This window comes from Bidens hawaiensis, unplaced genomic scaffold (assembly GCF_021521415.1).
Source record: "Bidens hawaiensis isolate Kalapana, Puna unplaced genomic scaffold, B.hawaiensis_p1.1 tig00016662_1, whole genome shotgun sequence".
Lineage (NCBI taxonomy): Eukaryota > Viridiplantae > Streptophyta > Magnoliopsida > Asterales > Asteraceae > Bidens > Bidens hawaiensis.
Window position 1 is genome coordinate 223 of NW_027492525.1, and position 72,089 is coordinate 72,311.

The 72,089-nt window shown below is 36.0% G+C and overlaps 2 protein-coding genes and 2 pseudogenes across 4 annotated transcripts; 2 read left to right on the top strand and 2 right to left on the bottom strand.

Moving 5' to 3' along the window:
* Window positions 1-11,240: 11,240 nt before the first annotated feature.
* Window positions 11,241-12,432, top strand: LOC143551806 (uncharacterized). Its single transcript, XM_077042156.1, has 2 exons — window positions 11,241-11,750; window positions 11,790-12,432. Exons 1-2 carry the CDS (start codon window positions 11,275-11,277, stop codon window positions 12,364-12,366), a joined length of 1,053 nt encoding a protein of 350 aa, XP_076898271.1. The 5' UTR covers window positions 11,241-11,274; the 3' UTR covers window positions 12,367-12,432.
* Window positions 12,433-18,620: 6,188 nt separating this feature from the next.
* Window positions 18,621-23,234, top strand: LOC143551807 (putative protein phosphatase 2C 27). Its single transcript, XM_077042157.1, has 4 exons — window positions 18,621-18,930; window positions 20,569-20,760; window positions 21,449-21,660; window positions 22,433-23,234. The coding sequence occupies exons 1-4, from the start codon at window positions 18,796-18,798 to the stop codon at window positions 22,992-22,994; spliced, it is 1,101 nt and encodes a 366-aa protein (XP_076898272.1). The 5' UTR covers window positions 18,621-18,795; the 3' UTR covers window positions 22,995-23,234.
* A 9,695-nt stretch (window positions 23,235-32,929) lies between these two features.
* Window positions 32,930-36,759, bottom strand: LOC143551808 (disease resistance protein RUN1-like; annotated as a pseudogene). Its single transcript, XR_013138554.1, has 5 exons — window positions 36,144-36,759; window positions 34,525-35,661; window positions 34,371-34,430; window positions 33,904-34,122; window positions 32,930-33,789 (listed from the first exon to the last, which is right to left on the bottom strand). The product of XR_013138554.1 is annotated as a disease resistance protein RUN1-like (transcript).
* Window positions 36,760-46,081: 9,322 nt separating this feature from the next.
* Window positions 46,082-53,651, bottom strand: LOC143551819 (disease resistance protein RUN1-like; annotated as a pseudogene). Its single transcript, XR_013138557.1, has 8 exons — window positions 53,078-53,651; window positions 50,596-51,736; window positions 50,408-50,467; window positions 49,664-49,888; window positions 48,834-49,588; window positions 46,738-47,335; window positions 46,546-46,646; window positions 46,082-46,417 (listed from the first exon to the last, which is right to left on the bottom strand). The product of XR_013138557.1 is annotated as a disease resistance protein RUN1-like (transcript).
* Between the last annotated feature and the right edge of the window lie 18,438 nt (window positions 53,652-72,089).

The following is a 72,089-nucleotide window of genomic DNA, read 5'->3' on the forward strand; positions in this document are numbered from 1 at the left end:
ATCAAAAGAAACTCATTTTACTTCACCACCTAAAAATATAATAAAAAAATAGCATCCAAATTAAATATACCATAATAACATATTTAATAATGAGTAACATTTAAACATTAATAAAGTTGTTTTTATTAAAACAAAATAACATATAACAACAAACAAAGTAAAATGACAACATAAAACATCTTTATAACCTTTTTTTGGCCGTCATTTTATAACTAACAAATTTGATACTATTTCAAAACAACCCGTTTTGAAATATTTTTAAAAATAGTTACAAAATATAAAAAAATTGGAATTAGTCAACTTCAAAAAATTATGAAATTGTTTTTAATTTTTTGACCAACTTGCAACAAACTTTTAAATCACTGACATTAATATTTTGTTAAATTTGCAAAACTCAAAAACGTTTTACAATAAATGAATTCTCAAATAACTTTGGAATGATTAAAAAATTTTATGTTGACTTTGAAAATAATTAAAGCTGAAATAATATGACTAATTAATTTAGAAATAATTACAAAAATAAAAATCAAATCGGTTAATTTGAAAACTTTAAAAAATTTTGGAAAGATTTTGAAATGGGTTTAAAATTACGGAGAGTATTAAAACCTTTAAAACTTTGTTGAAAGATTGGTCAATTTCCGAATTTAAAAGGAATTAAATATGTTGATTAAATTTTGTAGTTTTAAGTTTAAATTTGATCTTCCATGTAAATATAGAAATAATTTGAAATATCTTGATTCATGGGAATAATAATATTAATAAAATTATGAAAAGTTGTCATGTTTAATAATATTCACTAAATCATATATGCCGAATAATATTTATAAATGATGATAAAACAATTATTTAATTTATGATATATTAAGTATTGATTATTAGAAATTATGTCAATTTGAATATTGTGTTCTAAATAACGCGGTGATTATTTTAGTATTAATTAATAATTAATATTTACGTAATTTAAAGTAAGATTACATTAAAATTATGGAAATTATTTTTAGTTTGACAATCAGTTTTTTGAATATTAAATGATAACTTATTCTAGTTAATGCCAAATGACAAAAATTAAAATCACATATGTTCTAATTTTACTAATATGACTAATTAATTTAGAAATAATTACAAACATGAAAATCAAATCGGTTAATTTGAAAACTTCAAATAAGTATGAAAAGATTTTGAAATGAGTTTAAAATTATGGATAATATTAAAATCTATAAAACTTTGTTGAAAGATTGGTCAAATTCCGAATTTAAAAGGAGTTTAAATATGTTAATTAAATTGTATTAAAACCATTAATACAATTTATTGAGTTTAACTATGTCACGCCCCACTTTAGGGCCTAGGCGTGTGACCACAAGTTGGTACATGTTTTGTAAATAAATCAGAGTTGCGGGTTTTATATCAGCGGAAGTCTTTAATAAAATATTATTACTTTGAAATCTTATTTAGCGGAAGTCTTTGAATAAATAATATTAAAAACTCGGGTTAATATACCCGTTTGATATTTCAAATACATTTCTTTAGAAAAACATAACTCTTTATAATATTTTGAAATAAAATATCTGAGTCATCAGATAGCATTTAATGACTATAACTCCAATCTTCTATTCCTTCTTGTTTGTATATTCTAACCTTTCTTATTTTCTTGTAACATGGGGGAAAAATACGTCAACACAAAGCTGATGAATAACGCTGATGTATTTTTCCCCCATGTTATTGGAATATGTAGGTTCCCAGCCGGATCTACACGGAATATCTCGTTCTACGTAGGTGCGGAATCCCTACGTAAGACGTTACGAGCGTAGAAGACGATACACGTTAACACGATCAAACACACGTTACAATAAACAAAGACACGTTGTATTGCAACTGGAAACACGTGATTCACTGATCACCGATTAGACAAACTGAATAACTCGTAAAAACTAAACTTAAAACTCTGCCGTAACCTAGGCTATTTAGCAGTCGACAACTTCGCCTAACATGTTTAGGCGAAGTTGTCCCTAACTTCGCTTATTCCACAAGTTCGCCTATATCAGCGAACTTGTGAGCTAACTTCGCTTAATACAAAATACAAATCCAACTAACTCGATTACAGACACTAGACACTGAACTACTGACATCATGTACCAACAGACTCCCCCTTGGCAGTAGCTTCATATCTCTATCTTCAAGCACGTGTCTTGTAATCTTCAAAAATCTTGTATCTTTCATCTTCAAGCATGAACTCCTTCTCGTACACAAACCGAAACAACTCTTTGATATTTCTTCGCTTCTTCTTTCCAAGCAGGAATATAAAATATTTTCTTCTCGTTCAGCACCTGCAGATCAGCTTGAGACAAATTCACCAAGTGTATTGGATCATACACTCTCAGCAGCTCTTGTTCATCTTCATTCTCCATTACTGCATCAGCTGTTTCACAATCAACATAACACCACTTCAGATCCTTGAGCACATCCTTGGGCATTTGTTTCATCGGCACTTCTTTTAAACACCGGATCGGCTTATACTTCATGATCATCCAAGGCTTGCCATCTGCTCTCATCCCTCTGTCTTTATCTTCAATAAGTTTTATTTTCTGTGGTTTCAACAGCTCGAACTTTTTCTCCTTTATACTTTCCTTCCAAACAATCTTTCCAATGACCCTAGCCATGTTATCATCACTCCTGTTTATCAACCCCAACCTGGCTAAGTCCTTCACTTCACACTCAGGCAACGTATTCAACGATCTCAACAGCCTCTTGAAATACTGAACCCCATCATACCTTTTAATCACAAAAAGCCTCAACTGCTCATCATATAACCAGCATATAATCCCCTTTTTCGATTCAGCATAACCCCTGATGTTGTAACTTTTCTTGAACATAGTAGGGACCGCCGGTTTCTTAGTCTTTACAAACCACTGAGCGTAGCCTCCTTTCCATCTTCGCTGCTCCTCCCATTCCGTCTCATCGCTTCCCATATCTTGACCCATATTTGCCTTATCAACTTCCGGAATCTCGTGCTCAACGTTCTCCTCCACAATCTCTCCTTCTTCAATCTCACTATCAATGACAATCTCAGCCCCTATCTTCTCTATCTCCTCCATCGGTAACACATCCTCATCACCTATAACATCATCTAACACCTCCTCAGCATCCACAACCACCACATCATCACCCCCTGAACCGCCAGCTGCACTCGTTGACTCCCCCTGAGATGTGGAAGTCCCAAGAGTTTGTTCAGTTCTTGGCAACTCTCCACCTGCACCTCTTGGCAACTCTCCACCTGCACCTTTCGATGCATTGGGATCATCGTCTCGATCATTACGCTTCTTCGTCCTCAGCTCATCACCCTTACAGCCCGTCTCCCCCTGATATGCCAAGAACTGTTTCAAAGCATCAATTATTTTTCCATGTTCGATCAGCAGGGACGACTGTATCTGATTCTCTGCAACGAGGCGCTGAATAGCATGGGTCTGGATAAGATTTACCCTTGATTGTTCTGCCACGACCCTTTCAAGCGCTGCTATTCGTTTCGAGTCGGATAAGGTTGCATCGAAATCAAACCTCAGATGTGATATATCTTGAGTGTACTGAGGAGGGATTTCCAATGTAACCGGGACCTCAGAAGTTGGCGTAAACGTAACCGCAGGTGGTATCGTAACTGACAACCCTGCAGTAGCTACAACTGTCGCCTCAATAAATCTTGTCACGACCTCCGTTGGAGTAAGAGTTGGAGGTGGCAAAGATACAATCTACGGAGTCGAGAGTTGGAATGTAGTGGGTGGGATGCCGAAGGAAGATGAGGTAGTCACCACGGGAACATTCGTGGCGATTGGCCCTGTAACTTGCAATGGTGTAGGGACTATAGTCATACCAGACAGTGCGGGTGGAGTGAAACGAACCACCCTTGAGCTCTCACCAGCTCCTGAACCTGCACCTGCCCGTTCCCTTCTCGATCTATGGACCAACTGATGTAAATCTTCCTCAAAATCCGACTCACTGTCATCATTGTCTCTCTTCCTCTTCCCATGAATCCTTTCTTGTGTAACCAAAATCCGTCTAGCTTCAGCCACATCATCATCTGAAGAATCAGAATCAGCCTCAGTCGTAGCTGCCCTAGCAACATCCACACTAGTAACCCGGGCTACCAAGACCTGTACCTCTTCCTCAGGGTCAACACGATCCATATCAAAAAATCCTTGACCGCCAAACGCAGCTACAAGGTCTACATTTTCCTCCGGTGCCACAACAGGAGCAGCAGGTAAAGCTTGTTGTACCTCAGGTGGTGGTTGAGGTGCTCCAGCCTGTTGTGGTTGAGGATCCCGAAACTCGTCCCCACGAGCTGGAACATACTCTGGGTTGATCAAGTACCCGAATAATGGAGTATGTCGAGGACGGAGCTCAGGTTTGCTTCTTGCACTCGATGATCTGCACTGAGCGAAGATCCTCTTGCTGACACTTTCCACATATCTAATTGGGTAGCGCTGAGGTAACGTGGGAGCAACATGATTCAAGATCATTTGAAGGAATCTTGGATACATCAGAAATCTCTCACGCGCCACCGCTCTTCTTTGACGGTCTATTTCGTAGAATACCATCTGACTAAAGCTATAACGCTTATTGTAAGTCAGTGCAGTCATCACCGACTGCATAGTCGCACCCATTCCATCCGTACCAGCCTTTCTCCCTGACATACACACGATCATCACGTGCATAAGAAATCGCCATTGGTCTAACAAGAATCCCTTTCGTCTTTGAGTATCTCCCAATGGACCAGAATATCCCATTCTCAGAAAAGCACCATCTCTGAATGGAGCCACGAAGTCTGTAGGATCGTCTCTCGTTTCATCCCCAAACTGTAAAGCCACCCTGATCTGTTCAGACGAGAACTGTACAATCTGATTGTTAACCGTTGCACGCATAACCGGGGGCTCGACTCGACAGTCATATTCCACTGTCTGCCAGAAATCTTCTATGTTTGGCAATGAGAGAGGCAGTGTTGTAGTAATAGCGTGGAAGATACGCGAGCGGAGTAGAAATGTGATAATCTCGCGGAAATCATCAACACCGCTCGCATCCGGGTCCAATGTGATTTACATGTTATGCCCCGGGAAAAACTGTTGATGGTTATCTCCATCTTCATCACCACCTGCACCACCTGCTCCAGCTACAGCTGCCATTTCTGCAACACAAACAGTCTAAGTTAGAGAAACGTCAAGGCAAATCACAAGTTCGCCTGTTACCATGAGCGAAGTTATGATTTATTCTGTATAGGCGAAGTTAGAGGTGGGGCGAAGTTAGGAACAACTTCGCCTCAACTTGAACTTCGCGTAATAAATGTTAAATAAAAAGGGCATGGCGAAGTTAATGATAACTTCGCCTAACCACAACTTCGCCTCATTTACTGTTACATAATTAATTATCAGGCGAAGTTAAACCTCAGGCGAAGTTAAGAATAACTTCGCCTAAACCGTAAGTTCGCCTGAATATGAATCGGCAACAGTTAGACGTTCAATACGAAGTGATTTCGGTCAATTTGGAGGTTGCAGATCTCGTAAAACATGTTTTTAAAACGATCTAGACGATCAAGTTGATTACGACCACGTAATAACAGGTTTGAAAATCGGGTGTTGAGGTTTCGACTAAACGAGGTCGCGAATCGGGTCGAAACGACCGTTGATTAACGTCAATGACAGTGATTATACGATACTATCGACACTACACACCTATAACTCGGATTAGAAACTGAGAATGAAAACACAGATTGATCCAGATATCTTCGCTTAGGGTTACTGGGATATAAGTTCGCTGGTTGTTTTGAAAAATAATAATTCGTTTGACCAAAAAAAATATCTTTATATAGGGTCAAGATTATACAGGCGAAGTTATGGATAACTTCGCCTATTGCAGGCGAAGTTATGGATAACTTCGCTGATATGAAAATTTACACAACAAACCCCTATAATTTGAACAATTTTCAATTAAGTTTTAAAACATCCTTTAAAGAGTTAAATGATACGATCAAGACCAAGTAACCAGGTATAAAATCATACAAATACATAAGTAGAATAAAATTTTAAAAATAAAGTACACGGGATCAAATTTCAGTCTCGACAGGGACTACCATGTTTTAGAAAAGATCCGAACAGGACTCATACTAATTAAGTGACTGTCACACAGATCCATGTTCAGCTGTATTATGACATAAAGAAACAGGTTGTAAGCAGGTAAATAACTTAAAATGGTTTTCATCGCTTCTGTGATACGGGTTAGGTTCAATTAAGCTCAAAATTTAAATGGGCAACGCATCAGAGATTGTGATGTCTCATATCTATTCTCAAAGCGTATTTGGCTTTCCCCAAGTCACCCCGAGTTGACCTCGACCCGTAGTGTTTGATTAAATAGTAAGTACTCTTCGATCTTTAGACTCTTCTTCCCGTTCTCTTTCTCACATCTTGATTGAGAAGTATTAACCTTATAAGCTCTAGAATGTCTCAGTAACACTTTTTTTTTTTTTTTAAGTATTTACACAGTTTCAGAGTCGTAAACAACTGCAAGTCCCGAATCTGGATCACTACAGTTTCTTGACACGCTATCTTCACGGGAATCAGAACACTCACGGGCTCGTGTATGACTGGGTAATCGCTTTTCTGCCTATCATTCGGAAAGATATATATGGAGACATGCACAACTCTTAAGGAGTTTCCACGTAAAATCGAGGAGATTTAGTTAGTATCACTTCTACTTATACGCACCATAAAAAGCTACCATGACATACAATGACTGTTCTAAAGTCTTTTAGGCCTAATAACTTCACTAGTTAAGCACACAGAATCAGTATATCTATCACTTTCCAAGGTTGGATCAATTTTCTGTTAAACAATGTAAAGGAACTTCTTACGAAGTAGTAGACTTGAAAAATAATTTCATCTCCCCCATCGGTAACACATCCTCATCACCTATAACATCATCTAACACCTCCTCAGCATCCACAACCATCACATCATCACCCCCTGAACCGCCAGCTGCACTCGTTGACTCCCCCTGAGATGTGGAAGTCCCAAGAGCTTGTTAAGTTCTTGGCAACTCTCCACCTGCACCTTTCGATGCATTGGGATCATCGTCTCGATCTTTACGCTTCTTCGTCCTCAGCTCATCACCCTTACAGCCCTCCTTCTCGTACACAAACCGAAACAACTCTTTGATATTTCTTCGCTTCTTCTTTCCAAGCAGGAATATAAAATATTTTCTTCTCGTTCAGCACCTGCAGATCAGCTTGAGAGAAATTCACCAAGTGCATTGGATCATACACTCTCAGCAGCTCTTGTTCATCTTCATTCTCCATTACTGCTTCAGCTGTTTCACAATCAACATACCACCACTTCAGATCCTTGAGCACATCCTTGGGCATTTGTTTCATCGGCACTTCTTTTAAACACCGGATCGGCTTATACTTCATGATCATCCAAGGCTTGCCATCTGCTCTCATCCCTCTATCTTTATCTTCAATAAGTTTTCCTTTCTGTGGTTTTAACAGCTCGAACTTTTCTCCTTTATACTTTCCTTCCAAACAATCTTTCCAATGACCCTAGCCATGTTATCATCACTCCTGTTTATCAACCCCAACCTGGCTAAGTCCTTCACTTCACACTCAGGCAACGTATTCAACGATCTCAACAGTCTCTTGAAGTACTGAACCCCATCATACCTTTTAATCACAAAGAGCCTCAACTGCTCATCATATAACCAGCATATAATCCCCATTTTCGATTCAACATAACCCCTGATGTTGTAACTTTTCTTGAACATAGTAGGGACCGCCGGTTTCTTAGTCTTTACGAACCACTGAGCTTAGCCTTCTTTCCATCTTGGCTGCTCCTCTCATTCCGTCTCATTGCTTCCCATATCTTGACCCATATCTGCCTTATCAACTTCCGGAATCACGTGCTCAACGTTCTCCTCCACAATCTCTCCTTCTTCAATCTCACTATCAATGACAATCTCAGCCCCTATCTTCTCTATCTCCTCCATCGGTAAGTCCCCCCGGGGCGTCGCTGATCGATACGAGATCCGCACGAGGTCTAGGAGTGCGGAATCCTCCTAGACTCGTTTATGGTGTAGAAGACGAAGAACACGATTACACACAAACAAACACACGAACAAACACACGAATGGGATAAACGAATCTGCAGATCTTTTATATAATAATCAAACCACGTTACAGACCGAACATAAACCAAAACACGTCCGACCCGAGGTGAGCTCTACCCTCGGGCCGTCCCACACGACTCTCCCTCTGGGTTTCTCTCTAGACAATTGAACTGAACACACAAAATGCTAACTTTCTTGATTAAAAAACCTAAACAAGACACATATATATAGACAAAACAACTTCGCGGGCTTGGGCTTGGGCCAGTAGGCGAAGTTGTTATAACTTCGCCTATGGCGAAGTTGTTCTAACTTCGCCTCTGGCGAAGTTGTTCTAACTTCGCCTATGGTGTCTCCGCTGGTCAGAATTGCATAGCGACGGTCACAAAATGCACCAACAGACTCCCCTTTGACCGTTGCTCTCAATTATATCAAACACAAAAGATCATCTGTTACAAAACATGCACCAACAGAATCCCTCTTAACTGATGATCTTCTGTTTACTTCTTCTTGTAGGACTCGATTGCACTGTGATCTTCAAACTTGAACTTCACACATACATGCAACATCCAACCTGTCTTCAACCAGCTGTGTCTGAAACTGTCTTGTAGCGTCACAAATCTACCAATCACCCGACGTCTTCCATATCAGATTTCCCCTTCAGTGTAAGCTTCTCCGAATATAATGATTGAGGTCTTTGACATGCATGCATCCCCGTGCCTAATTGATCATCTCAACCAATCACGTGAAGTACTTCTAACTTCACCAACACGTGAAGTTCTTCTAACTTCACCAACACGTGAAGTTGTGCTCCCTCCACAACTTCACTAACACGTCGGAATTGTATAGTAAGATAAGGTTCAATCTTCAACTACTCAACATCAAGTGATCAATTTCATCACAAAACCACATTGACAGAATCTAACACACATGATCATTAATTAATCCGAAGCATCTTCGATCACCAGGGATAACGATCAAGAACATTAACACTTTAATTCCTGATTAAATCCAACTTGTTCCAAAATTGTAACAGGATCCAATTCTCGAACGCCTTGAAAATAACATAAATAATATGCTCTGACCGCAATCCAGTAATGACGAAAACCTTCAATTCAATTTGACTTTCTTCAGTTGGTCAACCTCGAACAACAACAATTTCTTTGCCCAAAAACACCCAAATATGTGTCAACATCCAGTTTCAATCAATATCCCATTCACAACCTCAACTCCATATCCAGAGTTGACCCGTATTTGTTCACACGTAAGACCAAGAGATAACTAGTTTCACTCGTTATCGGAACAACACTTTCGGTCTCACAATAATCGTGTACACCTGGCCATACAGACGAAGACTCCAAACAATTTTTTTTTTAACTTCGCCTAAAGTCAACTTCGCCCAAAAGTCAACTTCGCCTAAAAGTCAACTTCGCCCCTCATTAATTTCGCCTGGCTATAACTTCGCCTAGCTGCTAACTTCACCTAAACCCTAAAATTTAAGCGACAACTTCGCCTGAACCCCAATAACTTCGCCTACGGCGGCTGTTCGGCTAAAAACGCATCAGAAACGTGCCAGAAACACCAAAACGCAGATCTCGAACCATAGCATAAGAGCCTAAGGCTCTGATACCAATTGTAGGTTCCCAGCCGGATCTACACGGAATATCTCGTTCTACGTAGGTGCGGAATCCCTACGTAAGACGTTACGAGCGTAGAAGACGATACACGTTAACACGATCAAACACACGTTACAATAAACAAAGACACGTTGTATTGCAACTGGAAACACGTGATTCACTGATCACCGATTACACATACTGAATAACTCGTAAAAACTAAAACTTAAAACTCTGCCGTAACCTAGGCTATTTAACAGTCGACAACTTCGCCTAACATGTTTAGGCGAAGTTGTCCCTAACTTCGCTTATTCCACAAGTTTGCCTATATCAGCGAACTTGTGAGCTAACTTCGCTTAATACAAAATACAAATCCAACTAACTCGATTACAGACACTAGACACTGAACTACTGACATCATGTACCAACAGAAAATAAGAAAGGTCAGAGTATACAAGCTAGAAGGAATAGAAGATTGGAGTTAAAGTCATTAGATGCTATCTGATGGCTCAGATATTTTATTTCAAAATATTATAAAGAGTTATGTTTTTCTAAAGAAATGTATTTGAAATATCAAACGGGTATTAACCCGAATTTTTAATATTATTTATTCAAAGACTTCCGCTAAATAAGATTTCAAAGTAATAATATTTTATTAAAGACTTCCGTTGATATAAAACCTGCAACTCTGATTTATTTACAAAACAGGTACCAACTTGTGGTCACACGCCTAGGCCCTAAAGTGGGGTGTGACAGGTTGGTATCAGAGCCATCAATCTTAGCGAATTAGGTATTTGATTATACCTAGGCTTTGATTAAGGATAAGTTTTGAAAACTTATTATATTGATTTTGATTCAAGCGACATAGATACTTCGTTGAAAAGTATCTAGAAATCATTCGAAACTAAATACGGATAAGATATAACAAATAAAATAGGAACGTCTACCTACCCCTAAAATTAAACCTCGTACAGATGTGTGATCGACAATCTAGTGAAGAATCCGTTAAGCTTCGATCTAGTAAAGGAAAAGGATTTATGGGAACGTCTTTTCTCCCAATTCTTATATCTAGCGATGAAAGTACATGCAAACAAAAATGGAGGAAGATTCGGATTCATATGATTCTGACATTCCGCTAGCTCAGATAATTTCAAACACATATGGAGCAGGATCAAGTAGATCCAAGAAGCCAATGACCCCAAAGGAAGAAGTAATGATTTATCCAGAAAAATATCCTCACCAAGAAGAATATTTTCCGGTAACTCAAGATCCTTACCTTGTTTGCAATCAAAAGGAAGAAACAATAGAAGAGATGGAAGTGGAAGAAAAAGAAAAGGAGACTATCAAGAAAGAGAGCAAGATTAAGAAATTAGTCATTTGCTGGAAGAAATAAAACCTTACTAATTGTAGAGAGTATAATTGTAGCAAATAATATGCACTCTTGTAACTATAATAAGATAAATAAAAGATATTTTTTGAATTCTTCGAATATTAGACTTATCTTTTAAAAATTTATTGTAGTATGTCAAGAGAAGAAAGTGCAAACTCTCACAACAGTCCTCCCAAGAAAACTGAAAATGAAGAAAACATTAATAATAAAGATAATGAAATTCCCGCCAAATATAAAGAAGAAATTCAAAAGATGATTAAGGAAGCGATGAAGGACTTTTCTACAAGTCAAAGTCAACCAAAATCTAACAAGAGAAGTCGAAGTAAATCTGTTCCTTCAAGAAAGGAGGAAACTTATGATAGCTCTGCAGCTAACAATAAACCAAGGGACAAGAAACGAAAGAAACTCAAAATCGGTGGATGTTCGTTCAAAGACTTCAAGTATTATGGACCAAAGGAGTTTCATGGAGATAAAGGAGCCATCACAACCGTGAGGTGGCTTGAGGAGATGGAAACAATAGTGATAACAAGTAAGTGTACTGATGAAGAGAAGATTCAGTATTCCGCCTTAATGTTTAAAGGAGAGGCACATGAGTGGTGGAATGCTCTGTTGATGAGCAAAGGGAGAGAAGTAATGTATAACTTAAGGTGGGAAACATTCAAAGGTCTTATATTAAAGAAATTTTGCCCAACTCATGAAATGGATCGAATTCAAACCGAGTTATGGAATCACAAGGTTGTTGGCACAAATCTTAGGGAATATAATACTAAATTCCTAGAATATTTCCGACTGGTTCCACATCTAGTAACTCCGGAATATAATAAAGTAACTCGTTATATATCTGGACTACCAAGAGAAATAAGAGACATGGTACGATCCCATATGCCAGAAACAGTTGATTCGGCTATGGAATTAGCCGAATACTTAATCAACAGTATGATAAGGAATCAAGAAGAAGAAAAGATAAAAGATAAAGAGACTAAGAAACCAAAAGATTCCGGAAAGATAGGAAAAGAAGAAAGTACTCCCAAGTCAGCTTTTAAGACTTGTGGAAGAAAACATACTGGGAAGTGTCGACTAGAAAATTCAAACAATTGTGCATACTGCAAGAGAGCAGGACACACAATAGATGAATGTCGTAAGAAGCTAGGAGTATGTTTTACGTGTGGAGAAACGGGTCAATTTAAGACTGAATGCCCGAAAAGAAAAGCTAATCAAGATTAATGAATGACAAGATCACATCAAAGAATTGTCAAGATAGATTAGCTAACTTTTGCATATTAATTGTAACTCGTTTTCAAACGAGAAGTTTTGTAATCAAAGAAGGGTATTTAAGTCCCTAAGTTATAAATATTAAGCATATAGATCGTGTTAATACACAAGAATGCTTATAAGTAATTGCCTCTAAAAATCAAACAAGAGGTTCAAATGTTGAAAAGTTAATCCGAAACTTAGAACATATAAAACGTTGAGAAAATTTATCATCTAGGAGGATGATACATCAAACGTTAGAAAATATCTAAATATACAAAGTCAGTATATTATCGAAAGGAGTTCGTTATTGACCACGAGACATTTAAGCAATACAACTGATGGAATATTATTACCTACCTAGTAAGGTTGATCAAAAGTCAAAGAAAAAGAACTCGAAGAAATTCAAGAAAATACAATCATAGCGAATGAAATTAAGTCAACGTACAGGAGTACTGTTTGAATATAGAGAACGTCATTGATCAAGATCAAGGACATAATAGATTCGATAGACTGAATCTAAACAACAAAAGAGAATAGATTCGACAGATTGAATCAAAACAACAATGTAGTTAACATCAGTAAATGTCTAGAATACATAACGGAAAGGTAAATAGTTAAACACAACTGAGCAATGTGTTTAGCAATTTATATTTACTAATGATATTCTGAACTATTGACTAGTTACATCATTCGAGGATGTAAGTTAGCAACAAAATATAGACCATAGTCATCCTACATATAGATTATAACAACAAGAACCATATTAGATAGGATCTAATCATCAATCAAGATATAAGAACTATTCACACTTCAAACAACGAATCTCGAGGACGAGATTCATTTCAAGGTGGGGAGGATGTAACATCCCCAAAATTTCGATCCAAATTTGACAACATAGGAAAGTTGAGGGATCAAAAATAATCTCAAGATAAGTAATGAGAAAATATTAAATAAGGAAATATAAGAAAAATAAGGAAAATAAAAATATTTCCTAAGTTAAAGGAAACTCCATGCCACATGGAAAGGTGTAAGAAAGTGGAAGCCTTACACTTGGGTATAAATAAGGGAAATGGAATCCATCTCACACGGAAAGTGGTAAAGAAATGGAAGCTCCTTATAAGAAGAGATTTTCCATAGTAATATTCTTTTATGAAATCATGCACCAAGTGGTCCTAGCGGAGGGCGCGTAGCACCCGACGCGCACGCGCTCGCGCTCGGGCTCGGGCTCGGGAGAGGAAGATGGCGAAGCCGACGGCGACGGCGAAGGGCGTTGGGTGCAATGTGGCGCTTTGATGGCGCACTTCGTACGCTCGCATCACCGCGGCGCTTTGATGGCGCACTTCGCACGCTCACATCGCCGCCATCCGCTCTAAGAGCCGCCTTAGTATTTTTGGAAAACGAGAGTTAGACCCAGATATGACAAGCTACCAAAAGACGAGGGACTAAAACTGAAAAATATTATCCAGAGACCCATCGCGCTACGCGATGAGTCCAAGGACACGCCTATCGCCTACCGCGATGGGCCGTAATGAGTCAACAATACGTGTCACACTCTGGTGACACGTGGCAACGCACCAGGACACGTGGCAGAATGTGTCAGACCACGTGGCACACGTGTCAGCCCACGTGGCGACACGTGACAAGACCTCAGGAAGCGAGGCATCGCGATACGCGACGAAGGCAGAAAGGAGCCCATCGCGTACCGCGATAGGATCCAAAATCAACTATAAAAGGGGAGGCTCACGGCATTTCTCACACACACTCCCACACTCTCTCTCTAGAAAATTACTCTCTACCTCGGTTTGCGTGCCGAACATCGTTTTGCGTGCCACCGACCCGACAATCATAACCTCGTAATCCCTTCCAAAAACCCGACGTTTTACTCGAAGTTTGTTCCACCCGAAAGTAACCCGACATTCCGTCTCGAAGTACGTGCACGACCCGGTGACACCCGAACGTTGCCTCGATTTGCGCGCCAAGAAGAGTTAATCAAGAACGTCTCGATAAACGTGCATAGATTAGAAGTGCTGCCCGTATAAACTTAGGAATATCTAACTCCGAATACCCGTGCGAGGTAAGGGGTTCTGCCTAAGTTATTATATTATTATTATAAATGGCTTAGACCATAGTCGAGGGTATATTCCGAACCTTGATTACTTTTAAGAATTATATAACTTTTCTTAAGCAAAGGTTATAGTAAAAAATAGTATTTCTTTATGATTAAGAAATATAATACAAAGGATTATAATTATGAAATTAATGTTTCTTCTTGAATAAGAAATTCAATATAGATGTTTCTTCCTGAAGAAGAAACGAGCATATAATTGGTGAATAAACAAGAGGACTAAAGGTCCAAATGTTTTATAAACAAATGTTTTTATCAAGGTTAAAGTTATACCAAAATGGACTAAATGTCTAAAGCTAGATCGATGATCTAGTTATTTATACAAATGTTATTCTCGTACTATAGGTCTGAGGTAACCAAACAAGAAGAAGAATCAGAAAACAGGAATCAGTAAAAGAAACTGATTATAAACAGACAAGGTGAATACGCCCCAAACCTTTTATAATGAGTCTGAATGTTTGCAAAGGATTTACGAATCCTTAAAACTTTGTGTTACAATAATAAGAAACGGACACTCTGATTAAGAGTATACATGTGTCTGGATCCAAACATACATGGTGACTCGGCATTTCCCCGAGGCCATGCATATCATCAACATGCCTCTGAAGGTCTACGGGACTGTTCAGAGAAATGATATTGTGTATATAATTAATTGTACATGGTACTTAGGGTAATTTGATCCCAATTTAGTTGGGTGCCTAATGAGTAGTCACAAAGGTATTATTGTTGGTTTCACAAAGGTATTGAAAATGAGATTTTAGAGTATTCACCAGCTTTGTGCTGACGTATTTTTCCCCCATGTTACAGGAAAATAAGAAAGGTTAGAATATACAAGCAAGAAGGAATATAAGATTGGAGTTATAGTCATTAGATGCTATCTGATGGCTCAGATATTTTATTTCAAAATATTATAAAGAGTTATGTTTTTCTAAAGAAATGTATTTGAAATATCAAACGGGTATTTGAACCCGAGTTTTTAATATTATTTATTCAAAGACTTCCGCTAAATAAGATTTCAAAGTAATAATATTTTATTAAAGACTTCCGCTGATATAAAACCCGCAACTCTGATTTATTTACAAAACAGGTACCAACTTGTGGTCACACGCCTAGGCCCTAAAGTGGGGTGTGAATAACTATCCTTATTAGTTATTTAAACAAATAAGGATAGTCAAACTCAATAAATTGTATTAATGAGATACTTAAACCTTGTTGCAAGTAAAACTCGGAAATTTATTTAAGTTATAACTTATTCATTCGGTTTTTTTAACAAATAAGGAAAGTCAAAAGATATAAATTGTAATAATGGGATAATTAATTTATTATTTCGGTCAAACCACAAATTAAGGAATGAGTTTATAAAAATGGAAAAAATTAAAAACTTAAAAAATGGTTGTTTATTCGTTTTTTTTAAATAAGGAATGCCAAACTTTATAAAGTGCCATAATTGGATTCTAAAATGTGTATAAATCTAAAAGTGTAAGCTAATATGAATGGTCAAAAACGATTTAATATGAATGGTCAAAAAGATTTAATATGAATGGTCAAATACTTAAATCGGTCGGAAATTTATTTAAGTTATAACTTATAAATTCGTTCTTTTACAAATAAGGAAAGTCAAAAAATATAATTTGTAATAATGGGATAATTAGGTTATTATTTCGGTCAAATCACAAATTAAGGAATGAGTTTATAAAAATGGAAAAAATTAAAAACATAAAATAGGGTTGTTCATTCGGTTTTTAAAAAAATAAGGAATGTCAAACTCTATAAATTGTATTAATGAGATTTTTTAGTGTGTATAAATTTAAAAATGTAAACTAATATAAGATTGGAAATTATAATGAGATTTTATATTAGACGGAATATTTGTCACTTAATTGGAAGTTGACAAAAACAATAGAATAATGATTATATTAATATAGGTAATTTAATGTATATTATAATCTCACAAATAAGGAATATACATGACTATTAAAAAATAATATACATCAATATTAAATAAATTTTAAAAATATATCTTATTAACTAATGTTCAATCCATGCAATTAGCTTGTATGAGTCGAAACAATAACCTGAAATGATAAAGTCAAATATTAATAGTCATATTATGGACGATTTTAATTATAATTTTATAACCGGAAAATTTGAATGGCCTTACCAGAAAAACGAAATAGTGATAATGACGATGGTATCTTCGATTTTTATTTAGAAGGTAAAATGAAATATTCCGTACATCAATCGGGACAATAACCAGAAATAATTAAGTTTTGTTATAACATTGATATTATGGAAGATTAGAATTATAATTTATAACCAGAAAATTTAAATTGGCCTTACCGGATGTCCATATATGAAACTGATATTTATATAGAACCTAGAAGAACAAAATGTAAAAGAAAAAAAAACAGGAAAAATATATAACTCCAAATAAATATAAAACAACCATTGTTATAGGTATACCACATAAACGGAAAAACTTACCGGAAAAACGCAAATACGTAGAAATATTAGCTTGATCGCCGTTTTTTATTTAGAACCGAAACTGATTTAAAAAAACCAGTTAACAATGAAAATAAAGATAAAAATGTTAGATCTACAATAACCGGAAGAAAATATGATATTGCCGGAAAAAGATATAACCTTGCCGGAAAATCATATAACATTGTTGGCCATTAGAGTATAATATATAACCTTACCGGAATACGATTAATCTCGATCTACATTACCGGAATATAAAAGATGGTGGATGGTGGAGTTAAGCCGAGAAAAAGAGAGATTAAAATGATTATGGTGGAAAATTTTAAGGTTTAAATATAGTGTGTGAGATGACATGTGACAGAATATTAGAGAATATGAGAATGGAAAGTTGCTGACTGGATTGCACATATGGACATCTTAGAAGAAGACCATGTGTACAAATTGTATTGCTTTAATAGTATTTAAAGATTAGTACAGATTTTCGATATTAAAATTATATTATTATTAACGTTATTGTTTTATAATTATAATATAATACTAATGTATTATAATTATTATTATTTTATCAATGTTATTATTATTTCAAATATGTTGAATAAAAACTTCATATAGCACATACGTGATTCAACGCTTTTACGATTATTTTTGTTAGGTTTAACAATATTATCGTAATACACTGGTCCCTAAAACTAGTTATTATTAATATTCGTATTATTATTAATATTATTTATTACTGTTAATAATAATAAAAAAATAATAAAGTAATGAATCATTCCTACATGACAATCAAACAAGACATTGAAATGAAAATGATCAATTTCATTCTTTTGTCCATTCCATTATCCCCTATATTCCATTTTCACATTCATTTAATTACCTTATACCAAACAGACTTTTAGAGCGTTTGTTATATAACTTTCACTAGTAGTTTCTACAATTCAAATGGATCAAGAGCTGTTACATTTTTTAAAACAAAGTTTCCATCCCATATACCTTGAGAAAGGAAACCAAACAAAATGTAGCCTATTTAAGAAAGCCTACACCCAAAGAAAACAACCTAAACTATTTTTGTTCATTTAGCCTGTTCCCTGAAGTAGAGGTATGTTGATTATTAAGCTTATTGGCCTTAATATGTCGAGCTAAAACTTTAGCATTTGGTCTTCAGTTATTAAACGAACTAAAGTATAAACCAAATCGAAACCGATGAATAACCAAAATAACCAAACTGACTTTCGATTATCAGTTTCGGTTTTGGATTTTAGAATAACCGAACTTCAGTCATCAGTTTTGGTTATGTGTAAAACCGAACCGATGTTTGCTCACCCTAGACTGAAAAGTCTCATTAAAAAATGCTCATATTGATGATTGATATCTAGAGTTTTCAATTAAACCGCCTAACCTAAGTTTTTTAAAGATCATTTCCACGAATAATCTAGACAATTTTAATCTTTGACACGTACATAAGCACAAAAACACCCATACGTCATCACCAAAAGGAAGTAATCACAACCATTATTTCTACCTCCTTCACACACCTTCAAAAATAATAATATTAATAATAAAATATAATAATATTAATAAGAAATAAAAAACATATTCTTAGGAATCTTCTTTTGCTACCAATTAATTTCCTTTTTTCTGATTCTTTGTTCAAACCCATCAGAAAGTATTTATTTCATCTTTTCCTTTAATCCAATAGTTTTTCTTTTTCTGATTCTCTGTGTGTTTATGTGTTTGTGTGTGAGAGAGAAAATCAATATCTGCTTACTTAAACCAAAACCAATCCATTTAATATGTGTGTTCAAGACCTAGAACAAGTTTGTGAAGAAGAAGAAATAGACCAATTGTGTCTCTCAACAGACAATAATAATATTAATCATACCACTCAGTTCGCTTCTCATCAGATCAATCTTTCCACTTCTTTCCCTGTAAGTCAATAAAGATTGTTACTTTCTTGATATTTTTATAGTTTGTAGTGGTGAATTGGATATCAATTTGACCAAATTACTTTGAATTCTTTCATGGGTTGTTTCTTGATTTGGATAAAATTCATAATTTGATCTGGGTTTTGCTTAAAAATTGTTACTTTCTTGGTTTTTGTAGTTTTAGTGGTGAATTGGATATTAATTTGACCAAATTACTTCAATTTCTTTTATGGGTTGTTTCTTGATTTGCATAAAATTGATAATTTGAGCTGGGTTTTGCTTAAAAATTGTTACTTTTTTGTTTTTTTTAGTTTGTAGTGGTGAATTGGAAATTAATTTGACCAAATCACTTCAATTTCTTTCATGAGTGCTTTCTTGATTTGCATAAAATTGATTATTTGATCTGGGTTTTGTTTAATTTTTAATTTTAAGTTAGATAAAGATTGTTATATTCTTGATTTTGCAAATTACATGTAAATTTAACCAAATTACTTCAATTTCCTTCATAATTTTTTTTCTTGATTTGCATAAAAATTGATAATTCAAATTTGGTTTTGTTAATTTTGGATATTTAATTGAATAAAGGTTGCTACTTTCTTGATTTTTATAGCTTGCAGCCGCCCAAATTTCTCATAAAATTTAATCAAATTACTTTAATTTCTTTCATGGGTTCTTTCTTGATCCATAAAAATTGATAATTCCAACTGTGTCTTGTTTAATTTTGAGTTTTTTAAGTGAATACAGATTGTTTCTTTCTTGATTTTTATAGCTTGCAGGAGTAAATTACCTTTGAATTTGACTAAATTACTTCAACTTCTTTCATGGGTTCTTTCTTGATCTACATAAAATCCATAATTCCAACTGGGGTTTGTTTAAATTTGGAATTTTTATTAATTCTTGTTTTTTTTAAATAAGTTGCAGCTTTAAATTCCCTTTGAATTTGACCAAATTGTTTCAATTACCATCATGGGCTGTTTCTTAATTTGCATATCATCAATAATTTAAACTTGATTTTGTTTAATTTTAGAATCTTTTAAGTCAGTGTTCTTAGGTTTTAGTGTTTATCTTAAATCTTAAATTAGGCTTTTTTGTTCATATCTTCCCTTGACCAAAATTGAATCTTGATCTTGTGACTCTAGCCCCATTTGGGTTTGATTTTGGAAGCTTAATCTTTAATTGTAAATGATTTGATTTCAAGTCTTTTTTTAGAAAATTTCCCTTTTTGGATAAGATCTTTTGATAATTTCCATTTTCCAATGGCTGTTATCAATGTTTTAAAAACAGTTCGTACCAGCAGGTTGAACATGTTATACCAGCTTTCGAACAGTCGGCTGGTATTTATTCATTTATTTATTTTATCATGGATTAGCTTTTGGATTTTTTTATGGAATCATGTACTTTTTGGTTATTTTTAAGTTAAAGTTGCATTTATATGAAATTACAGGCTAAAACCGGTTGTACCATTTTTTAAGCGGTTTTTAAAACATTGGTTGTTATGTATCGAATTGTGCATATCTGAAACAAAAAGAAGTCAAGATCAAGTTTGGTTGTTGACTTTTTTTGGTTGTGAGTCAATAATTCAAGATCTGAATCATATAATATATTATCAATTTCACTAATTTTGTTTCATTTTGATCACAGATGGAGAGTATATGTGAAAATACAGTTGTTTCAGAAGAGAAATATAATAATTTTATCCCCATTCTTCGGTCCGGAGAGTGGTCCGATATCGGGCATAGGCCATATATGGAAGACACTCATATCTGCATACCAGATCTTGCTAGAAACTTTAATAATAAGTTAGTTGGTGAGGAAGCCATCTCATTTTATGGGGTTAGTAAGTTTATTTCTCTTATTATTCAAACCAAATCCTCTGTTATTTTGTTTCACTACTATACAAACATTAAATGTGGGTATGACAATGAGATCATGTTTGTGTTCGTTCAATTAACTTTAACCAAACATTCGACTGGACACGAACAATTAAACTAACAGAGTTTTTTTTTGTTCATGTTTGTTCGTTAAGAAAATAAACGCGTACTCGTTCGTTAAAAGTATAAATGGACGGTTCATGAATGGACATAACTGACCATAGATGACGTAGCATAACTTAGTGTACGTACAACAATGTGTTGGGTCTAAAAAGTCCTTAAACTCGTCTAAATTATAATAGGCGTTAGTATTTTAATGAATACATTGAGGAACGTAAACTAACAAACATAAATGTACGTAAACGAATGACCATTAACGAACTTAAAAGAGGTAACGCTCACAAACATGATGAACGAATGAAAAATCATGTCCGTTCGTCTAATTAAATAAAACAAAATTTTTATTCATTTTTGTTCGTTTCTTAAATTACACGAATATAAACGAACTCTCCGTCTTAACGGATCACCAATAGCTCGCTGAACGTTTGGTTTATTTACATGTGCCTCATACTGCCCATGTGGCAGTTGCCTAATTATTTAAAACTTTTAATAATATAATAAGTCATAATAATTAATTGTGATAAGAACAGGTGTTTGATGGGCATGGAGGTGAAGGTGCATCACATTTTGTGCGTGACAATCTGCCAAGAATCATTGTTGACGATGACAGTTTCCCTCTGGAGCTTGAAAAGGCTGTCACGAGGTCTTTTATGGAGACAGATGCTGCATTTGCCAGGTTATGTGCTCTTCACTCTGCACTCTCTTCTGGCACAACTGCACTCACTGCCATCATTGCTGGAAGGTCACTTCTTTTATTTATTTATATTTTTATATATTATATATCTATGTGTGGTCTGAGTATTTTTCTTTAATGACTGATACTTGAAAAATGTTGTGGACAAAGATGAATATATTTGGTTCTCTGTAAAGTACTTACATGGTCCTATATTTATTGTTCTCAAGCATAAACTAATTAATTTTAACATGTGTAATTTTTTTATTTTATTTTATTTTTTGAAAGCAACATATGTTTAATTTTCTTTCTTTCTTTTCTTTTTGAAAGGCAACATATGTGTACTTTATTTACTTTTAAGTTAATATAAGGGTTGATTTTAGCAAGATACTTTTAATTTTCGCATAAAAAATCACTCAATTTTTTGAACTGGTTTAGAGTACAAGTATTTGTGAAAATAACGATGATCGGCTACTAGCACATTGGTTTAAGTTTGTTTGTACTATTTAAATGTTTTTCTTTATTTTTTATTCTGGCAAACTCTTTTGTTTACTCGCTTGGAACACTACTTCATCACTTTTTGATCTCTTTATATGTCATGTTATACTATGTTATATGATAAAAATGAATTTTCGTGTTAGCATTTTCACAGTTTTAAAATGTCACTTTATCAAATATTTTTTTTAAGTATATATATTTTTACAAAAGTTTAAGGACTTTTTTTTGTTTTGTTTTTTGGGTAAAATGAAAACCTATGTTAACTATTTACTGTATTAAACTTTTATAAATGTCATTTTTAATAAGTTGTGGTCATGAGGTTAACATTTTTTATGTTTAGCAGATCGTTACTCGTGGCAAATGCTGGAGATTGTAGGGCGGTTCTCTCACGACACGGGCTAGCTTTTGAGATGTCAAAAGACCATCGACCGTGCTACGACAAAGAACGAATTAGAATCGAATCCTTAGGTGGGTTTCTTGAGGACGGCTACTTAAACGGTCAATTAGCCGTGACTCGAGCCATAGGTAACTGGCACATCAAAGGGCTAAAAGAAATGGATGACCACATCGGTCCATTGATTGCTGAGCCGGAGCTCAAACTCACCACACTAACCAAAGAAGACGAGTTTTTAATCATTGGAAGTGATGGGATTTGGGACGTGTTTAGGAACCAAAATGCGGTGGATTTTGTGAGGCGGCGGTTGCAAGATCATAATGATGTGGAAAGGTGTTGTAAGGAGATGGTGGAAGAAGCGATGAAGAGAGGGGCGGATGATAATTTGACGGTGGTTATTGTTTGTTTTCAGGCGGAACCACCGCCGCAAATGGTGGTGCAGAGAGGTAGAGTGCGGCGGAGCATTTCTGCGGAAGGGTTGCTTAATCTTAAATTTCATCTTGAAGGGTGAAAAATATTTTGTTTTTTTAAGACAATTTGGAGGTGATGATGGTGAAAAATTGATAGTTGTAAATACATTTATGTGAGGGAATAAAACAATTTTAGAGTGGATACTTGTATCTCCAGAGCAGTAGGAACAATTTGTATATTTGTAACACGGTGATTTAATCATTTTGTAAACCATTTTTTGTTCTTGTTTATAATTTTGAAATACATTTGGATAATTGGATGGAGTACTTGACAAACTTTGTTATTATTTAAAGGTTAAGAACACATAAATATCCTTTGGAAATCTTTAGCTCAATGTGAAAAAACCAAACCCATAAAAGTAGAGGTGAACAAAAAAACCTGAATTTCGGAACCGGACTCGAAAAAATCATGAAACCAGTTTTTTTAATACCTGGGTTTCTAATATCGTACCCGACCCTACCCGTAGGGTACGGATAGGTTATGCATTTCAGTACCAAAACCCTTACCCGGAACTAGATCTGATTTGTATCCGGTAATACTCGAAACTCGGAACCAGGTTTTTTCAATACCCGAACGCCTTCAGCTAACAACTTCAATTTAACAACTTCAGCCCTTTATGTCTAGCGAACATGTTAGACTTGAACCAAATGCCTTCAGCTATTAGAATATTACGAAACAGCCCCTGGACCCTTAACCAAACAATATATTTTAATAAACCATATTGTTGACTTTGACTTTATTTGACTTTATATTCAACAATCTCCCCCTTAAATCCAATTAAGACTTTTAACCAATATCCAATTATCTTACAACAGCTGTATTTCACACGGCTATGAAACTGGAACAAGGGTGGAGGTAGATACGATAACTATAATTAACGCAAAACAATCAGTAAATCTGTAAACTGGAACAAGGGTGGCGGTAATTTAACCCATTTTAAAACTAACAAACAAGTTAGATTTACATGGTGAAAATGATTCGGAATAGAATGGCACAAATCTAGAACAATCTGTTGGAGTTGTTTATGTAATTTACAATCAAGATCTTGACCGTCTTCTCAAATTCCCTCACACATGTTTCTACCGCCATTGAATCAACCTTGCCGGATACATACAGTTGCCTTTTCTCTATATTATAGTAAACAAAGTCGACTCCCACGAGCCTAGATACCACCTTCTCTATCTTGCAAATATCACTATTGCTGTTAAAGCTTCCCAGCCAAATTCCCTGAAATATCCACAAACAATAGTTTTAAAAAAGAAATACAAGAAAAATAATAGTAACAGTAAAGCTGAAACGTTTCAAGACAACTTTTCTCCTCCACTCCACACAAATTAACCTCTACTAAACAATAAAATGAAATAGAAGCTGTATCAAACACGATATAAGTTAAAGGAGATTCCTGCCAAACAAAATTTAAGATCAAAACATATACATACTTTGTAAAGGGTGTCTCTATGAAGCTCCTCGATATATTTCAGATGCATACACGACGCGTCCAAGTGCTGCGGCTGATGAGATTTTCTCCATCCTTGTAACAACTCTATTACAATGAATGATACGAATATCTGTCAATACTTGAAGCTTAATAAGTACCTAGAGATACTTTGAAGGGGAAGTTACCTGTATAGTGACTGCTATCACCAAACCATCTATTTAACAAATCTGGGGTCGATGATTTGAAGATTTCACGGCAGCAAAGATAGTACACTCCTGTTGTAAGCAAAAACTCAGACAGATCTCGTCCAATCACCTCCATGTTCAGCGTGCTATTTTCCGATTCTCCTTCTTGCTCTACTTCATCATCTATATACACAAGGCTGGCACCACATTCGCTTACTACCATATCTTTCTCCACAACAAATGATACATTAATTTCATCACCATATATCATCTAATATGATTGGCCAATAGCTTAACCACATAGCATCTTCATCAACTTTGGGTTTGCAATACACCAGAGGGTTGTATATCCAAGTAACACCCTTGGTTTTGTTTCTGATTTTAGTGAACAAACGTCCCCTATCTTCATTCTTGGATCCTAATGATTTGTATGAGCAAACTACATTTAATCCTTGGATCTTGTGTTTCTTTGGATGCAAAGACACACGGAATGATATAAAATTGGATGCTGATGTATACTCAAATTCTGTCATGCTTTTATCTTTTATTCCTTGTAGATATTGTTGGAAATATGGACCGGTCCGCTTAAGTCAACGCGGCTGACCGGGTTATGACCCGTGAGAGTTACACCTTGGGCAACGAACTAAAATCCGCTTAAGTTGTTTAACCGGTAAATGACGAATATAGTTATGACGGAATTATTATTTATAATAGTTATAAATAATAATATAGTTTATTTACTAGCTAAATGAACTGGTTTAGGCTTTAAACGAGAGTTGGATCAGTTGGACTTTAGGCCCGATTAATATTTATTAGGAATAACTAAAGATTATATATATGTAATCTTACGTAGTTATGAAGGCTAATAAGAAAAAACCCTTCCCACTTTCTTGGAGAAAGGAAAAGGAGCCGCCAACAACTCCACTGCCGCAAGCCGAAACCGTCCGCCGTTTCTACAAGCAAGCAGTCACCACCGCACGCCGCCGCCTAGCCCGCGCCGTCCTCCGCTGCTACTGTTGACACGCCGCTGCCATCGCGCATAGCCGTTGTTGCAACCCGCTTGTTCGATTCGTCAACTAGCGTTTGTTCTTTGAACCTCGGTGTCTCAACCGGTTAATCATTAACCGAGGTATTATTTATCTCATCGGTAGTTAACAATACATCATATATTATTACTCGTACTCGTATTCTTTGTAACCGGATACTGTACGGTTCCGTTAAATGGTGATTACTCGTTTTGTATTCCGCTGCGTATTCGTATTATGAAACCAATTTAATTAAACCGGGTTTAAGTGTTAAACCGTTGACTGATCACCACTGGAACCCAACAGTGGTATCAGAGCCTTGGTTACAACATACGAGTCGAATCCGGTCTTTTCACCGGATCTACATCATAAACTTCAAGCTAGTTGAAGTTTTTGATCTAGATATGTTTTTTGAGCAATCTTGGTTTGGTCAATTTTTATTTATTTTATTTGACCAAAATATTGCTCAATTTTATTTTATTGAATATGTAAATCTGGCCCGACCTTGTTTGTTTGGTTGAATGGTTTTTGGTTTTTTGGCCATATGATGGTTCAAAAGTTGTATTTATTTTTCGGTTTTATTTTATGGTTTTTGGCCACTTTGTTGGTTCAAGATTGTAATAGATAGGGTTTGGTTTTTCATTATATGTATTTTTAATATTGTAATGAAGAAGACCCGAAGGAAAACCGAGGACGAGCTCGTGGAGTTCTTGAAGTCAGTGGGAGTTAGCAAAGATGACCAGATGCACCAGGAGTCCATCCTTGTGGTTGTTTGTGTTGTGACCCCTTGACCCGATTGGTCTTGCTAATAGGCTCTAGCAAGACCAATCACCTTTTGGCCATTTAAGATTTACATATTCTTGTTTGCTATTGTGGTTGCTTGCTTGATTATAGTAGGTTATAATACCACCGACCTAATATCAAATACATTAAAATAAATTTTAATTAACCAATAAAGTTTTTGCAAAATTAAACTAAATTTGATTTTCCAAAACCTTATAACTTAATACTTCTCTATTAACTTAAAATTGGTTTAGACGTATCGCGACAAACTTAGTTTTTAAAAGGTTATTTAAAACTAAGCGTCCTGAGAGATGAAAGGGTTCATCATTATTGTCCCAATAATAAATACAGTAAAATTTGACTTTTTTACTCTATTTGGTAATTCTAAAATTAATTCCAATATAAAACCAATAGTTTGTGCCCATCCTACTACAAGTCACACTTGAGGCATACTGCAAAATTTTGAGTGTTTGGAGTTAAAGCACCGCACTTGTTTTCTAGCCTATCCCATCAGGTGAAAGCGTTTTCGTTGACACAACCGGCCCTTTCACACGTCACTGTACTAGGACAACTATTACTTTACTCTCCTGTTACGTGCTAAAGCTGTCTGAAGACTTAAAATGGGCAAAGATGAGGCTAAACGTTTCTATACAGACAATCGTTGTCTCTATAGGCCTCATAACAGAGAGTTGTGCTCTATTCACAATTGACAATCGTTGTCAGTTTGCCTAACCACTTATTAATGTTGTATGCTACAGCTGCCTTTAATAACTGGAAGCCAGATTCTCAAGCTTCTATTCATTAATGTAATTGGGTCATTAATAATAGGACTACAACGTCGAAAATACTAATTAAATTTACTTTTGTTTATTTAATCAGATGTCGTCAAACGATAACACACCCTACACACTTAAGACTATCCTTGAGAAGGATAAGCTAAACGGTACCAACTTCATTGAATGACACCGCAACTTAAGACTAGTTCTTACAATGGCAAAGCGCCTGTATGTTCTCGATGGACCTATTCCAAACGAGCCTGAAAACAACACAGCCGCTGCTCGAAAAGCTCTTGACAAGCATAGGGATGACTCGGCTGAGGTCTCCTGTATTATGCTAGCCACCATGACTTCTGAGCTTGCTAAAGGCTTAGAAGACTTTGGTGCCTATGAGATGCTGGAACAACTCAAGGGCATGTTTCCAGAAACAAGCCGTCAGGAACGGTTCGATACCATGAAACAACTCATAAGTTGCAAGATGGCAGAAGGGTCTCCCGTTAGTGCGCATGTTCTTAAGATGAAGGGGGCACATCGATCAGCTTAAGAAACTTGATTATCCCATTCTTGATGAGATGGCATCGGATTTCATCCTCAACTCTCTCCCCAGCTCTTACGACCAGTTCGTAATGAATTTCAACATGAATAGCTGGGTAAAGACAGTACCGGAGCTGCACAACATGCTCAAAACGGCTGAGATGAACATTCCTTCTAGGACCAATCAAGTTCTGACGATCCGATCTGCTGGTGTACAGAAGCCTAAACCCAAGAATCAGGGTTATAAGGGAAAATGCAAGAAGAAGGTTACTGTTGCTGCCAAATCTGCCACCAACACTAACAGGAAAGTTGCAAAGGAACCACCGCCGCCTCCTGAGGAGCGCCAGTGCTACAAGTGCAACAAGATGGGGCACTGGATGCGTAGCTGCCCCGAGCATCTAGCTGAGCTAGCAAAGAGGAAGGCGAAGGCACTTCTCGAGGTATTTCCATATACGTTATTGAACTTTTCATTGTTTATAGCAACGCATGGGTATTTGATACCGGATGTGGTTTCCACATTGTTAATGTCTTGCAGGAACCTGAGAAGTGGAAGAAACTGAATAAAGACAGCATGGAACTCATCGTTGGAGATGAGAAGAGAGTACCAGTTCTGGAAACTGGAGTTTTTCATTTTACTTGTCCATCTGGCCTAGTTTTTCCTTTGAACAATTGTTTGTATGCTCCTGGTTTGACCAGAAAACATCATTTCATTTTCATTGTTGCTTGAACAAGGTTTTAAGTACATTTTTAATGGCATGGCTATTTCTGCTTACTTAAATGATATCTTTTATTTTGTGGCTAAACCTCGAAATTGCATTTATGAAATTGATGTTCAAACTGATAATAACGTATATCATCTTTCAAAACGTATCAAGACTAGCATCAATGATACTTTTCTATGGCATTGCCGACTTGGCCACATAAGCAAGGCAAGAGTTAAAAGACTCCAATCCGAAGGGATTATTGAATCCACAGGACCGGACTCATTTGATGATTGCGAATCTTGCTTAGCTGGAAAACTCGCCAAAGACTCCTTCACTCATAAAAGTGAACGAGCAAGTGATCTGTTAGGACTCATACATACTGATGTATGTGGACCTTTCAGAACCATGACTAGAAACCATGAAAGATACTTCGTTTCTTTTATCGACGATTATAGTCGATACGCTTATGTGTATCTTATGAAACACAAGCACGAAACTTTTGAAAGTTTCAAAGAGTTTCAAAACGAAGTGGAAAAACAACTTGGTAAAACCATTAAAATGCTGTCGATCAGATCGAGGTGGAGAGTATCTCAGCTTAGAGTTCATCACTCATCTAAAAGAGCGTGGAATTGTTTCACAGCTCACTCCACCCGGCACACCCTAACATAATGGCTGTGAGCGAGAGGGAGAAATCGAACTTTGCTAAACATGGTTCGATCGATGATGTGTAGAACTAACTTGCCTCACTCCTTTTGGGGTTACGCCCTTATGACCGCCGCCCGCATTGTCAATGTAGCTCCAACCAAGAAGATAGACAAAACCCCATATGAGATATGACATAAGGGAAAGAAGCCCAAATTGTCTTACCTTAGAGTATGGGGATGTGATGCTTACATCTCAAGTGAGTCTGATGACAAACTTGATCCCCGCGGCATAAAAGTTGTTTTCGTCGGATACTATAACCAAAGTGGTTATTACTTCTTTCATCCTGATACAAATACGATTTCTATCAAGAGGCCACTTCCTTGAGAAAAAATTTCTCAAACCGAGGAACTGGAGATAACATTGTCGATCTTGAAGAAATTCAAGAACCACAAACAATCGCTGAGGAAGTTGGAGCGTCTGATCAACAAGTTGTTGTTGCTGATACATCAGACGTGAACACGAGCGTTCGCAGAAGTAGTAGTACTCCCCGTACCAAATTCTAGATACTTATGGCATCTAGATGGTCCCCGAAGTCTTATTAGTAGCCGAGTCTGGCGACGAGCCTACTAACTATAAATCTGCTATCTTGGATCCGGAATCCGAGAAATGGCAAGATGCCATGAACGCCGAGATGCAATCCATGCAGGATAACCAAGTTTGGAACTTGGTTGAGCTACCCCCGATAGTCGGCAGTAGGGAGCAAATGGATTTTCAAGAGAAAAACCGACATGCATTGAAATGTACAAACCTATAAGGCACGGCTAGTAGCGAAAGGTTTTACTCAAACTCAAGGTGTTGACTATGATGAAACCTTCTCGCCCGTGCTATGACTAAGTCAATAAGGATATTACTTGCCATTGCTGCATACTATGACTATGAGATATGGCAAATGGATGTCAAAACCGCTTTTCTTAATGGACATCTTTCTGAAGATGTTTATATGGTTCAGCCTGAAGGTTTTGTCGATCCAAAATATCCTACTAGGTTTTGCAAATTGAGCAAGTCCATTTATGGACTTAAGCAAGCATCTCGAAGCTGGGAATCTTCACTTTGATGAGAAAATTAAAGAGTTTAGTTTTGTCAAAAATGAAGATGAGCCTTGTGTTTACAGAAAGGCTAGTGGGAGCACTATATCATTCCTCATATTGTATGTGGATGATATACTGATAATTGGAAACAACATTCCTATGCTTAAGAAAGTTAAGCACTGGCTGGAATCTTGTTTTGTAATGAAGGATCTTGGAGAAGCCACATATATTCCGGGAATAAAGATCTATAGAGATAGATCTAAGCGGATTCTAGGGCCAAGTCAAAGTACTTACATAGACAAAATAATGGCACGCTTCTCAATGGAAAACTCCAAGAAAGGAGCTGTTCCAATGACTAAAGGAACCGTGTTGAGCAAATCGCAATCTCCGGCAATGGACATTGAATCTAAGCATATGCAAGCAATTCCATATGCTTCAGCGGTTGGTTCTATCATGTATGCTATGTTATGTACTAGACCAGACGTCTCGTATGCCTTGAGCATGATCAGTCGTTTTCAACAGAGTCCTGGCATGGCCCATTGGACTACTGTAAAGAATATTCTAAGGTACTTGAATAGGACCAAAGATATGTTCTTGGTGTTTGGGGGGGGGGGGGTGGAAGAGGAGCTCACTGTAAGGTGTTACACTGATGCTAGCTTCCAAACTGACCGAGATGATTATCACTCACAGTCAGGTTTCGTTTTCACTCTCAATGGAGGAGCTGTTTATTGGAAGAGCTCCAAACAGAGTCTAGTGGCGGATTCTACCACCGAATCCAAATATATAGCTGCATCAGATGCTGCTTGGATGAAGAAGTTCATCACCGATCTTGATGTGGTTCCGAGTATTCGCAAACCAATCGAGGTGTTCTGTGATAACACAGGTGCTATTGCTAGGCCAAAGAGCCCAGATCTCATCACAGAGCCAAGCACATTCTAAGGAAGTTCCACCTCATACGGGAGATACTGGAACGAGGTGACATCATAATAAGCAAAGTAGACACAGATCAGAACCTAGCAGACCCATTCACTAAGCCGATGACTCAGGACAAGCATGACCTTCATAGGGATGCTATCGGTGTTAGATTAGCTAGTAATTTGTTTTGATTTAGTATTTGGATGTATGAACATTTAATCAGTTATACTTTTGAGTTCACTTTTGATTTAATGGTTAAATGAAAACGTTGAATATTATAATTGTGTTCATTTTTTAATACGTTTAATCCATGAATATTGTATTCTAAATTATCCCTAGTCGGTCAGACTCGTGGGAGCGATTCTGAATTAAGACTATTCTGACTTTGGACTCAAAGGGTTGACTTCCAAACTCACAGACCTCATTGTGAATGACGTTGGATGTAACTCGCATCAAATCATCTTCATGGATCTTAGTCATGAGATGAATTTGATATTGGTATGCTCATTAGTATCCTTAGACCTGAGATACATATTAAAACTTTCGTTTACTAAAGGTATTCTTTGATCAGTGTCAACCGTTGTCGCGTAACTGCAAGTCATAAAGGCATTGGTTGGGAGTATTCTGAAGTTCAGTGGGAGTTGTATGTAATCAAGATGGGAAACTGTACTCTTACATGTTATGTAACAGTTAGACATCTTGGCGCATTCGTTGATTCAAACTGGTAAAGTGTGAGGCCTCATCCAAACTTACTGTGTGTTTGATTGGACCACTTTGACTCGAGAACGAAAACGATAATGATTGAACGCCATATGAGATTGATATGATCCATGTCTCATTGTTCAATTGATGTCTTATACGGAAAGGATAGATGACAACGATTACTATATTTTCATTATCTTGCAATAGTGTATTCCAAGATCATTTGGTTAATGAATTTAAAATGTCATAACCTGTCGGGGGCATCCATGTGTAGCTAGAGCACCGCTGGTTGTCAGCGTTGAGAAACTTAACCGAATCCGTCCAAGTGGGAGACTGTTGGAAATATGGACCGGTCCGCTTAAGTCAACGCGGCTGACCGCGTTATGACCCGTGAGAGTTACACCTTGGGCAACGAACTAAAATCCGTTTAAGTTGTTTAACGGTAAATGACGAATATAGTTATGACGGAATTATTATTTATAATAGTTATAAATAATAATATAGTTTATTTACTAGCTAAATGAACTGGTTTAGGCTTTAAACGAGAGTTGGATCAGTTGGATTTTAGGCCTGATTATTATTTATTAAGGATAACTAAAGATTATATATATATATATATATAATCTTACGTAGTTATGAAGGCTAATAAGAAAAAAACCCTTCCCACTTTCTTGGAGAAAGGAAAAGGAGCCGCCAACAACTCCACTGCCGCAAGCCGAAACCGTCCGCCGTTTCTACAAGCAAGCAGTCACCACCGCATGACGCCGCCTAGCCCGTGCCGTCCCTCCGCTGCTACTGTTGACACGCCGCTGCCACCGCGCATAGCCGTTGTTGCAACCCGCTTGTTCGATTCGTCAACTAGCGTTTGTTCGTTGAACCTCGGTGTCTCAACCGGTTAATCATTAACCGAGGTATTATTTATCTCATCGGTAGTTAACAATATATCATATATTATTACTCGTATTGTTTGTAACCGGATCCTGTACGGTTCCGTTAAAGGTGGTGATTACTCGTTTTGTACTCCGCTGCGTATTCGTATTATTAATTGATTAATAACTATGAAACCAATTTAATTAAACCGGGTTTAAATGTTAAACCGTTGACTGATCACCACTAGAACCCAACAGATACGTGCTCCTTATACCATATTCGTACAACATCTATGACACAATTTGCAGAAAATCTGGTTAGTCGTATATTAATTAATTTGCATTTGTGACATAGATACATGTTTTTGTGTAGTTTTTATTCAATTTAAGAAAACTTAAGAGACAACCTGAATATTCCATGTTCTGCGTTTAGTAATCTCATCAGTATCACCAACCAGGTCCACCTTATGATTGTGATATGCTTTGATCCATTTCATATGTCCGAGGTTTGTTTCATCAGGCTCTTATACGGTACGGGCACCAATTTAAAAAGACCCTGAACTTCAGACAATTTGAAACAGTATTTATATCCAAACTTTCGCAGTCCGAATCTAGTTGATTGGAACGTTACTTTCTCCAGTGACTTACACTCATAAGTATACAACTCTTCTAGCGCACTTGGGAGACACACAATTGACTTGAGGTTTGTACAAGAACTCAAGTTGAGTATTCGAAGCATTTTAAGATCAATTTTTCGTGGAATAAACTCAAAGATATTACCCTTTAAACTCACGCCATATAATGAATCAATGAATAAAAGACGAAGATCACTTTGATACTCAAGATAGCAGAAATCAAGAAACAAGAAATTTAATGATCGTGATAAAGAAAACAATGGTTGTTTTGGGGTTCCGCCACCAATACGAAAAGATTTTAGCCTTTCTTGTTGATTTGCATGCTTTTTATTCCATACAGCCTTCCCTAGTTTTCTACATGATGCCAGGTTCAGCAGACTAAGATTCTCAAGGCTTTCATTGGTTTTGCAAACATAAGTCAGATTGCTACATCGCCAAAGAATCAAAGTCTCAAGATTAGGGAGCCGACAGAGGTTGTGGATACTATTAAGTTTGTGACAAGCTGTAAGATTCAGAATCTTCAGCGAAATAAGAACCTATTCCATAAAAGAATTAGTTTAGTTTATGATAGTGCTGAGTGCATTCAGGTGAACACATTTTAAATTAGAAAGCTAAAAGGCCAGGTGATAAACATAAAGCTTCATTCGTACCATGGGCGGTTCAAACTTTTCCAAGTTTCCATTTATCTATAGCCACCAAGAAGTTGCTTATCAATAAGCCTGAGGGTATGGTTTTAAATGACATCCATGCCAACACAACCATTGTAATTCTGGAAAATTCTTGTAGTACCCACTGAGTTTAACATAATTTATCTGCAGCAATTTTAGTTTGTGCACTTTTGCAAGAGAACCTGTTTTGATGGCTAACACCTGCAAATTTAGCATGATGTGATAGAATTAATTTGCTTACCTCATAAATGAAATTGAATGCACTAAAACTTACAAATCAATTTAATGCACCATATATATATGGAGTATCACAAATCAAATGTTATATAATAAATAGTTAAAACTACTAATAAGCATCAATCATGAAAGTTATATAGGTTTCTTGAAGTAATAGATTAGGATCAAGATAATATTGATGTGTCACACATTAGTTCACTTTTTTAGCTTACCTTTGTCTCTTGCTTTAGCTTTCGTGTGTCAAGTGCTAGACCTTCAATGGTTTCTGAACCCTTTAAAAAAAGCATAAAAGAAAATTAGCTAGTAGAAGTAGGTGGTTGTGTGATGGAAAAATAATCTTTGAAATGCATATAAGAAGCATCTTACATCTCCTTTTGTTAACATGCGATAAGCTTCATCACTGCACCATACTCTAGTTTGTTTTGCAGGATCTTTGGACTCTTCACGAAGTATATTTCTTCCCATATCTTGAAGCAATTGATGCATCACCAATTTCTTATTTGATGAAACAGATAGAAGGCATCTATTTATGAGGAACCTGATGCCAACTTTCGCATGCCAGTCATGCTCCAATATCTTAACATAATCTTCATCCTCACCAACAAAGAAAACAAGAATATGCAGAAATAACTCTTTGTAACTAAGAAATGGCAAGGAGTCAAAGCTTTTCATCAGTACACCTTGAATTTGACAATGAAGATCTCCTTTCAGTGAACTCAGTGAATTCAACATACTTCTCCAGACTTTAATCATGTCATTTCTCTCTTTTGAATCTTCAGCACAAACAATTAGAGAAAAACCTAAAACTCTGAGAGCTAGTGGATTTCCACCACAATATTTGCCAGCTCGGCTGCAAGGTCATTAAAACCTTCAGAAGGAAGTTTGGAATTAAAAGCATGGAAACTTAACACCTCTAGCGATTCATGATCATTCAACAATTTTGGTTGGTGCACATGGCACCTCCAGGATTTGGATCTAAACCATAAATGTATATCTAGAAGCCTAGTTGTTACTATAATCTTGCTTCGTGTATGAATGGCATTCGCTCCAAGCAAAGAGCCTATTTCATTGAGTTCATCAATGTCATCAAGGACCACAAGAACTTTCTTCATATGTAGGGCTTTGTTGATCTTAGTCGTACCCTCAAAAGCACAGGATATCATTTTATCCTTATCCTCCAAAATGTCTGTTAGAAGTTGTTTCTGTAGCTCAAGCAAACCATAAGTTTGTTTTAAGTGATCTCCAATCTCTTCAAGAAAACAACTACTTTCAAAGTTATGCTTGTTTGAGTTGTAAATATATCTGGCGAGCGTTGTCTTGCTACTACCTCCCATTCCACAAATTGCTAGAACATTAGTATCGGAGTGCTCATTGTTTAACCAGGAATTGATCTCTTCAGCTCGAGTCTCCATTCAAGTTAGATAGGGTAGAGTAGTAAGATGTTTCAAATCTAGTTCATAGTAAATTTTATGGACAATTTTTGCAATAAATTATGTTTCGGATCTGGAACAAAAGAAGAAGAAATTATGTTAGAGTAAAACAGTTTTAGCAAACATAATTTTCTTCCTGCAACTACTTAAGAAAATTATGTGATTATGGAGTAACATTTCATCATCATGTACTTCTCATCGAGATCAGAGTCAATTTGTATATAAGGTTTCAATCAATTCCTGCCAATATCCGTGCCAGGAAATTAAAAACATAAATCACGGGAAACCTATAGACTTAAACAATAACAATATGTTTTCTAAAGCTTAACTTACAGGGATGAACATGGAAATCACTCTGAAGCAACCATAATGTTCTTCCTGTAACAACTTTGGAAATTCATGTGATTATGAAGTAGCAATGAATTTGTAATGCTTATTTTTGTATTACCTAGTTGATCATCGATCTTCATATTCCTTAAGAAATTTAACAATGCTAATTGTCTAAAAACAGTTTTCTAGAGCTATGAAGTTACAAGTATGAATAGGAAACGATACCCTGAAGCAACCATGCCACTCAAATTAGAAACTTCTTTTAGCGCTGACTTCCACCTATTGACATTGTCCTCTGTCCACTTTGATCCTTCTATAGCAAAACTCTGTTGTTGGTTCCTCACAGGAGAGGGGTCAACCTTATAAAAAACTGGCAAAATGAAATGATTGCGTTTCCTCTTTTGTTCGAGGATCAACGAAAGCTCATCAAGGCACCATCTGGATTTGGCATAGGTTTCTGACAGTACAATAATAGATGCCCTTGAACTTTTGATTGCTTTAACAATTTCGAGCTCCAAATCTTGACCTCTTCTGATTTCATCATCATCCCTGAACGTACGAATTATTGATCATTTTAGTGCTGCATAAAGATGATCTGTAAAAGAATGGCGGGTATCTTCACCTCTAAATCTCAAGAAAACATCAAACATGGTTTGATTTGGGCAGAATGAACTCATGGCTGTAGAGGTTGAAGTAGAAGCCATTGAAATAAATTAGACTCGTTTGAGAAGGGAATCAGATTAATGGAATATAGAAGGCATGACCTTCTAAGTTCCAATAAAATATTCAAATGATCGCATGGGTGATGATGCCATTGCCAAAATGTCAAATAAGACTTTTTCCACTCAGTTTGGTTGTCATGTGCCAGCTTACAAGCCTGTTCCACCCCTTCAATGTTATACAAATTTACATACACATGTATATATATACTAGTTTTATTCAAGCGTGTTACGTGAGTCACGTTTATTTTTTAAATTGTTGGAAATGTAGAATTTTTCATATATGTTGTGTTTAGGCAGGGACAGACCTAGTTTATTGTTAGGGGTTACATCCGCTACCCCTCAACTTTTCGTCGGCAGTGTAAAAAAATAGTTTTTTGGTTCGATTTTCGTATTACGCTACCCTTGAAAAAATATAACGTTACCCATGTGAAGAAGCACGATCTATTCCCGAGTAGGCTAGACCGATGATTCCACCGGGTATGGGTTAAGATATAATAACTAGGTTAACGAGAGTGTAGATCTAACAATTTCGACGACGGTAACCTGCAAAACAAACACCGTGAGCTCGCTACGGGAAGGACAAGAGTGAGGGTCTTCCTATAACCACCCTCTAGTGTGAGAATAAGTACAGTCCTTGTAGAGAGAAAAAAAATATTTAAGTGATTGATGTAATATGTGAAGTGTAAATGAATACCACATGATGATGTAATGAATATTTATAGCCAATGGTTAAAGGAATACTATTGGTACAACTGTCCTATTCTAGAAGACATTCTTTGTAACTGACTGGATACGTGTCCGCATATGATTAGAGATATCCATGTGCACGGTTATAAGTTATAACAACCTACCCGGAGGAAAATTTTGAGTTTCTCACTGCTAATTCGATTCAACTCTATCACTTCGGAATTTAGAAATCTATGGTCGATCACAAGTGTAATAATCTCTGTAATCTCTTATGTGCGTGTATTCAATTCGTTTGATCTACTAAATTTACAGCCGAATGTATCTCTACAAGGATTAATATTGAGTTTAATTAATTAGCTTAAGCGCATCACTTGAAATTCGTATAAAATTTATGTCTGCTTCCTTAACCAATTCTAAAATCTAACTTTTTATTACTTTTCCACATCTAGGAGATGTTCTAAATTGATAACTTGGAATAAATTTGGTTATATATAAAGGAAGACCTGCCAACAACTTAATAATAGCAAGTACATGAACTACATGCCTCATTGTCTACATAACATTACTATGCTCTATTCACCATGTATGCAAGTTGTAGTTTTCCATTATCATTATCCTTACTCTTGTAAGGTTGTTGATTTGATTTTCGTAGCCACATCTTGTGTTATCTGAAATACTATAAATACACATCAAAAGGTTTATAGAATTGATGGTTTCAGCGAGAGCAATCTTTTATCCTTCGTGATAGGGGTAATGGTTGTCATCATCCCACTCTTCGTAGACCCTTCTAGTAATAGCCTTGCTATAAGTGAAATTTTACTGGGTATATACTTTTTCTAATTAGCTGCTGTGTAAGGTGCCCTTCACGAAAGAATATTCGTATAAACCTTCTAGAAGAAAGTTAGTTATAACTATTTCGCTGATGTCAGCTTCTCATCATTCCGTGGAGACTTTCCGCATACACGGCAACCTATTACCCTTTATAACAGTTTGTACTTTAGTGATGTGTGTCTTTCTTGAGTTAGGCGGATGATGGAGATACATTGCGGGTTGTGACATTCGCATTTTTGGTTTATTTCGTATTTGTATTTGTATTGTAAACCCGACCAGTTTTGTCCTTAGGATCCTTCATATTAATAAATTATTGGGTTTTATGTTTTAGAATTGTCGGGTCAAGAAAACACCCTTTAAAGTATGTTAAAACACTCTTTTATGGCTAAAAATGACTTAAAACGAACTTCGAGCACCAAACTCGCCAATATATCAACGTTGGAGACCAACTCACCTCCCCCAGGACGTCGCGTCGTGCGGCCAGTTGAGACAGACTGGTCGCGCGTGGCGGCCACATGTATGCACATTTTTATGTTATAACTTCACTTAACCCCAACCAACCATCTTAAATGCATGAAATCATACTGGTAGAACTTGGTGGCAACCCCCTAACCCTTTCCATATAAATACCAACCCATTCTTACCCATTTTCAGTTGCTCACCCTCCTAACACTCTCTCAAATTAGAGTTATAAGCTTCTTTTACATGTTCTTGAAAGTTTGACTTTTGAAATTCAAACAGAAGCAAAACATTGATTTGAATCCGTTTTTGGTAATTAAAACCTGTATTTTCAGTTTGTTTGGGTTATAATATTGTACTTCTTTGTTTTTCCTTCTTCAACAATGGTCGAATTAGGTGTTTATGCCATCCTAAGGCACATATGAATGAAAAGGCTATTTTATTCCATTTCAACATTTTGATTCATTTAAACTTTCTGTTGTTGTTTAAGATCAGAGCATTTAAGAGTTATATTAGTTCTATGGCATTGGGTATGTGGCAACCAACCTCGGTCTCAAACCTGGTCAAAGACCGAACCGAAACCGAACTCTCGTTTAACTCTTTATTTAATTGTTTTAAACAAGCTGTATCTAAGATTTAAGTGTTTAAGTTCTTTATTTACCTTTTGCATTTGTTATTATAATATGGATTTATTGGACCCAAGCTTGGTCATATACCAAGTCTTGAACCAACCAAACCAAACAAACCGAACTATACCGAGTTCACTCGCTTAAAACACACTAGTTGTGTTTCGGGCCACCGAATCTCATATTTTTCTTCTAAGATCTTTTACAAACTGATTATAAATGTTTTCTTAAAGTACTTGGGATGTCGGGACCAACTTGATCTTATAACAAGCTTGGACCGACAACACCAAACACCCGCTTAACATTGACGTTTGGAGTTCTTCCTCGTAGGACTTCTAACTTAGTTAAAGCTTTCTGTTTTTAATGAGTTATCTCATAATATTTATCACTTTGGAATATCGGATTCGGGTTTGACAACTTATCAAGACCCGAACCGAATAAGCCGAACACTCGTTAAATCCCGTTTTGGTATTTATCTAATAAGGGTCATGCACTAGTGCATTAAACAAATCCCCACACATCTACTTAACAAATGTTAAGTAAAGCTTATGGATAAAAATACCAAGACCCGATTCCGAGATAACTTACTTTTAAACCATCATTTTAATTACTTAAGTTTATTTCATTTAAACCCAAAACTTTGTTTATTTATTTTTATTCTTATTTTATTTTACTTTAAGTATTCACAATACACCTTACTATCTTTAGAACCTTTAAATCTAGGATTCGTCCGTTAACTCGTTGAGCTCGTGTTTTTAAGCTAGCTTTTGAGCAAGTTCATCATCAAGTATCTTATTCCAAGTAAGTACATTCCCTCCCCCGTTTCATTTTTTTTTTACTTTGGTAGTAACATGCATACCTATTCAAATCTAGAATGATTAAAGATACTAGAACCTCAAACCACAAACTCTAGGATGTATGATACTTTGAATATTTGTCCGATTGTGTGTTATATGCCTCATATGCTTTACGTGCACGAGTGTTTATTTTGTTGTTGTGAGCCTCAATAAGTATGATCATACGCACCCTTGGCTACTTTAGCCTTGTGCGAGTAGAATAGGCCCATTATTCGAGTATTTGGGTAGTTATACCTACAAGAAAGGATCCTAATTTATTTATGATTTATATACCTCAATTGTTGCTTTTATTTATGGTTTCATATACTAGTTGTGGATTTTGTCTCATATTATATATACTCAAATTATGATATTGCTCACCAACATTCGTTTTGACAAAATATATTTTCTGCATTGTTACATGTTTGATTATTGGTTGATTGAAGTTTGAAGACACTATTTTTATTTTAAGACCGAGTAGGTTATTAGAAGAATGAACAATATATTTATTGTATTTTGTGATGTTTTGTATGGACAAGTTGTGTTACTTTTGATGATTGAATGAAATGAATGAGTTGATTAAATATTTTCACTTTAATAGTGTCTTGTGTTCTTTAGCAATCTGTCGTGTCCCGGCATGTTATAGCCGTCTTTGGTTGGGGTGTGACAGATTGGTATCAGAGCCATGACTATAGGATAGGTGGTTAGCCGTAACTTCCTAGTATAGTTTATGCTTTAGATGTACGTGCCATCATCCCTCTTACTCCGCTTGTCGCCATTGCACGAAGTGTAACCTCTATGGTCACCTTAGCAATGTGTGTCGGGAAACCTCCCGTGGGCAACCCGCTTCACCAAGGTTTGCCCCATTTAACCAAAACCGTCCTGTGCCTTTTGCTCAAACTCCCCCTCAACCTAGAGCTTGTTTCAATTGTGGAGATCCGAACCATTTTTGGAATGCTTATCCTCCACTTGCGCTTGTTAACTAAGCTCAAATCATGCCCACACCATATTACCAAACCCAAGCCTACCAAGTTCAAACCTATCAACCTCAAGTCCCGCAACTCTTGGCTTCTCCGGCCCAACCGCTCCAAGCTATGCAAGCCCTTCCTCCTCCGCCGCTCCCGCAAGCTATGCAAGCCCTCCCTCCTTCACCATCTTAACAAGTCAACCACACAACCAAGGGCCCCATTTATGATGAATGCCAACCAAGCTCAAGTAACCAACGACATGGTGAACGGTCTGTTTTTAGTAAATGAGCATTTTGGTTCAATTTTATTTGATACCGGAGCTGATAGGAGTTTTATTTCCTTTAAATTTGAATCTACCCTTATCGTACTTCGTACCAAACTTTCTCACCCTTTTTCCGGCGAACTCGCCAATGGTAGTTCCATCACCATTGACTTGGTCATTCGTGATTGTATCCTCACCCTTTGCAAGCATGAATTCTCGATCGACCTCATCCCTATGGAAATGGAAAGTTTCGACATCGTAGTAGGTATGCATTGGTTAGCTTCGCACCGTGTCGAAGTCATTTGTTATGACTAATTCATTCGAATCTCGCTCGTCAATGGAAAAACCCTCAAGGTCTTTGGAAAAAAAACTCTCAAGAAACTCAACCTCATGTCATGCTCTCAATCTCGAAAGTACTTGCGCCAAAAGTACGTTCCATTTCTAGCCCAAGCGGTGGCGAAAGACCCCGAAGAATAAACAATTCAAGACATTCCCGTTGTTAGTGAATTTCCCGGAGTTTTCTTGAAGACGTCTCTGGTCTCCCGCCCATTTTTCCGGTTGAATTTCGAATCGACCTTGTGCCCAGCGCGACTCCCGTAGCCAAGACTCTCTATCGTAAAGCTCCTTCGGAATTGCAAGAATTATCAAGCCAACTTCAAGAACTCTCAAATAAGAGCTTTATCCGTCCAAACTCCTCCCTTTGAGGCACTCCCGTTCTCTTTGTGAAAACGATGGATGTCTCGTTTCGCATGTGTATCGATTACCATGAACTCAATAAACTCACCCTAAAAAATAGTTACCTTTTGCCTCGAATCGACTACCTCTTCGATCAACTCCAAGGCGCAACTTGTTTTTCCAAAATCGATCTTCGATGGGTTATCATCAATTGTGTGTTCATGAAGATGACATTCCTAAAACCACCTTTCGTACTCGTTATGGACATTACGAGTTCATGGTTATGCCATTCGGATGAACCAATGCACCCGCGATATTCATTGACCTCATGAATCGCATTTGCAAACCATTCTTAGACAAATTCGTAATTATCTTCATCGATGATATTCTCATCTTCTCCATGACCAAAACCTAACATGAGCATCATTTACGTTCCATTCTCGATATCCTAAGAAAAGAATAACTTTATGCCCAGTTCTCAAAATGTGAATTTTGGTTAAAGGAAGTTCAATTTTTAGGTCACATCGTCAACGATAAAGGTATTCATGCTGATCCTGCCAAAATCGAGACCGTAAAAGATTGGAAAACTCTATTCACACCCACAGAATTCCGATATTTCTTTGGTTTGGCCGGGCATTATCGGCGATTCATTCTAAACTTCTCCAAAATCACGTTACCCCTCATCGCACTAACCCATAAAGGAAAACCTTAGGAATGGGGACCGAAACAAGATGAAGCTTTCCAAACTCTAAAGCTTATGCTTTGCAATGATTGTCGGTCCCGTATAGCTCACTCAATAGCTCAATCACTCACAATCGTAACCCACACATAAGTGTTGACAAGAAGGTTACGATTACTATTTTTGGGAAAAACAAAAGAATATTAAAGGCAGAATCAATAATACTCTATGTTGCTCAGCAGACATGAAAGTAACAAACACACAAAGTAACTCAAAAGATTTACATATATATTGTGAAGGATACAATGAAAATCAATTAAGGTTTCAAGGTGGAATGTTAGGATATATGGCAGCTTTCCCTACAGGAGGGAGACAACCGTCAAATCACAATATGCGCTCTGTGTCCGTTGTTGACATAGGCGTGTCCTAAAGTTTCCTTTTATAGGCCTGCCCTGACACCTGACATTCCTTTTAGAAACCCTAATGATTGATAGACAACATATTCAAAGGTATTACAAAATATTCTAAGTGTAATCAGGTCTTCGAGCAAGCTTTGTAGCTTTTGTCTTTTAGCGAGCATACCTGGTAACCATTAAGTGTGTTGGGGAATAGTTCTCCGAGTAAGCTTTACTTAGAATATTTTCCTTAGAAAATATTCATCAAGCAGGCTTCAAACTTCATGATAATACCAAACTTTGCTCGGTACAATCCTATGAGAAAACTTGTTCTTTAGAGATCCCTTCAACCTTTTGTTGCATTAACTTATTTGAACAAACCCAAGTGTGTTGGTGACACTGTAGCTTGCTCAAAGTTGAACCTTGCTCGTTAGAAGTCCTTATGTAATTTATTTATCAACTTCCTTCAAGCTTGCTAGGAACATTGTTTATTATGAATAAACCTTGCTCGATCCACCAAAATACTTAGAGTTTGCTTTGAAACAAACCTTGCTTGACTTAAAGAACAACCTTGCTTGATGAAGTGTAGTTTGCTCGAACTAACACTCAAGAAGAATACAAAAAGATAACATTTCTCTAAGAGAAAAATACCTTGCTTGACTTAGTATAAGCTTGTCGGGAGGCCTAAGTTTGCTCGGTTTCCATACTTAGCCATTTTCCAAGGAGATTGAGAAGATTTCAATCTTCCTTAAGTCTTTTCTCATTCCAATAATGCTCTCTTCTTAACCCTTCTTGATGGAAACGATGATTTTGTGGTATTTTCCGATGCATCCAACCAAGGTCTCGGTTGCATTCTCAGGCAACGAGGTCAAGTTATCGCATATGCATCAAGGAAACTTAAGGTTCACGAAAAGAAATTACACGACTCGTGATCTCGAACTTGGTGCCGTTGTTTTCGCTCTTAAAATCTGGAGACACTATCTTTATGGCACGAAATGTGTTGTATTCTCCGATCATAAAAGTCTTCAACACATTTTCGACCAAAAATATCTCAACATGAGACAACGTCGATGGGCCAAATTACTTAGTGATTATGATTGCGAGATTTGCTACCACCCCGCTAAAGCGAATGTCATAGCCGACACCCTTAGTCGTAAGGTTAATGTCAAATACGTTTTGCTTCATAGCATCATCATCCAAACCGATCTTCAAGACCGGATCTATCGAGCCCAATGCACCTCCGTTGATGTAGGTAACATGTACAACGAAATTTCATGTGGAGCCGAACTTCAACTCGAAACCAAACACGATGGCTTGCTTTATCTCCTCAATCGTTTGTGGGTCCCGATCGTGACGAACTTCGTACTCTCATTCTCGACGAAGCTCATATGTCGCGATATTCCGTGCATCCCGTTGCGGATAAAATGTACTTCGATCTATTTATTGGTGGCTGGTATGAAAAAGGACGTGGCACTTTACGTCTCAAAATGTCTTACATGCTCCAAGGTTAAAGCCGAACATAAAAAACGTTTTGGTCTACTTGAGCAACCTCTGATTCCCGTTTGGAAATAGGAAGACATTGCTATGAACTTTATCACCAAATTACTCACCACTCAAAAGAAAAATGATAGTATTTGTGTAATCATCGATCGATTAACCAAACCGACTCACTTCATCCAGATCCCATAAGAAACTCGTATAATTGTTCCTTCTCCCTAAAATCTCTCATCTTCTTGCTCACATCACATGATTCAATTTCCACAGTTGCATTTCGAAGGAGGTAACACGGTTCGTTTTTCATCCCAAATTGAATGCAAGACCTTGTATAGTATGTGGAAACTGATGAATCGTCTTGTCCTGTCATCAGTAGGGACTACTTCAACTCATAGGAACGAGGCGTGCTTTCTTTCCCAAAACGATATCTTAAGAGGAGTGTTGGTGTATTTCACACTACCTTGAATTTCTTTTCCATGGCGGTCGTTAACCACCCCTTAATCATAACAACCAACCCATGTAATTATTGTTGGTTTGTTCTGGTTTCGGAATGGATCCATCAACAAACCCCATCTTGTTTTTTTGCATATAGGAAGTTTGTCATCTCTTGACACAAATCACTATAATTCGTATCTTTGAGTGAATCGTTGACTTGCATCTGCCTAGGATAATCGGAAGCATGGATATAATATGGTGAACTTGAATCGATGATGTTGTGGTCGTTCTTGCCGCCGCCGCCACCGGTTGGACCATCATCTCCATTCATCGTGCTTTTGTTATAGAGATTTTAGGGTTTATCTTATTTCAAGACCCCTTCTTTGATACCATAAAAAATATCAGAGAAGGTTTTGTTTTCTTATTCATCAAAAAGAACAAATGAGGAAGGATATAAATACATAATACATCCAGTCTCCTAATATGCCTAAAAAAAACTATGGCTAGGATAGGATATCGATAAAAACAAAACACAAACATAAAAGAAGTAAAGAATAAATATAATATTAAAATTATATCTGAATCCAATAGGTTGCTTAATCTTGGATTCCATTTTGAAGGGTAAAAAATATTTTGTATTTTAAACCAATTTGGAGGTGATGTTGATGATTATAGTAAAAAAATGAGAGTTGTAAATACTTTCATGTGAGGGCATAAAACAGTTTTAAAATGAATACTACTTGTATCTCTAGAGCAGGGGCAACAATCTGTATATTCCTAAAACAGTGAATTAATTATTTGTAAACTTTTCTTAATTATAGTTTAGAAAAACATTCTAAAAGAAACAAAATCACAGTAATGTTCTAATTATTGTTCACAGAGTAATGTCCTGATTAATGTTCACAGTTTCGGTAGTTTGTTTTCTGTAATTGCTGTCGCAGCTGCCAGCAAGTTCAAAACCCCTCAACCCACAAAGTTACTTGTTAATAAACCCGCCAACGTGCCCCTACATTGGACCACTTGTTGAATATAAATATATATATATATATATATATATATATATATATATGTGCTGAAGGGTTCCTTCGTTCCAATTACTCATCCAGATAACAATCTTCTCCTCTCATTGCAATTTTAACAATAAGGGAATTCAACTTCTCTGGTATCTTTCTCTTTATTTTCTTGTGGTAGAGCTTCAAAAGGCGATTTACGTTGTAATCAACGTCAATAATCCATACTGTCTTCTCGAAATCCTTCACACATGATTCGACTGCCATGGAATCAACACAGCCCAATACGAATAGTGTATATTTGTCAGTACGCGTCAAGCTTTTGAGGCAGCAAACAAATTCAACTCCCTCGAGCCCGGATACTTCCTTCTTAATCTTGCGTATGCCACTTTCTTTATTAAAATATCCCAGCCAAATTCTCTGAAATATAACACAAAATAAAGTAGCTTTAAAAAGGAATAAACACGTCTATTTCAATTAATAAAAAGATAGAACCGGTCATGGAATTTAAGAAGCTTGTAAACAATATCTGTATCATATACACGTACTTTGTAAAGGGTGTCTCTACAAATCTCCGGAACATAGTTCAGGCTCATACATGATGCACTCGAGTCTTGCAACTGATATGATCTTTTCCATCCTTGTAACTCTACGACAATGTGCGGTTAATTTAACTATTTGATCAATTTATTTGAAGCGTAATAATAATAAGTATCTAGTCTATTCATAGGGGAACTTACCTGTATTGGGAACGCTATAATCAACCCATCTCTTTATCTCCATAGGGGTTGATGACTTGAAGAAATCATGGCGGCTGAGATAATACACTCCTCTGCTCACCTCAAATTTAGACAGGTCTCCACCAACCACTTCTTCCAATTTCATAGTGTCATTTCCGCAGTATTCTTCTTTCTCTACGTCACCATCATCCATATACACAATGCTGGCACCACATCCGCTTACTATCATTCCTTTCTGTACAAAGATACGCACATAGATCTCATCATCAATGTCTAATACATTGCCAATTGGCCAATAACTTAACCACAAAGAATCCTCATCAAATCTGGGAATTGAATACACCAATGGGTTGTATATCCATGTAACACCCTTGGTTATGTTGCTGATTCCGAGGAAGAAAGATCGCTTATATCTACCAATGGGTCCACATAACCTGTATAAGCAACTAACATTCAGTCCTTGGATTCTGTATTTCTTTGGATGCGAAGACACACGGAATGATAAGAATCGGTTTGCTGATGTATGCTCATGTGCCATCTTGCTTTGATCTTTTAAGTCTCCCAGGTATGTGCTCCATATACCGTATTGGTACAACATCTACCACACACAAATTGCAAAAAGAGTTCTAATTAGTCATATATATATAATCAGTTTGAAATAACCTAGTAATATTGACCTAAAGTAGGGCAAATGAGTTGATTTTGTTAATAGGTTGATTTAGGGTAACACCAAAATAATAATGGGTTGAAATGGGATTTACAAGGCACGCTAACTTGTTCGTTAAATGTGAACGCCCAAAGTAATTTTTGAGTGAGCATGGGGTGGGGCGGCCCAGTTATATAAGAAGGGTGGTGGCCGATATGTGATAATTAGGGTTAATTTGTTTTCTTGCTTGCCAAGTTGAGTTTTCTTTATATATAGATTATAACCAGGTAGGGTTTAATCTATGAGGGCTTAAGTGTTTAAAGGACAATATATATGAATGATATGCACCATTTCAAAACGAGTAGTTTTATATAAAAGAGAAAGTTATGATTTGTGCCCTGTATTTTATGGGGGGGTGGCACTATAAAGGCTACATTCTGAAATTAATTGATATACGCCGTTTAACATTTTCAACGGGCACACTATACGTCTTGCCGTCAGTTGACCGTCCGGTGACTTAGTGAAATTACCATCATGCCCTTTAATAAGGAAGTGAAATTTCCATGATGCCCATTAATAATAATAATACTAATATATCACAATAACGATAATACTAATTATTTAGCCAATCCCTTTACCCGACCCTATCCTATCGATCCCCGTCTTCTTTAACTAACTGCCACCACTCGATCACTCCACCACCACTCAAGCCACCACATGGAATCACATGTTACAGTTGTGGAAGAATGAAGTGTGAGAAGGGTCAGCCAGCGAGAAAAGGCGGCCATCCACTTGGCCTAACCCTAGAACCTGACCCAGTTTAATGTTCAAAATTGGTTCATAATCGTTACAGCTTGTAAATAAAAACATAGGGTTTGTAATCAGAACAAAGAGATGATTCTATTGATATAATACTTACCTTGAGTAGTGCCCTAATTGATACAGGCGAAGCATCGCCGGAAAGCTTTCGGCGGCAACGGTGGAAGTGGTTTCTAGGTTTGTTATTTCGAGTACCGGGTCTTCAAAAATTCACTTAGGCCATGTTTGGGATTCCGTATTTACACTTCCTTTTGACTTATTTAAGGAGTTTTTGATAAGTTACAATATCCTAATTTATCAAAACTCCTTTTTCTTCTTTAAAAATTTTAAAAAGTCACATTATCCAAACACTCTTTTAACTTACAAAAGTCAATAAATTATAAGGAGATAAAAATAAGGAATCCCAAACACCCTCTTAATGGTCATGCACAGATTGAATCAACTTACTGAAATTATGCTTTAGGTATATGTCAACCTAAAGTTTGACCACAACAGGAACACATATTTATATTAGGTGTACGTCAACATAATGTCACACTATATATATATATATATATATATATATATATATATATATCAACCTGGGGGGGCCTACAATTTGCATTTGTTTGACAAAAAGTTAATGGATAACCTGGATATGCCGAATTTTGCTTTCATGAGTAATCTCATTATCAACCAGGTTCACATGATGATGTTGAAACGCTTTAATCCATTTCATATGTCCGAGATCTGCTTGATCAATTTCTTCAATAGCCACCAATTTAAAGAGTCCTTGAACTTCGCATAGCTTGAAACAACCTCTATACTCAAACTTCCTCAGCCTAAAATGATCTGACTGAAATGTTACTTTCTCTAATGATGTACAATAATTTGTATACAACTCTTCTAGCGTACTTGGGAGACACAAAATGGACTTGAGGTTTATACAAAAATCCAAGTTGAGTACCCGGAGCATTTTAAGATCAATGTCATTGGGCATGAACTAAATAGACTACCACTTAAACTCAGGCCATATAATGGGCCCTCAAATAAAACACAAAGTTCATTGTGATACTCAAGATTGCAGTAACTGAGAAATAAAAACTTCAATGACCGCGGTAAGGAAAACAATGACTGTTTGGGAATTCCTCCACTAATACATAGTGCTTTTAGCCTTTTGTGTTGATTTTCAAGCCTCTTATTCCATGATTTCTTCCACAGCTTTTTACACCCTGCCAAGTTCAATAGAGCAAGATTCTCAAGGCCTTGAATGGTATCACAAACGTGAGTCAGATTCCGACAGTCCCAAAGGATCAAAGTCTCAACATTAGGGAGCCGATACAGCTTGCGGATACTAACAAGTTTGTCACAATTATAAAGGTTTAGGATCTTCAACGAATTTAAAACCTAATAAGAAAAAAACAAATACAGTTTATGTGAAGATAAGCGCTCAGTTGATAAACAAAATTCTCAATTATATACCGCGGGTGGTTCAAACATTTCCAAGCTTCCATTAGCCATATCTATAGCCACCAAAAAGCTGCTCATCAATAAGTGTGAGGGTATTGTTTTAAAATGACATCCATGCCAACACAACCATCTTAACTCTGGAAAATTCTTGTAATGCCCCTTGAGTTTCACATATTTGAGCTCGAGCAATTTTAGTTTGTGCATCTTCGCAAGCGAGCCTGCTTTAATGGCTAATGCCTGAAAAATTTGCATGAAAAGCTTTGATCATGAAATTGTGGTCCTCCCTTACGTAGTTAGGACCGTAAGATCAGATATCAAGAGGCTGTAATCAAACTACCCTTGATTCTAATCAAGTAGTTAAACGAAAGGGTGTTTGGTATTGCATATTACAACAAGTACTTATCTCATTATTATGTTTAGATACACAAGTAAACAAAGTGTATTTTGATTGCTAATGTAAATCTCATATGTGATTATTTTTAAGTTACTTATATCAAATTTCCATAAGCAATCACGACAAACTATGTAATTTATATTTTATATAGGGTTACAAACAAGCGAGCAAGCTCTTTGTTTAAATCCCAAGCTCGGATCGTCGGTAATTTTTCAACCTCGAGTTCAGCAATGGCTCAACTCGTTTATTATTATTTTTATATGTACACGTACATATATGTAGAGTTAGTTTAGTGTTCGTGTATGATACTTATTATGAGTTCAGTTGAGTGTCAAGTTGAAAAAAATACTTCTTTATATTACCTTTGTCCCTTTCTCTAGCTTCCGAGTGTCAAGCGTTAAACCTTCAATTGTTTCGGAACCCTGTAAAGAAAGACATAAGAAGAGGTTAACCTAGTTGAAATAGGTGGCTGTGAAATTAACAATAATAATAATAATAATAATAATAATAATAATAATAATAATAATAATACATATTAGAAGCATCTCACGTCTCCTTTTGTTAGTAAACAATAAGCTTCGTCACTGCACGAGACTCTAATACGTTTTGCAGGATCTTTAGACTCTTCACGAATTATACTTCTTCCCATATCTTGAATCAGTTGATGCACCACCAATTTCTTATTTGGTGAAACGGTTAGAAGGCATCTATTAATGAGAGTCATGATCCCAACTTTTGCATGCCAGTCATGCTCCAGTATATTAACCACGTAATCCTTGTCTTTGCCTACAAAGAAAACAACAATGTGTAGAAACAACTCTTTGTAACTAGCTAGCGGCAATGAGTCAAAGCTCTTTTGTAGTACACCTTGGATTCTAAAATCAAGGTCTCCTTTCATTGAACTCAGTGAGTTCAATCTACTTCTCCAAATTTCTATTATACTGATCTTTTCTCGTGGGTCTTCAACACTAACGAAGAGAGAAGAACCCAACACCTTAAGAGCTAGTGGATTTCCTCCACAATATCGTACCAACTCTGTTGCAAGGTCACTAAAACCTTTCGTGGGAACTTCGGATCCGAAGGCATGGCGACTAAATACCTCTAATGATTCCTTATTATTCAACATTTTGAGCTCGTGCACATGGCACCTCCAAGAGATAGACTCAAACCATGAATGTATATCTGACTGCCTAGTTGTTAAGATAATTTTGCTTTTTGTATGGACGACACTTGTTCCAAGTAGAGCACATAATTCATCGTGCTCATCAATGTCATCAAGAACTATAAGCACATTTTTCATATGCAAGGCTTCCTTAATCTTAGTAGTACCCTCAGAAACACTAGAAATCAATATATTCTTGCCTCCAATAATGTTTTTGAGAAGTAGTTTTTGTAGCTCAAGCAAACCATAAGTTTGTTTGAAGTGTTTCCCAATGTCTTCCAGGAAACAACTGCTTTCAAAGTTGTGCTTGTTTGAGTTGTATATATACTGGGCAAGGGTTGTCTTTCCAGCACCTCCCATTCCGCAAATAGCTAGAACGTTAGTATTGGAGTGCTCATTCGTTAACCAGGAATTGATCTCTTTAGCTCGAGTCTCCATTCCGGTTAGATGGGCTGGAGTAGTAATAAGTTTCAAATCTAATTCATACTCCAATGTATCAACAATATTTGAAATAAAGTCGGCTTCTGATCTTAAATAAAAAGAGATTGTGCATTCAGTGCATGTAATATGAACTTCCTAAGAATGTAACTAGTTCAGATCATAACATTCTTCCTACAACTACTTAAGAATTTTAAGTGATTATAGTAGTTAACCACTGTTCTTCAAGCAAACTACAAATCAACATGTTCAACTAAATACAATCTCCAGTTTGTTGGGTTAATCAAGTTGTGAACAGGTCACACTGGTCATGGATCAGTGATCTAACTTTGACTAAGTTTTATGGGATGTGAACGCGTGAACTTGGGGAACAAGTGGACGATGAAGTTTGTTGTTGAAATAAAGGAGTAATTGGTCATATTTAGCATGTATTTTTTTTTTGTCAATACAAATAGGAGTAGTTTTGTCCTTTCATTTTTAACCTTGTAATCGAAATACATCAGAACTTAAGTTCCAAAGTATGTGCTAGCGTGTGTGTTTCTTTGTAAAACAAGGGGCTGAGCCAACACATTTGTGATCTATTATCCTTGCTAGCAACAAAAAACACTTTAATTAATTTCAAAATTGATGGCAGATTTAAGATATATATGTTTGGCATTGAGTTTGAAAACACCTTATTGGCTAGTTAAATGGTGTTTGGTAATCACAATTTTTTTTTATTTTAGCTTTTTGAAAGAGTTAGAAAACAAATTAATCCTGACTTTTTAAAATGGCTTTTGGAAAAGCCAATAAGGCTCTAAACAGTTTTCAAACTCAATTCCAAACATGCTCTTAAACCTTCAATCCACATATCCTCTTGGCATTACAATATTTACAATTACATACAAATCTTACAGAATAAATAAGTTGCCGCAGATTAACTTGTTTTAACCATGTAAACTTATATCTATATAAAGCATCAAAGGATACCACTTAAGTTATCCATTGAGTGAACCCGTTTACTGATTTGAGATTACCCAAAATGAACCCATATATAATTTGTTTTTACCTAAATCAACCCATTCTTTGAAACTGTGGTCATGATCAGATTAGGTTGATTCCGTGACATGAATGCTCAAATTATATATAAGAACAATGACTATGAAACAATTAGATTGTACATACATCCTACAACACTAATTTGCAGCGGTAGATCTAAGTATAGGTAAAAAAAAGGAGGATCAATCAACTGTTGAAGAATGGGAACTCGTCATAGTCATATGATCATGAAAAGCAAATATGTTTTTCATAAATTAGGGGTATTTTATCCAACAGTAGTTGTATAGAATGAGAAAAAAATATATGCATATGTTATGTAAAGCATAAAGGTAGATTGCTTATGAAATTTCAACAACACCAATCATCAAAGTCGCATTAATCGAAAATCTCATACCCTGAAGCAACCATGCCGGTCAAATTTCCGATCTCGCTTAGAGCAGACTTCCACCGATTCACATTCTCCTCTGTCCACTTTAACCCTTCTATGGCAAAACCGTGTCGCTGGTTCCTCACATCTGAGGGATCAACGTGATAAAATACCGGCAAAACGAAATGATCACCTTTCCTCTTTTGTTCAAGGATCAATGAAAGCTCCTCAAGGCACCATCTCGATTTGGCATAGTTTTTCGACAATACAACAATATAAGCCCTTGAACTTTCGATTGCCTTAACAAGTTCAGGCGCCAGATCTTGACCTCGTTTGATTTCATCATCATCCCTGAACGCATGAATTGCTGCTCGTTTTAACGCTGTGTAGAGATGATCTGTAAAAGAATGACGGGTATCTTCACCTCGGAAGCTTATGAAAACATCATACTTGGTATGATTTGGGTGAGAAGAAGCCATGGATGAAGAGGTGGAAGCCATTGAAATTAAACAAGCTGTGAAAACTCACGGTTTTCTCTATTCCAATAATATATTCAAAACCCCACTTCCTGGGTGGGAGAGCATGTGAACCTTAAATGTTTACAAGGAGTTTTGTCTTCTAACTACTATATTTTAATATTGAGCTTCCTGATTAACACAGTAAAGGCAAAGATAATTTGTCAGGAAAGAAAATAATAAGTTTATATTCATTTTATAATAAAGATTCCAATCCTGTTGAAAGTTGAAACTAATAGTTAGCTTGAAATGATTCTTTAGTTTCTGTAACTATTAATCAATATATTTTGTGTTAGAAATTATACTTTCATACAATATCTTAATTGAATTACATGTAATGATCAATAAATTAAGTTGAATTCTAGATATACAAATGTCAAAATCCTAGCAACGAATCTATAATAAATTCTATATTCTATAAAAAAGAAAGATTTTCTATAGATAGTTGGACTGGAATTGACGAACACTTAATACCAATATTATTCTTTATTAGTATTAGTGTCCAATAAAAATAGAAATGGGGCATAGCCAAGCGGTAAGGCAACGGGTTTCGGTCCCGCTATTCGGAGGTTCGAATCCTTCCGTCCCAGAGCATATTCCCTGTACCCGAATACTTCTTTTTTGTTCAACAAGGTTCTGTTTCACGGTCTAATATTGGATAGCAAAGTGTTCCTCTTTCTTTTTTTATTTTGAATGATTTTTTTCGGAGACTATCAACGGCACAAGGACCTATTTTGTTTTTGCCTTTCTTATTGTTGGAATATGGTTATCAAGAACTCAAGAGGATTTCAATGAAAACAACTTAAAACTCATTAAACAATCACTACTACAAAAGCTCCAATTAAAAGCGGTCTCCATTTCTCTTAGCAGCGGTGAAAGCATTGAACCGCTTCAAAGTTTTAGAACAGAATAGTTTAAAACGGTTTTGAGTTGAAACCGCTTCAAACACAGCCAATCTAAATTAAAGTCAAACGTTCATATTTTATTAATATATCTTCCAGCAGCACATATTTGAATTAAACTTATTCATTCTCTTCACCAGCACATTATATGCACACGTCCATTCCAAAATCCAAATCTTTATAAAGCTTTCTAATTAAACTATGAAAAACATTTATTTATTTGACTTATTATGCATAGTCTATACAGAGTCTTAACTAGAGGTGTAACCTGAGTCAAGCCCGAGTTCCGCTTAATTTAAATTACGATAGCTCGACTCGTTTCAAGCTCTTCTTTAAAGTTTGAGCTCAGCTCATTTCTTATTTATTAGATAACGAGTTTAACAACCAGCGTGTTGCGCCGAGACAGGTCAGTACCCGGGCGGTGGTAAAACCCAAGACTTGTCGGTCCTCAAACATTGAGGCGGTAAGTCGATACGAATTCGATCGGATTCGGTTACGTGCGTTATGGTATCGGAACTAAAACTCGGGCGTCGGAAAAACCTGAACGTTATCAATCCCGAGTGTTGAGGCGGTGAGTCTACGCAAATTCGGTTGTCTCAGTTACGTTTGTTACGATATCAAAACTAAAGGAAATAAAAAACAAAAATAAATACAAAAAATTGAGGTGGTAAGTCGATACGAATTCGATCGGTTTCGGTTACGTGCGTTATGGTATCGGAACTAAAACTCGGGCGTCGCAAAAACCTGAACGTTATCAATCCTGAGTGTTGAGGCGGTGATTCTACGAAATTTAGTTGTCTCAGTTACGTTTGTTACGATATCAAAACTAAAAGAAATAAAAAACAAAAATAAATAGAAAAACAAAATTCGCATTCGATTGGTTTTTGTTACGTTCGTTAAAAAACAAAATGCGGTGAGTTTACATGAATTCGATCGGTTTCCCACACATTCGTTACGGTACCACCTAAAATAAAAAAGGAAAAACAAAATTTGCATTTGATCGATTTTCGTTATGTTCGTTACGGTACCGAAACTAAAAACAACAAATAAAACAAAGTGCCGCCGATCACTAAGGTGCCGCCAAGTGGCCCAATCGGGCACTTGCGGCACTAAAGTTTTCTTTTATTATATATAATAATACAAGTTTTTAATTATTTTGATATATTTTTGAATAAAAAAAACTTTAACAAACCCAAGCTTGGCTCGAGCTCCTATAGTACTTTAAACAAGCTAAAGCTGTGCTCGAGCTTGATTGTTGGATGTAAAATAAACGCACAAAAGTCCAAAAGATGAAAAACTTAAAATTACACACAGCTCGTTAAGGCTCTCCAAGTCTAAACAAGCTTCAATAGAAGGCACGAGCTTGATAGCTAAACGAGTTTGAAGCTGTATGAAAAACATTGATTTTTTGACTTATTGTACATAGTCTTTACTAAGTGTGTAAACAAGTAAAGCCCAAGCTCGACTCGTTTTGACCTACGAGAGCTCGGCTCACTTCAAGCTCTCTTTTTATAGCTCGAGCTCCGCTCGTGAGATTCTTTTTCAAGCTCGAGCCCGGCTCAAGCTCGGCTCTATTTCATTGATTTTTGTAATATTGGTTTTAAATAATACCAACTACGCCATATTAGCAAATAACAGTCGTAACTTGGCTGATGACAGTCCCAACTAAAGATGTATTTTTGTTTCTAATGGTCTGCTACTAGCGGATGACTAAGTCCGTCAGTCTTATGCTGAGGTGACACCTCTGGTTACACCACGCCAGAGACCTGCAACTCGCCTCCATTCTCCCTCACACCGTTTAACTATCTCTCTTTTGCCGATCATTTTTGCTGCCACTTTCCCCTCACTCGAAACCTAATCAACGCGTTACCATTGTTTTCTTGGGCGAAGTCCACCATCATCAATCGTGCACCATTCACGTTAAATAATTTCTCTATCTACTTGTTTTGATCCCCTTAACAAAAGCCAATCATGTCCACTGATTTTGATTTTTTAAAAATAAGATCGGTTTCGAGTTCTAGGGTTTTGCCAAGGAAGAAGAGGAAATCTGCTTCGTTTTCTATTTTTCTTATGTGTATTGAAGAGAGATGGTGTTATCGTTTCGGGGAGAACATATATGAGTCCCTATATTTATTTGTTATCCTTTTCAGATGGATTGTAAAGACTGGATGTACAGTATTTCAAGTACTAGCAAAATATGTGTAAATGGTGTTCCTGGTTTTCTTAAGGCTGCTAAGGATAATCAAGTAAATGTTGAAGATCATATAATTTGGTGTCATTGTAGGGAATGTCAAAGTTTCAAAAGATTTGATAATATTAAAAAACTAGAGTTTCGTTTGAAAACTTTGTGGTTTTAAGCCTAGATACACTTGTTGGTCAATGTATGGTGAGTCACTTGGTGATCGTGGCACATCGTCAAGTATTTATGCAACGAGCCAACGATGATAATCGTAATTTAATAAATGATGATGTGATAATAAATGACATGAGATGAAATGAGTAATTGTGAGGGAGTGAGAAATGATGTGTTTGATTAGTCAATGAAATGAAATAACGATTACACAATACAATGAGTCACATTACATCAATTTTATTCCTCCTCGCCTCTTTTTTTTCATGCATCTTCACCCTGCTATCTCTACACTACCACCACCATTGTCACTGACCGAAACTTAAAAGAAAAAATAAACCATATAAACGAACCGCTGCTCAGTTTGAAAATTTCACATTTGAAACTGAACCATGAACACCCTTAGCTACACCCCTAAATTAACAATACATACATAATATAATATATGTCATATGATTTAATATATAACACATACATTACGTTGTGATCGAAACGTTGTGTCAGCATTAATAATACATACATAATATAATATATGTTAATAGTGATCAGAACGTTATGTGAAGCATGTCATGCAAAATTATGCTCAAATAAAACAAAATATTCACAAACTTGAATTAGTTTATATGTTATTTTTTATGTTGTCAAACTTATCAAAAAAAATCATGGTTTAGCTTAGAAAAACATAGTTTTTAAAGAATATTCGTCGTTATAACTTAATGCTCTTCTTTTCCTTCTATGGGTTGTAAATTGATGTAAATATATCAATAAAGGCAACACTCATTTATGATACTGACGATGAAAGTTTCAATAAAATGAGCGTTCTCGGGTACGTTTTTGCACGTTTTTACACGAGCTCCAAAGCTAGTATAATATAATATATGATATAATTTCATCATCTAATTTCATTTCCCGCCCATGTCTTCTAACCCACCATTCTTGTTTCCCCAAATATTTCAAACTTCAATCCCTAAACCCCAACTCTATCTATCAAACACCCAACATCGTCTTCTCCATTCTCCTAATCCGCCATCGTCTTCATCTTCACAAAGCGAATATGTGAATCACAAAGCCAACACTAAACGAACCGTGCCATCAATTTCATCTTCACCGGCCAAACGATGAACCCTTAACGAGGTACCCGACTATCAATTTGAAGTTTTTCTCCAAATTTCACGAAAAGGTAACTACTAGAGCTTTTTATATATTAGAATAATTGTTTGGAGCTGTTTAGGCATGTGATATCTGGCTTGTCGGTTCTTCGATTATTTAAATGTGTGAATGTCCACAAGGGGTTGTGTGAATATGCCATTTGATTTTTTTTCTTGCTGATTAACTATGATGGATTGACACTTGTGTTTACTAAAGAAAATCAGTTTGTTTACTTATATGTTCGATTATGACTCTTTTAATTGGATTTTCTAAAATGCTAAATATCTTATTTTGAACATGGTTAAGGTATGTTTCTTATTTTTGTAGTTCTTTAGTTTTTGTTAATTGGATTCTTCTTAATTGTATATTTTTTATGTAGTGCAAGCACTTGGGAATGTGAGTATATGCTTATAAAGCATATGTTTAAATTTGTTTGATCATTATCATAATTCATAATTAATTTTGCAACAATGTAAGTATTTTTTATATATTCATAATAATTTGTTTATTGCACTGGGTATGCTTTTCGCTTTTTTAGCTCCTAAGTCTGTGTTTTTCGGGCTTGTGTTGAGTTGTTCGGGTTTTATTCTAAAAATAGAACCCGAACACTTAATTATTTGCTGTTCGAAAGTATAGATAATTAGCTACTAGCTAAAATCTATTGCTACCGACATCTAAAATTTGTTTATGCTTAATGTGATACTGTGGTCATTAGTTTGTGTTTTTATTGCTTATATGGGTTTGTTGAGGATATGTAAACAATGTTTCTATAACAATAGTATAGATTAACTTTGGTTACCAAGGGTATTCTACTAATTTGGGGTTAGTTACAACTTACAATATATGTTTTGGTTATTCGAGTTGGGTTTGGTTTTAGGCTTCAAATTTATATATCTAAGGTTATAATATTTATATATGGCCATTATAATCATTTATATTATAATAGATAAAAATATTAATTATACCTTATTATATATTAGTTTGGTAATTGTTGGTGAGCCATATTACCCTTACTAACTAATAAAGGGTTTCCCATTGGGTGTATATATAGAGAGATAAATATTAACATCATAACCTAATCACACACACATAATAATTTTGTGTGCCTCCTCTCTTCTAAACCGGGTTTCTCACAAGAACCCCAACACCATCCTTAACTATACATCCTAAAGGGGAACTCGATCAAGATGACAAGCATGTCGACTACGTCATACCCTGCTGCGGTGACTACTTTTCATGCTGTAACAGGTTCATAGGTTTAATAATTATCATGTTTTCTATTACTTACATGGAGAACTGATCAACATGTGGTATCAAGAGCGATGTTGTTTAATCAGTTCTTCATGTTTTCCCTAAATCTAGAATTAAATATGAAGACAGGAACTAAATTTTGATAAACCCTAATTTTTTCGGTTTCTTTTTTCATGTTCTATTATCAAAACAATATATGAAACTGTTTAAATCGCTAAAATTCATATTTAGTAAACTTTAATATTTTCGAAATCTATTAAAATCATGATTAAAGATTTTGATTCCAGTTTTTTTATGTTTAATTGTTAAAATTTTCGATGATGTTCTTCGTGTTCATTGTAATTATCGAAAATTATACATATGTTGGTTCAAAATCTAGATTAAAATTTGTTAATGATTATTTAGGGAAATATTTTTTTAAATCTTGGATAACTTAGTATTTTTAATATTTTCTTAAAAGATTTGAATCCCCTTAAAATAGGAAACAAATATAATTGTTAATCACTAAAAATATTTGAACCAAATCTTATCATTATTTATTTAGTTAATAAAGATTATGGGTTAAGGGATTAAACTAATTTACGGGTTATTTAAAAAAAATATGTATTATGGGCTTAAAATAGATTATGGGTTCTAAGAGTGTATGGACTTGGGTCAAAACCCATAAACCCGAAAACTCACTAATACCGGAATTAACATTTTCCCAAAAACTCCATAAAATCATGTAAACACCCATATACCAAAAACCCGCTAAAAGCCGGAAACTGACGATTCACGGGAACCTAAAATTCTCGAGAACTAAGGTTTTACTGGAAACTTAAAATCCTTACCCCTAAATCTAGAATTAAATATGAAGACATGGACTAAATTTAATAAACCCTAATTTTTTCGGTTTCTTTTTTCATGTTCTATTACGAAAACAATATATGAAACTGTTTAAAATCGCTAAAATTCATATTTAGTAAACTCTAATATTTTCGAAATCTATTAAAATCATGATTAAAGTTTTCGATTCCAGTTTTTTTATGTTTAATTGTTAAAATTTTCGATGATGTTCTTCGTGTTCATTGTAATTATTGAAGATTTTCAAAATCTATATTAAAATCTGTTAATGATTATTTAGGGAAATATTTTTTCAAATCTTGGATAACTTAGTATTTTTAATATTTTCTTAAAAGATTTAAATCCCCTTAAAATAGGAAACAGATCTAATTGTTAATCACTGAAAAGATTTGAACCAAATCTTATCATTATTTATTTAGTTAATAAAGATTATGGGTTAAGAGATTAAACCAATTTATGGGTTATTTTTTTTATTATAATGTCTTTATAATTATTAAAATAAAAAAAGATAAGGGATTAAACCAATTTATGGGTTAAGGGATTAAACCAATTTATGGGTTATTTAAAAAAAAAGTATTATGGGCTTAAAATAGATTATGGGTTCTAAGAGTGTATGGACTTGGGTCAAAACCCATAAACCCGAAAACTCACTAATACCGGAATTAACATTTTCCCGAAAACTCCATAAAATCATGTAAACACCCATACACCAAAAACCCGCTAAAAGCCGAAAACTGACGATTCACGGGAACCTAAATTCTCGAGAACTAAAGTTTTACCGAAAACTTAAAAATCCATACCCTAAACATTCTTTTGCTATTAACTAATTAAATGTTTTGTAAACACTTAAATGTTATAAAAAAATTTACAAAACATAAAAAAGCTTAACTTGAATGAATTTTTTGATGTATCACTTCTGTCCAAATATGATGTGTTATATCTACCCTATCTTTTAAGTCTAATTAAAGATTTTGTTAGTTTTGCCTAACATGATCAGAATGTCTCACTTCTGCCCAAAGGTGATGTGCTACATTTTAATCTAGCAAAACTAGCTCGTGCATAATTAAAATAATTGTCTCACTTAATTCTGCCCAAAGATGATGTATTACAATTGTTTTGCACACAAATAACAATTTCAGCCACGTCCTTCGTTCTCACTAGAAACTATTATAGTAAGTTTTTTGGTGAAGAGGAGTTCTCAGTTTATTAGATAGTAGTTCTCTTATTTTAATGAAAAGGGAATTCAACTCCTCTGTTTTTATAGAGTTAATGCAGGTAGAATTTTTTCTAACGATGTCTAATAGCATTGCGGCAGAATACGAATCCTTGACGATGGTCAAAGTAGGGAGCACCTATCAACCACCTAGATATCATTGGGCTAATATTTCCTCCAGTTTTCTTGTAGCAGAGCTTCCGAAGAGTATGTATTTTGTAATCAATGTCTAAGATCTTCACCGTCGTATCGAACTCTCTCACACAGGTTTCCACCATCATGCAATCAACACCGCCCACTACATATAGCATATTTTTGTTTATATACAAGGGGCAATCGATAGAGCTAACAAAGTCAACTCCCACGAGCGTAGATACCGCCTTCTTTATCTTGCTTATATCACTTTCCTTACTAAAATATTCCACCCACATACCCTGAAACATGCACACACAAAAAAAGGTAGTTCTAAGAATAAATTAAAACACATCTTCTAATTTTGGTCCTCCACTGAACATGCATTAATCTCAACTATTCAGTTAAGAGCTGTTCATGGAATTTAAGAAGCTTGTAAACAAATTTGCATCAAATACCAATAGAAATAGTTGACCGTAATTAAAGTATATACGTACTTTGTATATAAAAAGTGTCTCTATGAAGCTCTGCCTCTGGAACATAATTCAGATGCATATTTGATGCATCCAAGTCCTTCGAGTAAGATTTTCTCCATACTTGTAACTGTAAAATAATGTACGATTAGTATAACTTTCTATCAATATTTGAAGCTTAAACAGAATTACTTAATACTGGAACTTGTTGGACAATCAGAAGCAAAAACAATACAGGGGTATGCACTGAATATGTGCAGTAGGAAGAACAAGAATATTATGAACGTGATATTATTGATAGAATTGATTGATGTTTACATGAGAGTTTGCCCTATTATATTGAAACATTGCTTTCAATCAACGCTAGTATTCTAAACGGTTTTATACAATAACCGTCATAAACCCTAAATATCTTAACGGGCCTATATCTATATTTACAGTTCTGGCCCTCCTATAAAAACAATAATTACATAATTAATTAATTAAATACTTTATTATTAAATTCCAATATCCCTCCTTAATCATACAGTGGCTTCAAATCTTCTCTTCTTTCTTTCAAGCGTGACTGCTTCAGGACCAGCTTCCTTTTTGTTGACCTGACTTCAATCTTTCTTCCAATCATTGTTCGGTAAGGCCCCGTTACCGGTGACTCACATTTGGACGTTGGATTTACTCATTCACATAACTCTAGTCATCAGAGTTAAATAAAACATCCGCGGAATATAAAAACTTTCATAAAACATTTCATAACAAACCATAACTTGTCTTAAAATATCATCTCGTCTTTTAATATAAGCAAACATTAAACATAAACGTCTTGAGTCATCCGATGCCAGCCTCTTATTTAATGCCACGTGTCCCCCTCAAGCGAGCTGCCTCATTCTACTCACCTGCGTGCATACTAAAAGTCAGCTACGCTGAGTGAGTTCTAGTTAATCACATAACATACAATACATACATACTTTCATTCTTACTTTCATATCATTATCTCATTCTTACTTACCTTCATTTTTTACGTTATAAAGAGCATTACGACCTACTTTCCTCGAGTATTTAGGTCGGTCCCTCTTCCCTCGAGTATTATTAGGGCTCGTTCCTCCTTCCTCGAGTATTATTAGGGCTCGGTCCCTCCTTCCTCGAGTATTATTAGGGCTCGGTCCCTCTTCGTTACCATACAACATACATCATTTACATTCGTTCATATATCATACCTATCATATCATCATTTATCATAACATTACAACTTGACAATACGTGCAATATCCGAAGATCGTTCACGTACCGACAAGAAATCATTCGTACTTTTCACATAATCACGTAAGGGCATACATTTATCACTTAGGATAAATGTATTAACAAGACATCTAGTATGCACACAGCCCCGAAAACATAACAAGGAGACAGGGCTAGAAACTCACCTGAATGCGGTTACATTCACCATTTATGGTTATCCCTTTCTTGAGCTGTGCACAACTAACTGTATAACAATTACACGCGTCAATTTAACTATCACTACCCATATCGTGTTTCTAGTGTAATTATTGCCCTCAACGAACGGGGTTCTGGGCAGCGCCCCTGGCGGAGGGGTTCTAGGGGCGGCAGCCCTAGCGGGGCCCAAGGGGCGTGGCTGGGGTTAAGCTGCATTTTCCATTAACATTTTAAATCATTTTATTTTCATTAATTGTCTTAACACATTTTCCATTAACATTTTAAATCATTTTCTAAGTTGGGCTTATTTGCTAAGCCTAAGATAATGGGCCAGTTTGCTTTATATTAGATATGGGCTTAGCCTAACTGCCCATTATGGTACCTGGGCCCAACTGGATTTAGGCCCAAACCCAATAAAATGGGGTGGCCGAGAACTCCAAGCAGAAAACCCTGATGGCCGAAAACCTGATCTGGCCGAGAACCTTGGTTTGACCGAGAACTCGGGTTTGACCGAGAACCCATTTGGCCGAAAACCTATTCTGGCCGAGAACCTTGGTTTGACCGAGAACTCGGGTTTGACCGAGAACCCATTTTGGCGGGCCAAAATCATTTTGGCCGAAAACCTGTTCTGGCCGAGAACCCATTGCAACCGAAAACCCTTGGTCTGATGCACCCGGTTCATATTTTCTATCTTTAATTCCATTTTAGGTTCCATAACAGTTAATCGGTCCATAACCACAACTTTAACCACCTATTTCCTATTTCATTAACCATTACACCCGTTAGCTGCCCTTCATCAAGATCTAGTCCGTTTTAGGCATAAAGTTTGGACCTTTATGCTAAAAATGTTCAATACTAGATCTAGGGTTTCTTTAAACAATCCGTTCATAACCATATTCTCGTTAAGTCCATTTTATCATCAAGTTCGCAACTTCATGATTTGTTTGGACCCGATCTACTCTAGGTTCGAGTTTCATGATTATTCGTTCATAAAAATGTAACCTTTAAGATCAAAAACATACCTTTAGTCGGTTGTTAGGTTACGGCTAGCTTGAGGTTCAACAATGATCTTGTATCTAGCTTGTATGACCACTATCTATCGATATTTTGGCTTGGTTTTGGATCTTGAATCTCTCTCTCTCTCACGGCCGTAGAAGGTAAGAGATGTGTGTGTTTTATGGTGTGGAGAGAATAGATGGATAATATGGATGAAAATGGAAAGATTTAGGGTTTAAGGGGGTATTTATACTCCCTTAAGCCCATGGACCTAAGACCCATCTTTTCTTTTTAGTCCATGATTAATTCCATTTAATTAGCCTACTTATCTTTCCCTTTTACCATTTTACTATTTATTTATTAACTCAAGTAAACTTTTCCGCCATAACGGTCAATATACAATATTATTATTATTCGAAATTTTGGGATGTTACATGTTCCATGTCACCATTCCAATGTTTCTAATAGAGCTTGTAAACTGTCCTTACTTCAATGTGCATGTTTTCTTCAAAACCAAGTTTCATTGCTATTGATTTCCATCCATTATGTATAATGGTTTCTTCATATCCACCATAGAGTTGTACCAACATAAACAAATCGAAGAGATCAATTTCTTCCCCGTTACTTAGGTAAGGTGGTATAGGTCGGTTGAAATACGAGTCTATATACTCGTTATGGAACCAGCTGAGTAAACCATAAAATGCTTCTCTAAACTTATAACCAAATCTTTTAATTAAGACATGTGTCTGCAACATGTCTACAAATATCATACAATCATCAAATGATGTCACAATTGGGGGATAAAATTCCTTTTTCTTTTCATCTCTTTCGGCCATGATATCCTTTGTTTCAAAATAATTTGCCAAATCTTCATCGACATATATTGTCCCATTTGGTATTTCTTTTACAAAACACATCCCACCATATACTATTACATCAAAGCCATTTTCCTTTAACTGTTTCAAACTTAACAGATTTTTTTCTAGGCTTGGAACATAAAACACATTTGGAACACTTATCTCCGTTCCATTCAAAATGAGGGATACTATACCAGCACCCTTAACAAATAAAGATTCTGTTTCTAACCGGGTTCCAGTTCCGTAACTCGGTTCAAAAGTATTAAACACAGCAATGTTTCCAGTCATATGGTTGTGACATGAAGTGTTTAAATACCAACGCTTATCATAAGTTTCAAATTGGGTTCCATGAACCAGAAACTCCCTTTCTTCAAACAAATTGAAATCTTTTAAGGGGCATTCAAATGCAAAGTGACCCGTACCTTTACATTTATGGCATTCAACGGTGATTTTGATGTTTCTGCCATGTTTACTTCTTCCTGTACTTCCGTTTCTCTGATCGTACAAGGCTCGTTACAAGACGGATTACTTTTTGGTTCTTGCATCTTCTTTGTTTTTGCCTTCATTCTTCTTCGCAAATTCTTTGCTTGGGTTTTCGTCAATCTACGCCCATCTTTGAACTTTAATCTGTCATCTTCCAATCTTAGACCTCCCAATTCCCTTTGTATTTCATCAACGTGACTTTTCGGTATTATCGAGCCGAACTTCGCAGCGGTGCTAGCGCTGCCACACATGATCCCATCGTGATCTTTCTGAGGCGCGAATTCTGCATGAAACTCCTGGCCAACATTGACACTTCATGACTAACACCCTGGACGCTCCTTCGTCCAAACTTCCTTAGATCGCTCATGATCTCGACTTCAATCGCCGCTCTCTGATAGGGATTCATTCTTTCATTTCTCCTGGCTTCTGATTATAATTGACACAGGACTTCTAAACTGGCTCTGATGCCACTTGTTGGACAATCAAAAACAAAAACAATATGGGAGTGTGCGCTGAATATGTGCAGTAGGAAGAAAAACAAGAATATTATGAACGTGATATTATTGATTGATGTTTACATGAGAGTTTGCCCTATTTATATTGAAACATTGCTTCTAATCAACGCTAATATTCTAAACGGTTTTATACAATAACCGTCATAAACCCTAAATATCTTAACGGGCCTATATCTATATTTACAGTTCCGGCCCTCCTATAATAACAATGATTACAGAATTAATTAATTAAATACTTTATGATTAAATTCCAATAGAACTTACCTCTATAGGGGATGGTATCCCCAAACAATCTCTTTAACGAATCAGCGGTAGATGACTTGAGAATATCATGGCGACAGAGATAGTATACGCCTGTGGTTAGCTCAAATTCTGACATGTCTCCCCAGTCACTTCTTCCATTTTAATTGTCTTATGTTCCCGGTGTTTTTCTTGCTCCACTTCACTATCATCCATATATACGAGGCTCACACCATGTTCGCTTACTGTCATTCCTTCCTCCACATGCATAGACACATTGACTTCATCACCAAAGTCTAATATGTTGCCTATTGGCCAATAACTTAACCACATAGCATCTTGGTTAACTCTAGGTTTGCAATGCACCAGTGGGTTGTATATCCATGTAATACTCTTAGTCTTGTTGCTGATTTTGGTGAAGAACACCCACCTCTTATTATTCTTGGATCCTGATAACCTGTATAAGCAACTTACATTTAATCCTTGGATCATGTGTTTTTGTTGATGCAAAGATACACGGAAGGATAAGTATCCGGATGATGACATATACTCATGGGTCAACATGCTTTGATAGTTTATGCCTTGAAGATAGGTGCTTCTTATGCCATATTCGTATACCATCTATCACACACAATTGCATAAATCCAATTAGTACGTGTGATATAGATACACGTTTTTGTGTACTTTTGCATGCAATTGAGGAAAAACTAATAGATACAACCGTACCTGGATATTCCCAATTCTGCCTCTACTAATCTGATCACAAACGAGGTCCACCTTATGACCTTGATATGCTTTGATCCATTTCATATATCCGAGATCCACTTCATTAAGTTCTTTTATATCCACCAACTTGAAAAGGCCTTCAACTTCAGATAATTTGAAACAATCTTCATAATTAAATTTTCGTAGTCTAAAACGAGTTGATTGGAATGTTACTTTCTCTAGTGATTTACACCCAGTAATATGCAACTCTTCTATCGTACTTGGAAGCCACAAAATGGACTTGAGGTTGTCACAAAATTTTAAGTTAAGTACCCGAGCATTTTAAGATCAATGTTATTTGGCAGGGACTCAAATAGATTACCACTTAAACCCAGACCATATAATGGGCCATTGAATACAACACGAAGGTCATTGTCATACTTAAGATTGTAGAAGTTGAGAAATAAAAACTTTAATGACTTTGGTAAGGAAAACAACGACTGTTCGGGAATCCCTCTATTGGAAGTTAAACTAAATATAGGGGTCCATGTGTCATTAGTACAAAGTATGTTTAGATTGTTTTTATGTATTTGTAAAAGTAGAAGGGTTAAATATGTACAACTGAAAGATAATAACTGTTTGACAGTTATTTTTGATGGCTATATAAACCCATCAAACTCATTGTAAAACTTAGATCGATCAATACAGAAAGTTTCCTTGTTCTTCATCTTTGTTCATATCATATTGTGTGATTGTTCTTGATTTACCAACAGTGGTATCAGAGCACACGGTTACAAATCTGGGAGAAGGAGAAAGAAGGAAAGACCATCGATCCGAAAGAAAAATAGAAAGAAGATAGCGGTTTGTTCAAATCGCATCAAAAAAATCGATCAAGAAAGGCAGCGGGTTCGAAATCAAATCAAAAAAGGGGGCAACGATTTGGTTTAAATCGCACCATATAATCGATCAAGGGAAGAGAGAAATTGAATGAGGCCTAATTCAATTCGATTGATCAAAAATCGTGGTTTTAATGAAGGAATCATTCATCGATTTATTAAAAAATCATAAGTTGGACTTTCTTATCTTTGTTTTTGTTTCAAATTAATCCATTCACAGTTATCTAAATTTGAAATCAAAGTACTAATTGTCTAAGGATAATTTTAAACATTTAATAAAGATAACCAAAAGATTGTTGTGGTCAAACTTTTCAATCATATATATATATATATAAATCGAAAGTCTTAATAGGAAATGTGTTTTTTCTAATAGAAATAAACAATTTTTTAAAAATTAAAGAAAGCAAGTCAAGCGAAACCCAAATTTCTATGAATGTTGAAAGAAAGCGAACCCGTGCATTCCGTGTGTGGTAAGAAAGTTAGACCTGTGCGGCGTAATCAAGTGTGGCAAGAAAGTTAGTCTTGTGTGGCGAGAAAATCCTGTGTGGCAAAAAAGTCCTGTGTGGCAAACAATTCCTGTGTGGCAAACAAGTCCTGTGTGTCAAGAAAGTTAAGTCCTGTGTGGCAAACAAGTCCTGTGTGGTAAGAAAGTTAAGTCCTGTGTGGCAAGAGATCCTGTGTGGTACAAGAAAGAAGCAAAAGAAAGATTAAAGTAAGAATTACAAGATAGGAAAGAAAAAGTCCAAGAAAGTAAGGAAAGAAAGCATGGTTGGCAAAGAAGGCAATAAAGATAGAAGCCCATCAACATCGTTTCAAGAGCAAGGGAACGTATCTCTTCAATGTCCAAAATTGACAGAATCAAATTTCAACGAATGGACCATTATGATAGAAATAATCCTGAAGGCATATAATCTTTGGGAAATGCTTGGATCAACGGAAGAAGTAAACGAAAGAAAAGATAATACAATGAAAGCGATGATCTTCCAAACATTACCGGGAGATGTTCTAATGCAAGTGGCGCAATTTGAAAGTGCAAAGGAAGTATGGGATGCGATAAAAACTCGATATCTTGGAGCGGATATGTTCAAAGAGCGCGACTACAAACTTTAAGGAGAGAATTAGAATCCTTAAAGATGAATGAGAACGAAACTGTAAGTAACTTCGCAAGAAAATTGGGAAGCATACAATCCAAATTTAAAAGTCTTGGCGCAACTCTTAAAGATAAGAAAATCGTAAGGAAGTTGCTTATATCGGTACCAAAGAAGTATCTACCGGTCGTGGCAAATATCGAGCAATATTCAGAGATAGATAAGATGCCATTTGAAGAAGCAGTGAAAAGAATAACAGCTTTTGAAGAACGCCTCAAATTTTTAGAAGAAACGGAGCACGATGATCAAGGAAAGTTGTTGATAGCAAGTGCTAGTAATCTAGAAAGCCGAAATTATGAAAGAGCCCGTGGTAATCAAAACTGTGGAAGAGGAAGATGATCATTCCGAGGAGGAAGAGGACGAGGAAGAAGTACAAATCAAGAAACCGAAGACAAGATCAAATTTAGGTGTTTCGATTGTGGTGAATATGGACACTTTGCAAGATATTGCACTAAATGGAAGGATAAGGATGAAAACAAGGAAGAAGAGGCTCATCTCGCCTATGAATAAGAACCAATGCTGTTATGAAAAGAAGTCAACAAAGATTGAAGACCTTCTTTAAACTATATTTAGTTTAAGGGGGAGTATTGGAAGTTAAACTAAATATAGGGGTCCATGTGTCATTAGTACAAAGTATGTTTAGAATGTTTTTATGTATTTGTAAAAGTAGAAGGGTCAAATATGTAAAATTGAAAGATAATAACTGTTTGATAGTTATTTTTGATGGCTATATAAACCCATCAAACTCATTGTAAAACTCAGATCGATCAATACAGAAAGTTCATATCATCCTTGTTCTTCATCTTTGTTCATATCATATTGTGTGATTGTTCTTGATTTACCAACACCCTCCACCATTACATAAAGCTTTTAGATTTTTATGTTGATTTACAAACTTCAATAGTTTTTCACAACCTGCCAAGTTCAATAGAGAAAGATTCTCAAGGCCTTGAATGGTTTCACAAACGTGAGTCAGATTGCAACAATACCAAAGAATCAAAGTCTCAAGATTAGGGAGCCGACAAAGCTTGCGGATACTGATAAGTTTCTTACAGTCTGTAAGATTTAGCGTCCTCAGTGAATTTAGAACCTATTCAACAAACAAGTTTAGTTTATGATAGTACATTATGATGAACGCTTTCTAATAATAGAAGTAGTAGCTACAAGAAAGTATACAGTTTTGTGATCACTATATTAGTAACATATAGCAAAGCAAGGAAAACAAAGAAATCGAACTCTCAGAGAAGTACCTAAAAAATCTCTACATGAAAATAGCTCTAAGGCAAAGGTACGACAAAAGTGAAGCTAAAGCAAACTAAGTATGGATAGAAGCTAAATCGTTAGTTGATAAACAAAAGGCTTAAGTCGTACCGTGGGTGGTTCAAAATTTTCCATGTCTCCACTCGTCATATCTATAGCAACCAAGAAGCTGCTCATCAATAAGCCAGAAGGTAATGTTCTCAAATGACATCCGTGCCAACACAACCATCTAAGTTCTGGAAAATTGTTGTAGTACCCACTAACTTTCACATATTTCATCTGCAACAACTTTAGTTTGCGTATCTTTGCAATCGAGTCTGTTTTAATGGCTAATGCCTGAAAAATTTAGCATGAAGTGACAGAATAAACATACCTAATATCCGGGGTTAAATGCATGAAAGGTATATAAAGTATCACAACTCAAAAAATTATAAAAAAGATAGCTAACACAATTGATAAGTGTTAAATCATGCAAATTTGGTCTTTCCTTAGTTACATTATGGTCGTAAGAAACATATATTAAGAGGGTTGTAAGAAAATCGAGTATTGATAGACGTTTAAGCGTAAATCTACCTATCTACGTATAACCTTAAATATAAACAAACTCCAATTGTTTAAACAGATCCTATTAAGAGTGTGCGGTATTTCTTATTAAAACAACTTTTCTCCCTTTTGTGGATATAGCAATTAACCAAGGGTGGATTGCTTATCCAAGCCTTATATCTAATTTGAATGAAATAAGTTGTAAGAAGTTGCTTATATCAAATATTAATAAGCAATCAAAACACCCATGTAATTAATATAGGGGGCACAAATAAGCCGAGTCGAGCAAGAGCTCAAGCTTGGTTCGATTTACTTAATAGAGCTCAAGATCTATATCTAAAGTCTAAGGCTGGTTCATATGTAATATTACAAGCTAGAGTTTTGCAACGGTTCAACTCACTTATTTTTCATTCTATTATTTTATTTGTATACATATAGGTAGAGTTAGTTAAATACCTTTGTCCCTTTCTTTAGTTTCCGTGTGTCAATTGTTAGACCTTCAACTGTTTCAGAACCCTGTAAAGAAAGGCATATTAAAATTAAGTTAATCTAGTGATCGAAATGAAAAATAACCATAAAGTTAAATATAAGAATCATCTTACATCTCCTTTTGTTAATAAATAATAAACTTCGTTACTACACCAGACTCTAGTATGCTTTGTTGGATCTTTAGACTCTTGATCATGAATTATACTTCTTCCCATATCTTGAAGAAATTGATGCATCACCAATGTCTTATTTGCTGAAATGGCTAGAAGGCATCAATTAATGAGGGTCATGATCCCAAATTTTGCATGCCAATCGTGCTCCAATATATTAACCACATAATCCTCGTCTTCGCCAACAAAGGAAACAACAATGTGTAGAAACAACTCTTTGTAACTAGCAAGTGGCAAGGAGTCAAAGCTCTTTCGTAGTACACCTTGGATTTTACAATCAAGGTCTCCTTTCATTGAACTCAGCGAGTTTAATCTACTTCTCCAAATTTCTATTATACTAGTACTACCCTGTGAGTGTTCCTCACTAACGAAGACGTACCAACTCTATTGCAAGGTCACTAAAACCTTATAAGGGAAGTTTGGATCCGAAGGCATGGCAACTAAATACCTCTAATGATTCGTTATCGTTCAACTGTTTGAG

Excerpts from the sequence above, each read along its gene's own strand:
- LOC143551806 (XM_077042156.1), top strand. The coding sequence starts at position 11,275 with ATGTCAAGAGAAGAAAGTGCAAACTCTCACAACAGTCCTCCCAAGAAA. Across the intron at positions 11,751-11,789 it reads CATGAGTGGTGGAATGCTCT|GTGGGAAACATTCAAAGGTC; the intron begins GTTGATGAGCAA and ends GTATAACTTAAG.
- LOC143551807 (XM_077042157.1), top strand. The coding sequence starts at position 18,796 with ATGTGTGTTCAAGACCTAGAACAAGTTTGTGAAGAAGAAGAAATAGAC. Across the intron at positions 18,931-20,568 it reads ATCTTTCCACTTCTTTCCCT|ATGGAGAGTATATGTGAAAA; the intron begins GTAAGTCAATAA and ends TTTTGATCACAG. Across the intron at positions 20,761-21,448 it reads AAGCCATCTCATTTTATGGG|GTGTTTGATGGGCATGGAGG; the intron begins GTTAGTAAGTTT and ends TGATAAGAACAG.